Source organism: Heloderma suspectum, chromosome 1, assembly GCF_057233095.1.
Source record: "Heloderma suspectum isolate Gila_16-S chromosome 1, 16-S_ref, whole genome shotgun sequence".
NCBI classification, from domain to species: Eukaryota; Metazoa; Chordata; class Lepidosauria; order Squamata; family Helodermatidae; genus Heloderma; species Heloderma suspectum.
The window spans coordinates 120745862-120817950 of record NC_139458.1 but is presented as its reverse complement, the minus strand read 5'-3'; the positions used below and the strand labels follow the sequence as shown (position 1 = coordinate 120817950).

Below are 72089 nucleotides of genomic sequence, written 5' to 3'. Positions count from 1 at the left end.
TCAACTTTACAGCGGCACCCCCAGGCAGAACTTTTGCATTTGCACACATGCTTATAAAGTCAGAGGCAAAGGTGACTTCATAATTTATTGAGGAGGAAATTGATCCACCACAGTGAGATAATAGCTTTGGGCAACATACTTGACATTTCCCCAGTATAACTCCTTAACAATCCATGGAGAAAATTCATGAGAAAAAGTTGGTTAGCTAACTTTGAATGATTGCTTTGTATTGTGTGTTTGCATACAGATGTGTGTGTGTTTTTAATAGGGATGGTGGAGAATTCCGCCACGGATTTCAGTGAGGCCGAATGCACTGGCATTCAGCCCCCCCAAAACCTGTGGCGGAATGGCCTCCCACCCACCGCCACCCTGTGGAATACCCCCGGAATGAAACTTACCTGGGGCTCTGGTGGCGGCGTCTCCAGCGGTGGCTCCGCCGGTGGCAGCTCCAGCAGCAGCTTCGGTGGCTGGTCTTTCGGCCGGCTGCTGTGGCTGCCATTTGCATCCTGCCAAGCTGCTGTGATAGGCTATGTAAGTATTTACGTTACGTAGCCTATCACAGTAAAGACAGCCACGCAAATGGCGGCCACTATGCCATTTGTGTGGCTGCCTTTACTATGATAGGCTACGTAAATACTTATGTAGCCTATCACGGAAAGAGCAGTGGTGCAAACGGCATAGCAGCCACCGTTTGCATCCCTGCTCTTTGCCGTAGTGATAGGCTAAGTAAATACTTACGTAGCCTATCATGGCAGCCTGGCAGGACGCAAATGGCAGCTGCCATTTGCGTCTGCAGCAGCCCGGCCGCGACCGGAACTCCGGCTGTGGATGGCTCTGGCTGGTGGCTCCGTGGAGCCGCCACAGAGCGAAGCCAGCCAGGGAGGATTCCAGGGGGAGGGACCGAGTGCCTCCCCCTCCCCGCACTGCGAATCACACCTGTGAAAAGGTAAGTACATCCCTAGTTTTTAAAAAGGAACACGGCAATCTCAATTTTGTGCAAAGGTTGCCATCTAGTGCTTGTTCTAGAAATAACAAACAGATGTACTCGAGCTCAGGGTGAGTGGAAGGAAGATCTCTTGGTGATTTGCAGTAGATCAGTAAGGTTTTCTGACTTCGAATTATCTAACAAAAAGCAACAACAAAATGACTCTCCCCTCTCACCACCTTAAATTATATTGTCGAAATGAAAGAAGCAGGGAGTACCCAGGAGTCGAATTTTGTGTGGAAGGACTGTGAACTCCATTCTGTTCTGGGACTCAAAACAAATCACTGAGCTCAGAATTCTTTCATTCTACCTGTCTTCTGCACCAGGCTCCAGTTGGTTGATCTCAAAGCTCTAGCAACAACAACGATAAAGCAGATCTCCTGCTCTAGCTAGTCAATGAGTATCCACACATTTGTACTTATTACTCAATTTTTAAAAATGCTTTCAGTTTAACAGGTTGTGTTAAGGGCTTTCCGTGTTCACTCAAGCTCCCAAATGCTGGGGGAGTGTGGCTGTTAAGGGCCATGCCCTTAACAGATGTTTAATTAGGCAGTATGCATATGGTATGGCATTGTATATGCTGTGGTTAGTTCCAGCTTCACCACTGCCTTAGAGCTGGATGGCTGTCAGGGACCCAGCTGAGTGGTGGACCCAAGTCCCAGATTTGTCTGATGATCGCTGGAATAGACACAAGGAGGCTGTGCAACTGAAGCTATGATGAGACTGGACCTATCATTCCATGTTACAAGTACCCAAGTGCCCACCAGTACCATTCGCATAGAATGATACAGCTGGCCCTATAATTATCCAGCTATTTGTGTGTGTGTGATTTGTTTGGTTACAGACACTCCACTGGAAAGTGTACAGCAGCATAGATATGGTTCGCAGGTGGACTCTCATCCAAGCAGCGTATAATGACAGACCTGCTAAGCTGCTGCAGTTGGAACTGTGCCATGTACCTTTTAACCCACAGAGGCCATTAGTTTGCATTTTGCCTCATTTTTTTTTATTTGTATAGTGTCTACTCATTTTAGGACACAGTTCTATCAATTGCACCATCAGTGATCAAAAGCCCCTGAACTTGGAAGTGTCTGACCATTCAGTGCAAGGCGGGAGGAACACCAGAGGAAATCTTTGCTTCCCCGTCCTCCTGCTCTGCATTTTTCACTAGACAGGGTTTTTTTTTCCCATCGAGCAATGGTGTTTCAAAGGGGGAAGGAAGGAGGCTGAAGAGGCCTCAGGATAGCTCATATCCTGGCCTCTCCGGTCTCCTCCCCACCTGCCAGAATGCCCACTTTCCTCCTCCGAGGTCAATTTTCCAACCTCAGAGGGCAGCTGGCACAGTTTGTTCCACACTGGCTGTGAGGAGTCAGGGGAGGAAGAATGGATTTCCAACACCCCCTTCTGAGAATGGAGTGCTGTCTCTGGCTTCAGAAGGGGTAATCCAAATAATCCTCTGGCCCCTCAGACGCTCACACAGGGACCATCGGATTGCTCTCAACGTGGTTTACAAAACAGCAACAACAAATTGCCTGTCAGTTGTATTGTGTGACCTTACATTCTAGTATTCTGATACAGAAGGGAATAATTTTGCTCTAGTCTAGGAGTGAGAAACCTGTGGCTGGACTACAATTCCTATTATTCCTGACCACTGGCAATGCTGGCTGGGAGCTGGAGCCCAAAAACTTCTGGAGGACAACAGGTTCCTCTTCCCTATCCCAGTCCAAACAGTTTGCAGTTACTAAAACTTCAATCATGGATCCCTACAGTCATTCTTCTTCTTGAACCTTTCTTTGTATCCAATATGCTCCACCCCCTAACATTGCAGTAACACTTTTTGTAACTTCTATGGTTGTTTGGACCTTCTCTGGTTCTCTGATGTCCTTCTGGAGATTGGTAACTAACACCCTACCCACCCACCCACCCCCATATTGCTCAACTAATATTTAGCCCAAAACACTAAAACCATTTGCTCAAAGTAGCCCCTTTAAATTTAATATCATTTGGAATATTTGAAGCAATTGGATTTAAGGACTGCAGCCACATCACAGTCAATATGAACACTTTGCAGACATAATGGCCTTGTTCACACATAACAGAGTATGGGTTGAGAATGGATTGTGATGGAGTATGATCCAGAGTATGGGTTGAGAATGGATTGTGGTTGAATTGTGGATTGTGGTTGAAGCATGGGTTGCTGTTACGTGTGACCCGTGCACTATGGGTTGTTAACCACAAACAACCCAGGAAGAGACCCATAGGTTATTGTTGGGTTGTGAACTCTGGGTTGTTCATGGTTAACAATCCATAATTAAATCATAGTGCAGGGTTCGCATGTAACAGCAACTCACAATTCAACGACAACCCATACTCAACCCATACTCTGGGTTGTTGTTATGTGTGAATCAGGTCAACGGGTCAACATTTTGAATCTTGTACTGAATTACCTACACTCTGCATGCTAGAGACTACCTTCTCCCTTGTATTCACCTTAGTTTGCCTTCTCCCTTACTTGTATTACTATGAGCAGATGCCTAGTGTCCTCTTAAAACTGATGTTCTGGCACATTAGCAACCTCAACAAGCAAGATCATCTAAATCACATCCAGAGTAGATATCAACTTGGACGGATGGACTAGATGAGAACTCTATGATTCTATAATTGGCCACATCCGTAAGACAATTGAAAGAAAGTTATTTAGGTATTTGCAATGTGTTGGTTTTCCCATTTGAACAGGACTCTAGATCTGACCAGTACTGCCTGTACATGGGTACAACAAGAAGTGTACTTCTATGAAGTTCTAGCAAGATGCTGACATTTTCCTCTCATTCTGGCTAATCAACGTGTGGGATGTAACAGTGCTGATGTTGCAAAAGGCTTGTGTACAGGAAAATCCAACACAGAGCAGGAACACCCAAGGAGGAGGGAGTGACAGTCTGGGTGCCTTACCAGTAGTACAATTGCACCAAGGGCAACATTTGTTGTTGTTCAGTCGCTCAGTCGTGTCCAACTCTTCGTGACCCCATGGACCACAGCGCGCCAGGCCTTCCTGTCCTGCGCTCTCTCCCGGAGTGTGCTCAAGTCCATAACATTTGCCCACCTGCAAAAATGGTGGCCCAGGACAAGACCATTTGCAGTTGTCTCATTTTAGGACAGAATGACTCCATCTGTCTGTCTTCTTGACTGTCTGTCTGCTGCCTCCCCTTAAATACAAGACAGCATGAAAATGTCAGTAGGGTTGTTGGGCTTTTTAGTGTATAGTCGTGCTGGCTGTAATGAGAAGTATGATATCTAGGATATCCCAAATACATCATACAAATAGAAAAGAATGAAAAATACCCTATAAGCACCACCGTTCTTTCCTCCCAAACCCATAAACTGGATACTCACATTAACAATAACCCAAAGTTCTTATTCTGGAAAGCTTTGGAGTGCCATTACAAACTGCAGGCTAGGCATTCCAAACTAGATCCAGTTCACATTTTATCCTCCAGATGGCAGAGTTGTACAGTTCTTGTACTCAAAAGTCCTGTTCAAGTGTGCTGCTTCAGATAACCTGATTCTTTTTTTAGTGCAGTTTTAGCATGGCATTTTCTACACAACACTGCCATGAGTCCCATGTGAAGTTTATCATGCGTCCCCAATGTACACATTTGGAAGCCACCACCAGTGCCGTGAAAGCTAAACTTGCAAATTCACAATATATTATCAACCGTACATGGGATTCATTACGATTTCCTATGACATCCATGTAGGAAACTCACTTTGCGTGTAGCCGATATGAGTTCCACCTTCTAATTCATTGATTTACTTTATACGTATATGTCTACCTTTCTTTAAGAGAACTCAAGGCAGCATACCTGGGCACCAGCAAGACCCAGACTTGCTTAGCTTTAGCACAGGAGTGCTGAACCTCAGGTCAATGGCCCCAAACTTGGTCATTGTCCCAAACTGGCCCCCCAGAGTTGCCCAGATGGCCATGCCCCTTCACCTGGCCCCACACCATTTCCCTCCGACCACTGATCATTTGGTGGTCTCCTGGCTTTTGCATGTGTTTTGCTCCACGTTCTAAAAGGATGGAATGCTTCTCCTAAAGCTGAGTTACTGGCGGTAAGAGCTTTAAGTTCTTAATATTTTTAAGTTAAAATATGCAGGTATTTTTGGTATTTTGACCCCTCCTTTTTTGCCATTGGCCCCACCCTTTCCACCTTTGGCCCAGTCCACCGCTGCGGAGAGCTCCTCTGAAATTGGGTTTGGTCCTCAGACTGGAAGCGGTTCGACAACCCTGCTTTAGCAGTGCTGCTGCATTACGCATCATAAATCCACAGTACAGGCTGGCAATAATCTACAGGACTCACCACTCACTCATTCACTCCCTTGGTTCCACTCACTCAACAGCAGTAATATTCATACCAATGATCCTAACATACAAGACATGGCAACACACAGCACAAAGGTCATTTTCATCTATACAGTTCTTTTCCGCAGCCTTCCCCAGCCTGGTGCCCTCCAGATGTGTTGGATGCTGGATGGGGGGTGTAGTCCAACACATCTGGAGGGCACCCGGCTGGGGAAGGCTGTTTTACCTAGGGGTGGCCTTACCATGAAGCAGTAGCTTCAGGCAACAGATGCTAGGGAGATGCCATTTTCTTGCATCCTCCCTCTCTCTCTCTCTCTCTCTCTCTCTCTCTCTCTGTGTGTGTGTGTGTGTGTGTGTGATAAAAGGGGGGTGTCATTTTGATTTTTGCTTGAGGTGCAAAAATGTCTTCCAGATGATGGAATGTGCATAATAACTCTGGATTAGAACATTTAGGGCAATAATGCTAGGCCCAGATGGCACAGAGCCTGAATGTCTAATCCTATGCATGTTAGACAGAAAAAAGGCCTACAACTCCCAGCATGCCCCGGCCAGCCATGCTGGGAGTTGTAGACCTTTTTTCTGTCTAAACATGCATAGGATTGCACCCTGAGGTGGTTTGTGACATGCCCACAGGCATGACTCTTGCACAGAGTCAGGCCAATACCCACCTCTCTAACAGGTTGTTGGAGGGTTAAAGTATTTTTAACCCACTCTTCAGCCCATAAGGCTCCCAAGTGGCTTCCATAAGATCAATAAAATCAAGTCAGTCCCTGCTTGCAGGCCTTCAATCTAAAAGACATGACACAAAAGGAAAAATGGATGAGGAGGAAAGAGGAAAAACTAAGGCAGGCACCCATTTTTACCCGTATTTGGTAGTTGCTTACAATGACCAGGTGGAATGGAAACAGATCAGGGAGAGGAGGAGCCAAATGCAGTGGATCTCTCAGCAGATCCAGTAAAGAGGCCCTGCTTCCCACCTCTCCCTCTGCTGCTACCGGATGTCCCCCGGTTCATAGGTCAGAGGCAAAACCACCCTAAGGCCTAGAGGTAGAGTAAAATATATGTATTGTATATATTGCAAATTACAGCTGCTCCATGCCATACTTTGGAATGGTCTTGTGGCACACTTGCCAGAACATAAATAAATGGGCATCACTGTTTTAGGGGATGATCTGCTTTACTTATAAAGTGTTCCACAGGCTTTCTGATACAGTATACTCTAAATAGCACACAACGTTAACCACTCGTCGTCATTTGCTTGTCTACTGACACTGCATTTCAGCAACGCCAGTATCATCTGTTGAGGCTTACATAAAGCACTGCACTGGTTTGAGCTTCACTCATATTCATACAGAATATGACAGCATTCCTGACCTTTGGAAAAAATGTGAGGATCAATCCTCTGCTAAATCTATTCCCAAGAAAGCTCTGAGCGTTCCTACCATTTCTAAAGTTGACTAATCTCTCGGACTCAGCTTAAAACACTTAGGCAATTACTTAGAAGTGACTCATTAAAATATTGTGAGTGGGATGTGTACTGTCAGCTCTCTCCTTTTTACTACACTCCAGGGGCAGTAAGGGGACTGGGAGCTACTGGTAACTGCCCACAGCTTTTTGCTTTGCATGCAGAAAGTCTCAAGTTCAATCCTGGCAACTCCAGATGAGGCTAGAAAAATGGTCTGAAACCCTGGAGAGTCGATGCCTGTCAGCAATAGAGGCTGGTGGCTCCGATGTCAGTGGGGGCAGTGAATTCGCTCCAGATTTCAATCAGAACCAGTCAGAACTCTAAAGGACCAACCTAAGGGGCACACCTTGGATAGCTCCTTTAGAGTTCTGACCAGTTCTGACTGAAACCCAAAGCAGATTTACCACCCCACTGACATCAGAGCCACCAGCCTCCACTGCCCGTCAGTGTCAACAATTGTGTTAGCCATTTGCATTACTTCAGTTGTGAAGTACACAATTAACATGTCTCTTGTACCTCCCCACCCTGACATTCCGGGCTTTATTTATAATTTTTAAATTTCAGGTATTTTCATCCCCCTCCTCAGCCAAGAGGTCTCCCAGAGTGACTTACATATAATCAGTCAAACAAGACGATCCCTGCCTGCAGGCTTACAATCTAAGCTACAACACACACAGGGAAAAAGAATAGGGAGGGAATAGGGAAGCTGCTTTACAACTGCTTCCTCTACCTTCCTGGTATTTTAAAAAGACACCACCACCACCACCACCCACTCACTTGTCAACTCTGATTAAAAAAAAAGAAATACTCTGACCATATGTAGTTTCTCATTTTAAATTCACTCAAACCACACAGCGCCATCATGATCACAGGAATAAAATGGAGTTCATTTCTGCTGCCCTGATGCCAAACACATTTTCTTGGGACTGAGCACTGTTCTGTTGTAGAAAAGGATAATATGTATTTTAAGTAAATAAAATAAAGTGACTATCTGTAACTCGGTACATGCCCAGCTGGCTGCCCCCAGACCATAAAATGTTTTTAGAACTAAGAAGAAAGGATGCTGCTGCCCAGGTGCCAACACTGGGCCTACTTGTCACTGGCCCCATCTCTACTCTGCCCATGGAGCCATGGTCCCAGCAGTTCATCAGGCGTGGATACACCCTTCCATCCTCATTGGATTGCTCTGTCAGATAGCATGCAAAAATCAGAAAAATGATCTAATGTTATACCATTACTTCTTTGGTGGAATAAGTAACTCAGCATACAATAGCTATGGGTAAACTAATTTGTTTTTTATTCATGTACTTTCCAGTCCAGGTTTCTCTGCATTCTTTATAGAAATCGATCACCTCTTGCTGATCAGCATCTGTCTGCCTGATTTTAACCAGTCCCATTGTATTTCCATAGCACAGGGGAAAGCTCTATTAGGAGGCTTTGGGGCTGAAGTTATTTCTGAAGCACCCCCCCAATACTGCATTCTCAAGCGTATTCATTGTACAACCGTTCCATAATTTTCCTAATATTTCCATTATGTTTGCAAAGGCCGGTTACAAAACATGACACTACGGGTGCATCGGTGAGCTCAGTTGATGAGAATACCCCACTGATGGATTAGGAAGGTAAACTAGCCATATCTGGACTGGGTATGTGCACTCCAATCACCTCTCAGAGCCAGGCCTTTCTTTAGAACAGTCTTCTGGAACCTGGTGCCCTCCAGATGTTGGACTGCAACTTCCATGCTGGCTGGGAATAATGGGAGTTGCAGTCCTACACATCTGGAGGGCACTAGGTTTGGGGAAGGCTCCTAAAATCCCTTTTCTATGTATTTTATGAAAGATCAAATTAAATGGCTCCTGGCCATAACACCCTCTGGTTGGCTGTTGGGCTATGCTGGCTGGGGAATGCTGGGAGCTGTAGGACTTTGTCTAAACATGCATAGGAATGCACCCTTAGCCAACCTATGGCAAATAGCTGGGCAGATTCAGCTGGAGCTGGATCCAGGCACAGCGGAGATGACTGTGGCTGTTGCCTTCCAACCCTGTGACAGAGCTGCATGATAGCATGGCTGAACATTTGCTTATTATAATTACCCAATATTGCATTGTGACATTGTACATGCTCTTCCTTTGTGTGTAAAAAGAAGAAGTCACATATGAAGCTGCCCATGTGTGCGCATGTTTTAATGTGTCTATTTTAGGACGTGCTAAATGCATGCTCTCTGTTGTAACAGTAGAACCAGCCTGTGGACATTTAGGTTGCTAAAATAAATCTCTGAAATTCAATATCCTGGAATACTTCTGGAACAGGGCGTTCATTGTCGAACACAAATTTTCTGACAGAGAACTGTAGGGCTCCAGCTTTATGCACGCAACCAATTTCATTTGCTTTCTGCAAGCATTAGTGCAAAAAGGAAACCAATGCAGTTTTGAATCAAGCTTTTGCTGCCGTTTGTAGCCACTTCATACCATTTTCCGACGGAGAGATAATATCTCTACACAGGGAAATAAAAGTTCACGGTAACATGTGAAGTGTAATGGGAGGGGGTTTGCAAGTGGCACCTTGTTTAAACCAACCTAGCAATGGTGGCTGTGCAGTGTCTATCCAACCCCTATATCTGTGGTGCCAAGCCAGAAAGGAATGGTAGTATATGAGGTGGCCCTAAAATCTTTCTCTCAGTTACAAAATACAGGTATTATTTACACACAAAACACACACAATTAACAATAGAAAAAGACATCAAGCCTAGGTAATTATGCTGAACAAAGAGAAAGAAAAAACTACTCATGACAGCAGTGAAAAATGGTGTAAATGTCTGTTCATAAATCCCTGCTCTTGTAATGCCTGCTCATAAATAAATCCAAAGGTGTCCAACATCTTTCAAAAGGGTTCTGGGGTCGTATACTATCTCAGGAAGGGGAAAACGCCATACGTTTTGCCATTCATGGAAGATTCCATGCCGTTTGAAGCCATTCAAAGCTGACCGGGAGCTGCAGAGCAGAAGGGAAACACACTCTGGCCTCTGCCATTGGCCAGGTGACCAAGAGCCTCTGGGAGTTCACACTCCCTACCTCCAAGGAAGAAACTCTTGGCAGGGGAAGACCAGCCTGGCACCATTCACTAACCAGAGATGGAGCCAACCCCTGCCAGAAATAACATTCTATTCAAACTGGCTGATGCCCTTGGCCGGCAGAAGTGAGAGGAAGCACACACTGGTCTCTGCCCCTAGCCAGAGGAACAAGGGCTGCTGGTTCCGTTGCTGTACCTCTGTCCAATCATGTCACCAGCAAGGGAAGCTCAGCCTGGTCACAACTGGTTATAAATGCCTGTTTCCAACTCACTTTGCTCTGGTGTGGGCAAAGGGACTCTTTCCTCTACATTTTTCTCTCCACTCATATTTGCTTGCATGTCTTGTCATTTTAAGATGCAATCCTATGCGTGTTTAGACTGAAAAAAGTCCTACAACTCCCAGCATTCCCCAGCCAGCATAGGATTGTGCCCTGAGATTCTAAGCCCAAGGACAGGGTCTGTGCCTCAATTATTGTATTGATGTGAACCACTTTGGTAGTTGTCTGAAAAGTAGGATAACAATATAATAGATTAGTTGACTATTAATATTGCTATTTAGAGGCAATATATTTTGCAGTTGTTATCAAGTGCCTTACTAAAGCCATATGTACTCAATGGATTGTAGATAACCCAACAAAATATATAATGGGTTTAACTGGAAATAACCTATAATTTTCCCACTAGTTGTTATGACATTGTCCCATTTTGTCTTGTTTCCTATGCTACATTGCTACTTCAGATGCATAAAGTCTATACCAGTTCTTATTATATTGCCAACCAATATTGATATAATTGGGATCAACCATTCCATTCACCGTGGAGTTAGGCACCAACAAAACATAATTTTATAGTCATTTTCTTTTAGGTTTATACAACGAGCATGTTCAGGGTCATCAATAAAAACAGATTTCCGTACATATCTTGATATATCAGTCCTAATTCCAGAATGTGAAATCCAGTGAATTTGTGAATATATGCATGACTGGACATTCATGCGGTTCTGACCATGAACATATTTTTACCTGCACATATAGATCCATATGCAATCTGCACAAGCATTTATCATCACAGCCAGTGAAATCCTCATACCACTACCATAATAATTTCCAATTATGTCTGAACTGGGCCAGAATAAGCTAGTCTGTATTGGATTGTGGATGCAATCCACAATTGAAATCAGTAGGGGATTTGCTTTAGTTGATGTGGACAGACCCTGGTATTGGGAACAGAATATTTTCACTTCAGCTTTCAATATGCTCTATATGTTCTCAAATATGCAAATGTTTTCTGCAAAGTCACCAGATATTTTGATATCTGTAATTCACCTATATATATTTGACTTCAATATTATATATTTGGCAGCAACTGACAAGTTGACATGTATTTGACAATATTTGATAGTTTATGAGATTTCACACAGAAGAATCAAGAGATACCAATTAAGTCTAAAGCACTCAACATTCCTCATTTAAAATGGCAATTTGAATTTTAAAATTCATAATTAAAATATGAGTGCAAAAACTGGACATTTCAGAAAATTTTGAGTATTTGAAGATACTTGCTTCTGCTTTAATCAGAATGTACCTATTTAAACAGGTACATTGATCTCATCTGATCTCGGAAGCTAAGTAGGGTCTGCCCTGGTTAGTACTTGGATGGGAGTTCGCCTGGGAGTCAGGCTTTTTGCATTGCGCAGGGGGTTGGACTTGATGGTCTTATAGGCCCCTTCCAACTCTATGATTCTATGACTCTGTTTTGGGAAACCCAGTGCTAAACACCATTCTGGAATAGTACAGATGTCAGTGTCACAATTGCAACTTAACAGAAGTTCATGGAATGCTCTCCTGCACTTTCAACATATAAGGAACCCATAATGCTGTGTAAAATGCGGAGATTGGTTGGGCAGCCAATGCACAGCTTCTGTGGCTTTGTGCTAGCACAAACACAGCCTTACTTTGTTCTTTGAAGCAAAACGTATCTCTTTATGCTTATAAAGAGAAATGTATACCTATAACGTTTTATATTATCAGGTTGCGATTAAATTAAACTGGTGTGCTAGTTAAAAATGGGATGCAGCCATTTTATGTATCTCAGCAGCTAATGCAGTGGACTGCTTTTTGCAATTAGAAATAAACATATGATGGGATGCACAGTTCAGGGAAGCGGGGAGCCCAACCATGATCTGGGCTGCAGTCCTACACATAGTGTGAGAGGAGGGAAAGCACATGAACAGTCACAAGTATTTTGAAATTGTTTACCATAACCAATCATGCAGCAGAATAGGCAAGCCATTTTTCCAACTCAAACCCACAGCATGAATGTTCTACAGTTAATCAGAATGTTCTGATTGACTGTAATAAAAACATTGGAATATGCACTATGCCTTTTTTCCCACCTGTGTTTTGGCTGTGTAGGAATGCAGTCATGAAATTCATAGGAACTTAACAATATGCAACTTAAAAAATTAGGAAAAAAATTATTTGCCGACATTGTACTGAAAGCAACAATGAAATCCCTAGCCAAAGGCAAATAACTCCCAAGATTTTTATAAATAAGGATCTTTATTTAGAATACTGTTGAAAACATTCTCAGCATCCACATTGTATAAATATATAAAGTTAAAGTTTGGCACGACAAACCAAGCAACATTAAATACGTAAATTCTTTGTTGTTGTTTCGATGGAATCTTTTTTCTTCTTTTTTTGCAAAGCAACTCTTATTTACAAGTATACAAAATAAGTATTTGTGTTAAAAATGGTCCACAACCTTTTCTGCATATATGTGGATGTCTCTGTGTGAGGGGAATTGCTAAGAAATACTGCAGCTCTGAACACCCCTGAACACTTCAGCTGCTTAATTATACTGAAATCAGAGGGAGCTTATCAGCCAGTGTGCAGGACTGCCAAAAGCATTTATTTCTTACAGGATCTGAGAAGACATTCCAGAGTAAGGTCCCCCCTTTCCTCTGAAAGCAAAGATTAAACATTGGCCATTTCATGGTACACGATTCTAAATTTCCTCTATATACAAATTAAATAGCTTTTGTTTATAACCAATAAATAAGTGTATTTTGAAGTAATACAATTTGAAAGGAATTATTAGATACATTTAAAAACTGGTGAAAAACAACAACAATAATCCCAAAGTATTGTCTTTCTCAGTCTTTGGAAGGGAGATTTAAGTATTATTTGCTGGTTAGCTTGGAGCATTCTCGATACTGCAGTTTGTGTCTGCTGTGGCTTTATAGCACCTGGTAAATGGGATTGCTGGTGCTGTTGCTGGCAGTGTCCTGAGGGAGCTGAGTGCAGCTAGCTGGGGAGGAGATTTGGGCTCCAGTGTCACTCAGGTTTGCCCCTTCGTGGAGTGAGCAGGGGCTCCCCTCGGTTCCACTTTCAACTGTGGGCAGGGTGGAGCAAGCCGTGCTGTCTGTCGAAATCCTCTCCACAATGCTTGATAAGCAATCTAGGCTGGAAACAACTGAACTCTTCCCTTGCTTTGAATCTAAGGACAAGGAGATCAGTGAATCTAAGAGTCAATACCGAGAAGAAGCTGTTTTTTCATAGGACCCCCAACACCTGCCCCCTTCTAACAGGGAGTAAGTCCCATGAGTTCAACGGGACTTATTCACAGATAAGTGTCTACTGGATTGCAGGCTTTATAAACTGGTCTCATATGAGAGGCAATTCACTGGAAATTAATGCCAAATAAGCTATTAATAATAGCTGCACAGAGGCCTTGGAAAGCAAAAAAAACACGGCCAAATCATTTTATAATTTAAAGCCACGTTGATGAGTTGGGCCAGTTACTAATTTTGATAATGGTTTAACAGTAAAACCAGAGTGTATAGTTGCATGCATGCATCAAAATAAAATATATAATTTTTACAAAATATTATTATGAAATGTATTATGAACCTAATATGAAATACTAGGTTCAAAAAGCCTCCATATGGATAATGTGAACAATGCATGTAAGTGTGTGTATGCTGTGTTCAGAGATCTTAATCTAGAATAATTTGTTCTTTCTTCTAAGGCAAATACTTACCAGTTAGTGTTTCTGTATAGTAGTTGTTGTCATAACTGTTCCTTCTACGGGAACTGCAAGGGGGCCCACCGTAATCCAGCTGGAAACAAAACCCAACAGTCCAAGACATTAGATCAGAAACATGATCAGGACAACCAGGTGTGCACGTGTGTACATGGGTGCTTAAGTGTGCACACCTGTCATTAGCACTTTATGTGCTGGCTGCAAGACACACAAGCATAACCCTGTGGCTTTTAATTATCAAGGGGAGCTGGGTCACTTCAAAGGTGCTGTGATCCTTTAACATCTTTGTTGATATCCAGCCCATCAAAATATAGCACAATGCCTCACACTCTTCTACAATGGTCCTAAAATGGTCCTAATTCTTTGTAATTAACACGCATTTACTCTTTACTGTATTTGACAGAAAACTCAACAACTGTTATGGGGTGGGATAAATGCTGTTCTTCCACTGATGGAACTGCTTCTGTCAGCACAACTGGGAGGGGAAGAATTCCCCCATAGCCCACCCACAGCCTCAAAGCCTGCTCCAGAGGGCTGGGAACCCCCCAGAGGAGGTTTGCAGGTAGCACAGAGGGCTGCAAAGGGGAAGGGAAGAAAGTCCCATCAAACTAGCGGATTTCCACTAGTGCAGCATTGGATTAAAGCCATTTAGTGAACATAATGATTGAGTAATACCCAAACCCAACACTCTAGTCACTTCAGCATACTTGTATTAAAAAAGGAAGAAGCTTGTACTCCAGGCATTTGTCGAAGAATGGAATACAATGAAACTAGAGGCCTGCAACCAATTTTGGGGTACTGAATTCCAGTGTACACAATCCTCCTCTGCTCCCAGTCCTAAGCAGTGGACTGGGAGAAAATCTCCCATTCTGCCATGTCTCTGTCCCAGCCTCTGTCCCTAATGCATGCTGTCTGTCACCAATGCATGTGAGCACCACCTATTTTGGCTCTTTCTTCCCCCAGTGAATGCATCCACAGTTTGACATGAGGCTTTACCACCACAGACACAATCCAATCCAAGATACGGCCCTCCGTGCTGGTTGTTACTGCTAGGTATAGCCCATCCCTGAATATCTTGCTACAGTGTATCAACTCCATCATAGACCCAAATATGTTATGCAGAGTGCAATCTTCTATGTGTCTACTCAGAAATGAGCCCCACAGAGTTCCATAGGACTTACTTACCTAAGGCTGCAATTCTATAGAGTCCACACACTTACCTGAGATTAAGCCCCACTTGAACGAAATGGGGCTTACCTCTGAGTAGACATATATCGGTTGAACTGTAAAAAACATTTTTCCACAATGGCTGTGTACCAACATATTTTAATGAGCACCCTCTAAAGAAGGTTATCTCTTCCGGGTATGCACCGATATAGTCTATCCACTTTGGACTCCCCCATTCCTGCGGGGAGGGGGTGAAAGTGATCAGGGTGTAATATTAGCTAACATCCATTGTCTTAAAAATCCATCTTTACTTCTCTGTAAATCAGATTTACTGCTGTGCAACAGAGGAATATAAGGATTTGGACAGGCAAACGCCCAAAAGTCCAGTTCAACTTTCCCAATGATTAGATTTCATAAGGAGATAATTATCTCCCTTCCAAGTATCAGGAAATCATAGGAGGACTATGCCTGAGCTGAGCTAAAGGGCATAGTCAATTCAGGCATAGTCCTCCTGTGATTTCCATTTCTTCTCCCAGGGATCAAGTCCTCTCACTTTACAAAAGCACTTTACCTTGACAGGACAGAGGGAGCTGTATTTCAGAAGGGCACCCATCTTACTCAGCAACAGCAGCAAAATGATAGAGCGATAGTTATGGTACTGCAGTTTAGGGTTTGGCCAGTTGACTGCATGGATGTTGCTGTTCCTGTGTTTAATTCTTGGTTTTTAATTTTTTAATTGTTTTATTCTTTTCACTGTATGGTGATGTGTGAGCTAAATTGCCTAAAGAAATAAATGTGGCAGTTTTGGTAGCTTGATCCTATGCATGTTTACACAGAATTAAATCCCACTGAGTTCAATGGGGCTTTTTTTTCCTAAGTAAGGATGCAGCTGAACTAGTTCCATTTTAGCTGAGTGGAAAAATGCTTTCATTCCTCTGGCCATCTGGAACCACCTACCCAACTAATAGGAGAAGACTAATAGGAGAACAATGAGATGCTCCCTTTTTGTATATACCCATTGAGGGAATAGTGGGGGATTCCTTTCTCTCTCCCCTCCCCCGCCCACACCCCAGGAGACAGAGAAGAAATCTCCTATATTGGGCAGAAGAAGACTCCCTCTTTCCCAGAGCACCAGAGAGACCTCCCGATGACTAAGTTTCAGGAGATGGGTTGTCCCTCTCTCCTGGGGATAGACTAAGACTGCCCCAGAGCCAGAGCTGAGGCAACAGAAAGAAGCATGCTCGGTTCTCCTTGGCACAAGGATAAAAAGAGAACAGTCCTCTCTCCGGGGAATCAGAGCATTGAAAACACACCTTCTCTTTGCTGACGGTGCTAAAACAGCATTCACTGCGCAATCCTATGCATGTTTACTCATAAATAAAACCCTTGATGTTCAATGGCACTTACTCCCAGAAAAATATGCAGACAGAATTGCAGCCTTAAACTCCTTGAAAAAAGCAGTGCCAGGGATGAAGCCTGCTAGGAAGTGAGGCCCTCTGATCTTTAAGTCCCCATTCCAACAGGGGACTGTGATGACTCAGAGAGCGAAGAGCACTCATCTCATGGGTATGACTTGTGACTTCACACATCAGTGGGCTCAGTCCTCCTGACACTGGAAAAAGATTCTGGCTGGCGCTTAGTTGGTCTAAAGGCTCAGAGAGGCTTCCCACTTTCCTTCCATAGATCTGGGCTCAGAGGGAAATCCCATCCCAAATTTTAGAACTGCCATCTTCTTTCACAGGAGTCCTGCTGGACCCTTAGCGCATACATGACTGGCAGGCATTCATGAGACATGCGGTTTACCATCACACACTACAGATGGAAGGGGAAACTGGACCTGTCGCTTGTCTGCCACTCATGCAGATGCTAAAGGCACAGGGACCAGATCAGAAACAAGGTGGCGGACCTCCTACCCCAACAGTCTTTGAATAGGTTCCAAACAGGCCCAGCCTTACCGGACAGGCCCAGCCTTACCGGTGGCCAAGCTGTGGAGGATGCTAAGCTGAGCGGCTATTTTCTGGAAGTACTGTCTGCAGTGAGCTACAGTGGCAAAAAAAACAAGTGTCTGTAACCTTTCTTTCAAGATTCTACAGCTAGTTTGGATACTAACTGGGTACTAAACAAAAATGATCTTCCTTCAATTAGCTTAAAAGTGTTTCTTTTTCAATTTCCACTTTGATGTCGTTTGCACTAGGTAAAAAGCAGTGGAACACAGCTTTACTTTGGGGCAATGTTACCGAGCACTTCAAATACTGAAAACACTATAAGTACTATATCAATAACAATAAAATAAAGCCGTTATCTGGAAGAGGTCAGCTGGATACCTTTTTTTTATTTATAACTTGCCTTGATTATTTTTAAAGATAAAAATAATGGATATTCTAAAATAAGAATGCTTACCACAAGATAGGAACTGCTACAGAACAAAAAATGTTATAAGTAAAGCCTGTGATGGTTCTGCTGTGTTGTATGGTGCACTGCCACCGCTCGGAATGTGGCTTTTCGAACTTTGGCTTGTGCAAAGCGTAGCACAGCGGCTGACAGATCAAGGTTCTGAGCAATGTCGTCCTCGACGGACCTCGCACCTGGACCAGGCCCCATAAATCCTCTGGGTGGCCCTGCAAAACTGACTGCGGGGGGGGGGGGCACCAAAGGCACTCCTCGCCCAAGGCGCTATTTATCCTGGGGCGCGCCCTGGTCCCAAACATCCCGGGTGGGTGGCCCCGACCCGACCCACGCGCTCTGCTGCGTTTGGGCCGACCCTCAGACTCACCATGCCGTCGGAGCAGTTGGAGCGGGGGCTGGAGGCGTCCGAGTCGCCGCTGTAGTGCTCCAGCACCGGGTAGTAGGAGTCCTCTTGCTCGCGCAGCAGCGCCTGGAGGCTCTCGATGTAGCGGATGGCGTTGCGCAGGATCTCGACTTTGGGCAGGCGCTGGTTGGGGTTGGTGGAGGTGCAGCGCTTGAGCGTCTCGAAGGCCTCGTTGACCTTGCTGAGCCGCCGCCGCTCGCGCATGGTGGCCGCCTTGCGGCGGTCGGCGTTGGTGGTCTTCCGCTTGCAGGCCTTGCAGGCCCACAGCAGGCAGCGGCCGGCCTGGTGGTGCCCGCTGGGCGCCCGGATGTGCTCGTCCTCGTGGCTGTGGTGGTGGTGGCCGTGCTCGTCGGCCTTGAGCAGGCCGCCCACGTGCACCAGCCGCGGGTCCAGGTCCTCGAAGAAGTGCATGTCCGACGTGTTGAAGCAGGGGTCGTCGTAGAAGTCGTCGGCGGCCGAGAAGGAGCAGAGCGAGCCGTCGGCGATCTCCATGTGGCCCAGCACGTCCATGGGGGAGCAGCGAACGGCGAAGAATGGACCGGGAGCGCGGTGGCCGCCTTGCCTTGTCTTCCCGCCGCCGCGATCGGCGCCTGGCTTTACGCGCAGCCGGGCAGCGGGGCTTCAGTTACAGCCTTGGGCCCTTGGGAACCGTCGGTCTCTCCCTCCAGCGAAGCAAAATGCCAGGGCACGTCTTTCCACAGAGAGAGCGGCGATCACGAAGCAGAGACGGGGAGAGACACTGTCGCCTACGGCGGCGGGGGGCTTCATTCACTTGGGCGGCTGCTTTGTCCCCCTCTCCCCCTTGCCCAGCTCAGCCTGCCGTGGAGAAAACGATGCCATCCCCGGCGCTCGCCTCGAGGCTGTATTTATCCCAGACGGGAGGGTGGGCATTCCTCCACGGCCACCTCTGCTCCACCTGCCGGCCTATCCCCCTTGGCCTCGCAGAGCCAGTCGCTGGGGGTCTCGCAGGCGGGGGGGGGGAGGGGAGGGAGAATTGGAAAGCGCCCTCTTGATTGGATGGCAGCTGAAGACCCCGTCCGGCAAAAGTTGGAGGCACGTTCGCCCAAATGTCAAACGGCAGCCGGAGAATCAGCGTCGCTCCAGCGGGGACGGGGGGTGCGGGTGGGGAGTCATCTTGAGCGGGTGTACTTATTTTCTGCGTGAGCGTTCCGAATCCCACCCTTACTCACAGTGTGGTCTGGAAGGGATCGCGCCCTTGTTTTAATTCGTTTTCAAAGTGCCGCTGTTAGGTTTTGTCGGACTGCTTGCATGATTTGAGAAAGGAATAAACGCAGATCTGTAACAAGAGATGTTTGCGAGTCTAATCGGGGTCTTTTCTTTTTTTGGCTGCGTCCGAGGTTGTATCCTATCTCCACAATTCATCAACTAGTTTTCCTTTCAAGAAATTTCATTGTGTAATTTACAAGTGTATAGCGAAAGAAGGTGAAAGCCAATTTACTCATTTTTAAAGAGAGAGATCGTAATTATATTTTGGGGGGCATCATTAAAATTATGTGTGGCTAAATTGAGCACTTCGTGAAGCCTTTTTCAGGGAATATTTTACCCTTCTCTAAATGTGTATGTAACATCCCCCTGCCCTCCCCCCCCCCCATTTGGAAGGAACCTCTGGTAGACTTTCCCATCGAAGCAATCGCATTTCTGGAATTACTTCGTTCTGTTTCACCTTGTCCATTAAAAAAATAAACGAGTTTTGGGATGATCGTGTCTGAACTAGTTTGTAATATCGGATACTAAGGATATGTTTTTAAAAATACGTATCTGCCTTTATCTACTTAACTCGTAGTGATCCGTTTTCCTCTCAAACTGCGTTCCCGATTCCCACCCATTTTTAAATCCTGCTTTAGGAGGACTGAAGGGAAGTAACGATTTAAGGGACAGGTGTCCTTTCTCTCTCTCTCCCTCTTGAATAAACACAATCCCGCCGCAATTGAACTCTTTTAATTCAGTGGGGAAATCAAAACAAGTGTTTAAACGACAAATCAACGGGACTCCATATAGCGCTTGACCCCTTTTGCCTTGATTGTGCCTAAATAGTAATAATAATAATAATAATAATAATAATAATAATAATGTTTTCCCCCTCGATTTGATCTCCTGTGAATAATTTGAGGAAGGATTGGGTCAAATGAACAGTTTATCCCTCCCACTCCGGATTAGAAAGAGCAGCTCTTTAAAGAGAGATGAAAGCGTTCTAGTTCTAAACCTTTCCAGTTAATAGCTTTACCTTATGGGAGATCGTTTACTCTGCTATCTTTCTGGACGAACAACACTCAGGGCTTTGAAAGCGCTGTGTGTGTTAAATGGTAATAATAATAATAATAATAATATAATAACAACAACATTAATAAGTATCTTCAGATAATTTCTAATATATCTGAAGGACGTTGTCTCCCCGCCCTCACAACGCCAATTTTTCACGTCTTTCTCTTTCTCTCTCTACCGGAACGGAGAGCGCCTCTATTACTTTGCTTCCATGGCTTACTCCAGCCTTCCCTATGCTGGCTGGGGGATACTGTGGGTTGTATTCGCACACATCTGGAGGGCGCCAGGTTGGGGACGGGTGGCTTAGCCGACTCTTGTTCGTTTTTTTAAAAGAAAACTTCTTCAGCGCTAGAAATTGGGGGGAGCCCGACTTACAAGTCCATGAACGCAGGCTTGAAGCCGATCGAGTAGTACTAAAAGTCAGAACTTTAGTCCTATTACACGTTCGTTCCAAACATTTCGATATAACGGATTTGTGGGACGCCGCCATCGAGCCCTGAAGGCAGGGACAAACATTGAAAACAAACTGGCTGGAGCCCGCGGGAGGGCTCGTTCGGTTTCTTTGTCTACATGGGGGGAGGGGGTTAATGTTCAGCCAACCAACGAATGTGCATCAGAGGAAGGATTTCCAAACGTAATATGTTCCGCCAAGGGGGGCGGGGGGAGTAGTACCAAGTGCCAAAAAGCAGCCCGGAATCGTGTGGTGCACCTTTGCCAGGGGATGGGGGTGTTACAAGTTCTCTGGAGAAGCTTCCTTTCAGGCCACGAGTCGGGCATGCCGAAGGCACGCCTCTCTCGGTCTGAAAGCCAGGCAGGAGCAACGTTGACTCTTGGGGGGGGGGGGTCTTGTAAATGGGAATTTTCCAAAGCAGGATTCCTTTTCCCTCACTCAAGTTCCAGGGTAGGGAACCTGAGGCCCTCCAGAAGTTATTGGACTCCAACTCCCATCAGCCCCAGTCAGCATGGCCAATGGGCAGGGATGATGGACGTTGTAGGCCAACGACAAGAGGAGGGCCCGGGATTCCCTAGCTCTGCTCTGGCTATTGAAGGCGTGGTGGTGCTGGTGTTCGTAAACCCCAATTCTAAATGTATTTACCATGGCTGCAACTTTTATATTCGCTTACCTGGGAGTAAGCCTCATTATCTTCAGTGGGATTTCCCTCTGACTGGACATGTACAGGATCGCGCTGTTAGGCCGCGATCCTAAGCACAGTTAAGATATCTCCTGATGCAGCCGGATGGGGACGGGGGGAGAGAAAGAAGCATTCCTGGAAGGCTGGTTGACTCCAAGCAGTAAATGAGCCCCGCTGAACGCAGTAGCTTGCGTAAAACAAGCTTTCGACGGGGCCTTTCCCTTTCGGACAGCGCTGAATGAGCGTCCTGCTCTGATTGTGAGAAGGCGAAGAAGGCACCTTCGACCGGACCTTGCCCGTCGGTACGGGTAATTGCACTGAATGGGCCTCATTTCGTGATGAAAGTGTGCAGATGAGGGCGCGTCTTCACATCGGCCAAGAACGGGGTCTCTAGCGAGAGCCTGATGAGTGTTGATTTTCAGGATGATCAACGGGCAGTTAAGGGTCTTCCGGGAACCCTTTGGGGCCGTTCGCCAAACAAGAATCTCCCACCCGATCTCATCGCCCCCAGTTATCTCTCTTCCCAGCCCCCACCCTTCCTTTTCAGCTTTCTAGCCACCTTTATAAACGGGCCGGTTGGAAAGACCGTTTGAGATTGTGGCAGCTTCCGACCCCTGAGCTGTTGCTTCCCAAGATAGTGGGGGCTCGATAGCTGTGGCGGGGAGGGTCACAGATTTAAAAACGGATTGGCGGGAGATAAAGGAAGTGAGGAGGGGAGAGTCTCTCAGTAAGTATAGCAAGTTTTCTGGAAATGCGGGAATGGCAAAGCGCGATCTTGTGAGTGCTTACGTGGAAGTAAATGCCATTGTATTCAATTGGATTTACTCCCATGTAAGTATGGATGGCAGCCTAAGGTACTTTGTATATTATTCAGCAAGGCTGTTGTGGACTGAGGTGCCCTCTTGGTCTTTTATTCCAGCCCAGTCAGAGATGCAAATGGCAGCCAAATCTCTTGGCTCTGGGAAGGCAATGCCAGCTGGATGCTGCTCCTGCTCCTGAACTGTAGCCCTTAGACCAGGGGTGGGAAACTTGTGGCCCTCCAGATGTTTTGGCCTACAACTCCCATGATTCCTTACCATTGGCTATGCAGGGTAGGGCTGATGGGAATTGTAGGCCAAAACACCTGGAGGGCCGAAGGTTACCCACTGCTACAGTAAGCAGTAGCAATTTTTCTTCTGGTTATATTATGCAATACATCAGTTTATATACGTGTGTCTCTGTGTGTGCGTGTGTGTGCACACACTGAGTAGTTTATAGTATATAATTAATAGGTTATTGTATATTTAATAGTTTATGGTATAGTCACTATTATGTTATTTTATCACAATGGCACTATCCGAAATATCTTTCCACTTCTCTTTCTCTGGTGCTCTAATATAGCAATGCAAGTGTCAATACTTTTATATGTACAAGTAGCTAGTTAGTGGTATGTTGCCACAGACTGTTTTACAGTCAGCTTTTATACAGATATGAACAAGCCATGTGTTTGCAATATTTTAAAAGTGTGTATTAAACAGACTCAAATGGAAACCATTGCCTGATCTCTGTGCCAAGGCCAACTGTTAAATGATCTATAACTACCCAAGTTGGCATCAAAATGACAGGTATTTCAACTGGGTTATTTTTGATAGGTTCCAAAGCTTGGTAATGATCTACCCTTCAAAACTAATTCAACATGCGTTATACTTATAATCCACTAGGGGATGCTCACTCACTCTTTCTAAATTCATCCAGTACAGTAGCAGCAGCAAACAGGTGAAATGAAAACTTGTTTTATTTTAAACTAAGGGTTTCTTTTTCTCCATTCTAGCTGTCAGTAGTATTTGGAATAATATTGCATGTCCTAATATTACTATCTGGTCCAAAAGACTCTTGCAAGTCTTTTGGACTATAATCGCGCTGGCCAATGCAATATTCTTCAATGAACGTAAGAAAAACATAAGGGGGTTACTAAAAAAAACTGTCTGCAGAATCTTTTCAGCAAAAGATTCACCAGTAGATTGACATAGGAGACAATCTTTTGCTGAAAATATTCTGCAGACATTTTTCTTTAGGAGTTCCTGAAGAACACCTAAAAATAAGTTAAAAGGCTGAAACGCATTGGGCTTCTTACTACAAATTCAATTTTGCATCCTGAGAAACTGTTTCTGTTCTCTGTGATCTACTTTGGATGCTCACCTCCTTCTGTTTTCTTGCTCAGAATTAAGAAAATAAGAACCATGCTGGATCAGACCAAGGGTCTGTCTAATCCAGCATTCTGTTCCCACAATGGCCAACCAGCTGCCTGTGAAACCCCTAAGTGGGACATGAGGGCAATAGCAGTCTCCCATTCATACTCCCCAGCAACTGGGATACAAAGACATAATACAACTGAATCTGAATCTGTAGGTAATATATAGCCATCAGGACTAGTAGCCATTGGTAGCCTTATCTTTCATAAATTTGTCTAATCCCTCTTTAAAGCCATCCAAATTGGTGGCCACTACATCTTGTGGTAGCAAATTCTATAGTTTAGCTATGTGCTTTGTGGAACTACTTCCTTTTATCTGTCCTGAATCTCCCACCAATAAGCTTTATTGGATGATCCCATGTTCTAGTATTATTGGTGGGAGGGGGACTTCTGTTTCCACTTTCTCAACACCATGCATAATTTTGTACACCAAAGTAATCAAAGACCATACAAGGCCCACCATTGAATGTTACTTATCATCTTTCTATGGGAATTAAGTAAAAGAGAGTGAACACTGGCATGGCACCACATGAGATATCCTACTAGCTCATAAACAGTTCTCCATAGTTAACCATGTGCTGTTAAATTAAGCTTATTTTACGGTGGATAAATATTTATTATTTATTTATTTATTATTAAATTTATTAATCGCCCATCTGGCTGGTCACCCAGCCACTCTGGGCGATGTACAACATACCATAAAACAATTTAAAACAATAAAATTCTACCATAATTTTTTTTTAAAATACCCTAACCCACCCCAAATGCCTGCCTGAACAACCACGTTTTTAATGCACGACGGAAGCTCATTAAAGAGGGGGCATGACGGAGTTCTAGGGAGGGAGTTCCACAGAGTGGGGGCCACCACAGAAAAGGCCCTCTCCCTTGTCCCCACCAGTCTAGCTGTCCTGGCTGATGGGACAGAGAGAAGGCCATCCGAGGCTGATCTTGTTAAGCGGCCTGTCTGGTGTTGCTGGAGGCGCTCCTTAAGATAGGCTGGGCCAGAACCATATAGGGTTTTAAAGGTCAAAACCAACACCTGGAATTTGGCCCGGAAAACAACTGGTAACCAGTGCAACTCCTTCAGCACTGGAGTGATGTGATGTCGCCAGCGGCTGCCTTTAATCAGGCGAGCCGCCGAGTTCTGTACCAGCTGCAGCTTCTGAACCGTCTTCAAGGGTAACCCCACGTAGAGCGCATTACAGTAGTCTAAACGAGAGGAGACCAGGGCATGTACTACCGATGGGAGCAGATGGTCGGGAAGGAAGGGGCGCAGCCGCCGTATCAGATGGAGTTGATACAGCGCTGTCCGGCTCACAGCTGACACCTGAGCCTCCATGGACAGCTGGGAGTCCAAAATGACCCCCAGGCTGCGGACCTGGTCTTTCAAGGGTAGCCGTACCCCATTCAACAAATAAATATTATTTATGGATCTTTTAGTCCATATATATATCTGCTTATATATCTGTTTTCTTATTTCATAATCTACCCTTGAGCACCATCTTAATTATTAAGTCCTTATTTATTCATTCTAGGTCCTTGGTCTGGAATAGAGATGACTAATTGGAATACCATGCCAATATGTTCCTACTCCAGTTTCTGTAGCCCACTCTCCTCTCCCTGGTTGGAATTGTCTTGAATATGGGCAGCAGCACTCCTTCAATGACTATCTCAGACGGGGTGTTGGCTAGGCCAGGCTACTACTTTGGCTGATACACCTCCTAGCACTAAATGAGAAGATACCCCAAAGGTCTCTGTGCTAGCACCCAGGCATCTGGGACATCTTCTCATCTGCCTGCCAAGAGAGAAACAGCAATCTGTGTGCTGCTTAACAGCATGGAAGGTGCCCCTTTTGACTTGGCTGGCAATAGGTGGGCACACCAGAGAAGTCTGGGGAGTGGCAACAGATGTAGTCAGCTTCTCTGGGAAAAAATCTAGTCACCCCATTTTGAAGGAAGTGGCTATCTCTGTTCTAGAACAGCCTTCCCCAACCTGGTGTCCTACATGTGTTGTACTACAACCCCCATCATCCCCAGCCAGCATGTCCAATGCACATGTGGATGGCACCAAGTTGGGAAGACTGGTCTAGAATAATCTAATTATGATAATCTTTATGAGAATGGAGCATTAATGTGGTTGAATTCTCCAAACTCTACCATGATAAATATGTTAAAGTAGAGACAAGGTGAGCTATGCCAGATATTAAATGCTCACAAAAGTTTTGATTATGGTAGTTTATATTGGGCACAATCTAGCCATAATTAAGCACTTTCACAATGCAGCCCTATACAACCCTACTCAGAAGTAAGACCCATTGTGTTCAACTTTGTGTGGGACTTACTCCAGGTATGTACAGGATTACAGCCTCAAATTGCTTTTCTTTCAGTGGGATGCATTTCTATGCAGAGATATATTGCAACCCCCTGCAAAATTGTTGGGGTGGACAGTATCTCCTTCCCCATTATAACAGCATCCTAGTGCTGGGTCCCCCCCTCCATCGGAATGAATGACAGGCATTCACATATATGGGAGACAGTAAAGGAATGCACTCAAGGACATTGCTAGGTTGAGGATAAACCTGCCCCCTGCCCCTCAGTGTTAAGGGAAACAGACATGGTTAAGCACTGTGTCTGCTCAGGATGTGCATAATTCAGGGGAGGCCAGACTTCAGGCTTGAAGGATCTACCTTGTCTTTGTGTCTTACTAAAACCCTGAGACTCACCAACTGGAGCCAATTGGAAAAGATGTACACTTAGAATTAAAGTACATGGTGCCTCTGAGCAGGTGGTGAGCACAGGAATTTGTTCTGCATGTCAGAACTGAGAGGAACTCAAGTCCTTCTGTATAAAAATCCATTCCTGGTTACTACAAACTTTCTTCATTTCTTTAGTCCAATTTGATTGTGGGGAGGTGGGGAAAAGACATTTCGTTGTTTTAAACGTTTAACATTGACAAGTCGGAAATCCTTGCTGATCTACTTCAAATCACCCAGAGATCTACCAGTGGATCATAGAATCATAGAATAGTAGGGTTGGAAGGGGCCTATTAAGTCCAACCCCCTGCTCAATCCTGATCTACCTTCTAACCGCCTCTGGCTTAATTCGTTTATGAAAGATTTATTCCTACATATGCTTTTCCATTTCAACAGAACATGTTAATAATCACAGCTCCTCATAAAAAGAGCAGAAGAGGAAAACTTTATTTCAGTTTTTTAAAATTTACATGTATAATTGGCACAGCAAGCATATTAAATATGCAGTTTAAAACCCCTCCTTATTAAGACCACCTTACAGAAATATCTAAATTCAATGTATAAAGGTAAAAATAATTATATTGTGCTTATATAGTGCTATGTAGCAATATAAAAATACTCTTTTCTAGCATAAATCTATATAATAAAATTTAATTTTATTAAGCTCATAAATACATCCACCAGAGCAATCATTGTAAGACTAAAACCTAATTTGTCTTGTGATTTCAAAGGAATGTATTATAAAAGAATTTTACTTCATAGTAGAAAAAACTAAGATTGTTGTTGATGCCCTGAATCAAGTTGACCTAATGCTAATCTATACTAGAGGTACACAATTATGAGCTGGATCCAATGCAGCCCTTCTATAAATAGGATTCCTTCCATTCATAGAAGGCGTTGCAATCCATGGAGGATCCCACTCATGGAAGGGACAAGGGAAGGTGATTTTTTTTGCCAATTCCCCCTTCCTCCCACCTCCCAGCTCTCCAGGGCAGATTTTGGGAGGCAGGAGGAGCTGTATGGAGATTGGCAAAAACCACTTCCCCACCCATTCTGAAGTTGGGAACATTCCATGAGCAAAACTCCTCTCATGGACCTTTCAATCCAAGACTCTGTGTTGTTCATGGGTTAAAGTAGTTCATAGAATAAACTAAAACAAAACTAGAAATTTAATTTTAGCAAGTTTTTCTTTTAAATTAAACATCACTAAACATCACCACAAATAAACCCAAACTGGAAAAACTCTAACAGCATATATGCTAAATCACAGTGTGGTTAATTTTTTGGAATAACTTCCCTTTCAAACAAGGTGCAACTGACAAAATAATTGTGATTGTACAATTACCCTGTTTGTGGGGATTCTGCTTTCACATACCAGATGTCTACCCACAAACACCTATGGTGGACCAATTTAATGATATATGAATACCATATTGCTTTTCAGCAGTGGGGTACTTCATGATCCCAAACAATCTAATACCATTTCTGCTCCTGCCTTCGATCTGCCTCCCATAAACCTTTCCACCGAGGCTGAGAGGGGGAGCAATATAGGCCTGTGTATTTTGGCTTTATGCTATTGTTGTGCTGTGGGAATTCCTCTTGCAGCGGTTGCAGCTCCTTTGCAGTTCCTGGGCATTTCTGAAGTGGTACACTGAGACTGCAGTGAGCTTCTGAATCTGGACTAATCTTAAGCTCTTTTTGCAAACGGTCTATAAGATAGTTCTCAAGGTCGCATTTGCCAACCTGGGCACTCCTAAGCCTATGAGCATTGGTAATTAGATCTCCCATCAGCTTGATCCTCTGGATCTTGGGTGCAAGAAACCGCTTCTTAATTGTGCTTGCAGTGTGAGGGTCTGAGTTCTTGATGCTCAGAGCATAAAGCTCTTCAAAATAGCCTGCTATTGTCTTCCACTGTAAAAGGGCTACTTCCAGGGCTGGTGCCACACCATTTATTAACACATTGGGTGGTTTCTGGAATCACAAAGAGTACAACAAAGATTACAAAGATTAAAAGTTGCAATTGCTTCCATTACATTTTCAGTTGCTTGTATTGTTGCCTAAAAGACAGAGGTAAGAGGGTAACATCTTACAAAGCTAGTGTGGTAGGTTTGGATTTGGGTAATCCAGATTCAAATCCCTGGTCAGCTATGACACTCGCTAGTAACAGTGGGAAATCATCATCTTTCAGCCCACCCAAACTTACAAAGTTAAAGTTATAGTGAGACTTGTGGGGTACAAATATAGCAAACAAACATATGTACCCGAGGATGCTAACCAAGCTTATAGCAGTTTTATATCATATGTTATCCAAGTTTTGGCCACATTGGTGTGGATGATGATATGCCACTTATGTGTACTGCTAACAGGATAATGAGATTTTGATCTGGATTGTAACAATTCATATTGCTATGAAGGTGAATAAAGTTGCATGAAACAGATACACGTGAATCTCAAAGTGGGAAAATCCTGCGTACTCTGCCTTGAGTTCCTTGGAGGAACAGTTGGATACAAATACATGGCATGAACCTTCTTATAAAAGATTAAATTAGTTAAATATCAAATGGAATTTGGCTAGATTTTAAAAAGAGATGGATTGTGCTGGCTGTCTCAGGGTGTGGGAAAAGCGTAAGTAGTTGCCTTGGAACAGAAAAACAAAACTTCAGTACATTCTGCTTTGAAGTTATTTTATACACAGTAGGTAGAGATGGCATTGTGACAGCATTTTTATATATGTTAACGTATATTCACATGCCTCTAACGTTCTGGTTATGGGTCAGAGGGGGTGGGATTCCAACTACAGTTAAGAACACACACACCACCACCACCATCCCAAAACAAGTGTATTAAGACTGAAGGATAAACTAAACGCCAAATCTGACCCTTTAGCATTGCCAGGGCATGAAACTCCAGATGTTAGGCAGAAGAAAAGTGAATGAGTTATCTCTTTTTACGTTTCTAAGGTAACATGAAAGAGATACATGATCAGGTATAGGTATGAGTTCCCCTTTGATTGTTACACCAGACAGGCAGTTCACTTATGCTTTCTTTGTCAGAGATTCTGCATAATATTTGAAACTGACTTGCGAATGTGAATGCCTGAAACATGACTGGATATTATCAGCATATTAGAAAAGTGCATTATCCCTTATTAGAAATCTGCATTCATGTCCTTGTACCTAGATGATAAGACATAAGCCAAGGCTTCAATCCTAATAATTTTTACTAGAATACATTCCATTGAACTCAGAGGGATTTTCTTCTGAGTAAACATGCATTGTGTCGTGCCACATGTTTTAATAACAAAACATTTCAATATATCAAAGATTAAAGAATATGTATATATGAAAGGGAATTGCACTGGTAAACTAAAATGTATGAAGTCAAAAGTCTGACATGAAGACACACTTTTGCCACATACCTGGATAACTCTGGTACAGTATAGGCCTCCTCTGTCATGATGGTATTGTATCAGAGCTTCTGCTGCTTCCCTCTCCTCCTTAGCCTGATCCCGGAAGAATTTTGAGATGTTCGGTAAAGCCATATCAGAATGATCAAAGATTTCACCCTATATTTTGCAAATAAACAATAAAACATCCAGTGCAGTTCATATACAAAGTCCTTGTTTACTTAGCTTTAAATTCCAAAAAGGAGAATAAGGGAGAACATTTCAAAAACACCTTGAGATTTTAAGAGTAAAAGTTATTGGAACAGTTCTAATTCTTCAATGGTGTAGGAAATCATTGCTTTTCTAACATATTGTCATAGATGAAAATATTCTTTCAAATTAAATACCTTGGATTCTCTTCCTTTCTCTTTCTCTGTTTTATAAACTAAGAGAAAGCTTGTAGTTTAGGCAAAAGGCTATACAGTCAAAAGACTGATCCAGCTATAGTCATGGATAATTAGTTTTCCCGGAAATGTTTCAATACCCTAAACTGGTTGGGATCTGATTTGGCACATTTATATTTAGAGCATTAAAAATGTATGGCATGTTAATTTTACCCATGTTCAAATATCTGAAAAGTTTTTCCAAAAGCTAGAAGTAGTTGAACTGAAATATTTGATTAGGAAAGAAAGATCAATACTGCACACTCACATTTAGTTAAATGCAAAACTTGACTTGAAAAATGTTTTTACTGGAATACTTATAACTATTTTAAGCCTTTACAATTCATAGAATTGTAAAGTTGAATGTACAGTGCTTTACATTCAATTCTTTATACTTTGAGGGGGGGGGGAAATAAAGGCACTGAAAGCTGGGCTATTAATTTTAACATACCCTAAAAACTGTGCATGATATATTATGGCTTGGTTTCTAAGATAAGTTAACTTCAGGAAGTTCATGAAAAGAAAGTTTCCTATCTCCTCCTCTCCCTTTCAGTGACTAGCAGCCATTGAAATGCATTTCTGGAGTGTCTGGGGACCCTCCTGAACAATGTTGGATGAGGTGGGGGTGGGAATTTCTTTCTGTGGACTTCCTTAGGTGAACATATCTCCAGATCCAAATCTATCTATCCATCCATCCCTTTCTTAGGGATAGTGACATACATGCACATTTAAATTACAACTTAGGAACTGCCCCATTTAACTAATAATGTATGGGTATGTATCCTTTCATAATGTTACTAATTAATTTTAGGAAACTATGGAGTTTTAGAAATTGAAATTTTGCAGAAAAATGTAGCAGCAGAAAGTTTTCTGCCTCTCATCACTGGACACGCCAACTGGTTGACCTGAATGCATATTAAAAATGCATCCAACCAGTTCAATAGGCTCAACTGAGCATCCCAGTGTGAACAGGGATGTTCATCCAAACGCACATCAGTATTGACAACATGCATACAAGACTGCTTCTGCATGCAGATCTCTGTTGCTGAATCAGAGGGCTATATATTTCTACAGCAAATATTTGTGAAAGTAAATGCCAGGGGCTATATCATTAGACACAGCCTATGTTGCAGAAAGTTAGAAGCTGTGTTGCTTAAGGAAAAGTAGTTGGAGAATGGAAAGTTAAAGAACACAGGGGACATAGCTACCATTCCCTGGTAGCTCAGATATGTGGGAAAGGTGGGATCACATAGGAAGAACCATATTAACACTACATCTTCCACCCCACCCTCTGGATCTGGCCTCCGGTGCTATCATGGGTTTGATTTTCACATTTGTTTCTGGATTCTTATGTAATTGAAAACACAGTGGCATGGAACCACTGGAAAAAGCTGCCATGTTGCTTCCATAATGGAAGAACTGGCCTTGGATTTCCATACTCTTCATGTCCCTACTTCCCTAATCCACTGTCTGCCGTATTTCCCCCTCTTAAGCCTTCCGGTCTCTTGAGCTGCCCACTCTTAGATCTCTGCCTCTCAGGCTTATGTTCTAATCAGTTACCTAGACCCTAGCAACCTTGCCTTTGACTTCTGCCCCTATCCAACTAAATAATGGTCTTGAAAACAAAAACAAAACAGTCTCTAGGCCAGTGGTGGGGAACCTTAGGCCCGGGGCCAAATCTGGCCCTCCTATGGTCCCAATCCAGCCCTCTGAGGATCTCCAGATGACCATGCCCCTATCCCCCAACCACAACTCATTTGTTGAAATGCTTCTCCTCAGGCTGTTACTGGCAGGCACAGCTTTGAGCTACAATATGCTGGCAGTTTTTTTGTATTTGGGGTCCACTCACCTTGCATTCAGACCCACTGGAATGTGGCACCCAAGAGCTTCTCCAAAATTGAATTTGGCCCTTGGGCTGGAAGAGGTTCCTCACCCCAGCTCTAGGCTCTTTTTGAGGTTTTTTCCCCAACTAAACATGCCTTTTACTTTCTTCATGGAAGCCATACTATTTGTCAGCATTTTATGATGAATCCTTTCCACACAGCATTTAGGGCCACGACATTACAACAGATCTTTAACCAATGGCTATGTGGGATTGCAGAGGCACAACAGGTGATGGCCAGATAGCTCATTACTTACATGGGATAAGAACACTCACTAAGGTCTGAACAATGTTTAAACATGAAGAAAAGTATTAACCATGTGCAAAAAACAGATTCAGAGTCATACTAAGCTCCAGCACATTCTGCACCTGCAGGGAGCATGGCAGTTATGGCTCATATTAATCTCTTTCCTCATTGTTTTTGGTAACAAAATATGTTTTCATATTCTGTGAATATTGTCATCTTAAATTGTGATCCTTACATTTAATCAGGGCAGTGTTGCCAACAGCTTCCCCTTTTCTCTTTAGAAGGAATGTAGTGACAGCTGAAAGATGTGGTCACAGCCTCCCACCACTCCACCCTGAGTCAGTTTTTCTTCCTCATTACTTGTATTGACTTGGGGTGTTGCTTTCTGTTCATTCTGAACTTTGCTTCAACAACCCTTTCACCACCTAACCGGCCTCCGTGTCCAGCTAGCTTCACCCTTCCCCGCCTCACTCTTGATCCTTCAGCTCTACTATAAGCAAAGATACCATGTGTTGGCCATAAGGGGGGGCGGGGATCAAAATCCATACTAGTGTAAAACCTTGATTAGGCCAACTAAAAGGACACAAAGATGTGGGGGATCAAACCTTTTGCCTTTCTTGCTCCCAGGAATCCTAGGGGCAGCTCCAGATGAAACCTGAAACCATCACATTATCTGCAACAACCTCTGCAGGCCCTTCTTCCCACATTCCATCTCATGACAGTGATCATGGAGACACCAGGGCTTCAACATCAAAACAGCTTTCTTTTTCTCTCCCTGCAACCTGCTTTTTATAACGTCTTACCTGATTAAAGAGATCTCAAATGCTTGCACACATTTTTGGTGTCCTTTTGGTTGGTCTAATAAACTACTGCAGTAATATTGGAACTGCTGTATTATATAGTCAGTGGAACTTTGTCACTTTTCTATCACCTACCAGGCTACTTCATAGGTCACCTATGAAGTGTGGTGCAATGGTTAGAGTGTTGGACTGGGACTCAGGAAATCCACATTCTAGTCCCCACTTGGCGATGAAGCTCACTGGGTGACTTTGGGCCAGTCACTGACTTTTAGCCTTACCTACCTCATAGGGTTGTTGTGAGTATAAAAATGGAAAGGAGGAGAATCATGTAATCCACCTTGAATTCCTTGAAGGAAAAATGGTGAGATGAAAATGAAATAAATAAAATCTCCAAAGGCAAAAAGATCCTACTTCTACCCCTAACCTTAACGTGCACTGAATCTATTAAAGACTCAGAAGACATGATAATCCACAGCAACTACCCACCGCAGCTTGAATATTCAAAGTGGCTGCAGACACACACACCGCAACCCACCATGGCTTAAATAAGCCACGGTGGAATGAGGCGATCATGCAACCCAGCCCAGTGACTAAAGTCTACTAGAAGGCTTCCCATGTCTGAGGGGTTGAATTGTGAGCAGATGAGGAATTTGACAGAATTTTACAGCTGTCCAGAAGACATCATCTTCCACTCATAACCCTGGTGTTTTTCTTCTGTCCTTTCTCTCACTGCAGTTAATCCATTAAGAAAGAAAAGACGGAATGGGTGCACACTGCCTTCTCATGGGTACTACCAGGAGAAGCACAACGACGCGCATCTACATATTCATGGCTTTATGGCTGCAACTTTACAAGTTCACACGTGTGACTGAGCCAGCTCAGATGGCACTTGCTGTGACCTCACTGCCCTGTTTCTCCCTGGAGTTCACTTCAGGCGTTCTGCCCGCGAGTTACTATTAGCCAGGAAAACTCAAGCTATGTACATCGTCGGGCCTAAAATCCCGGGCAGAAGGGAAATTGGGAAGGAAAGAAATCTGCTGAGGGGCGTGACGGTGCAGAGAAGCGGGTGAGGAAGGAAGGAAGGAAGGAAGGAAGGCAGGGGCGCCTCGAAAAGGCAGGCACAGAGCGAGACGTCGTGGTCCAGCAAAGCAAAACATGATGTGGGGAGACGCTGCAACAGCAGCAGCGCCGAAGGTGCGAGAAGGCAGCCAGGGGCTTCGCCTTACCAGCATCTGGAAAACGTAGGCAGTCTCCAGCAGAGCGCTGGTGACCCCGCACAGGCCTTCCTCCACCACGGCCGGGAAGTTCTGCTTCACGAGCTTGCTCAGAGCTCTGCCGTGGCGGTGGGTGGTGCAGAAGGGCAGGCCGCTCTTGAGCCTTTTCGGGCTGGGCTCGGCCATGGCGAGCTACCGCTTCGCCGCCGACCTCTTCTTCCGCCCAGCCGCCACCCTGAGGCACGACGGGGCCGCCGCGTCACGGAGGAATTCGGCGGAGTTGGGACGTCCGAGAAACGCCGAGCGTGGCTGCTGCTTGAAGGCGACCAGGAAGCAGCAGCAGCTCCTCGCGAAGGGGGAAAGCGCGCGCCCTGCCTCTCCCCGCGGCTCTATATATACAGCTCCGGGGTCAAGACGCAAGAGGCAGGGCGGGCTGCGGGTACCTGGCGCGCACCTGGCCGCGGGCGGTCCCCCAAGGAACCCCCCCCCCCGAAGAGAACTGCCGAGCGGCCCTGGACAACACTCCTCTCGGGCATGAAGAGGCGCGTTAAGACCTGCCTTCCTCAGGAGACGGAGGCGCCCCCCCCCCCCAGTTCTCTAAGCCACATTATTGCACCTCCCGCAGTCGACTCGAGTCGGTAAGCGTTTTCGAAGGCTGTGCACGTTTCCTTGGGAATAAGCGCCGCTGCATCCGGCAGGCCTTACTTCCCGGTGGACGTGCGTAGGCTCGGGCTGCGCGAACCCTTCTCGTTTGGAGTGCGGCGTTCGTTTGAATGGCGTTACCCTGGCTAACAGAACGCGGAAGGAGCCATTCTGACTTGCTTGCACGTCCTAGGCATTACAGATCCAAAAGTCTTGGCCAATGTTGTGTTTATGTTTGGATTATAGAAGTGGGAAATGCAGCCAAGGGCTGTTTCAGTGCAACATCTGGACAGCCACGCGTTCCCCACCCCTGTTGTAGACAATAAAGAGGTCACCTGAATGCCTACACTGCAAAATGATATAATGGGGCTGATCAACAAAGGTTTTTTGTTTTTGTGTTTTTCTGGAAGAGACTATACAAAGTTAAGTAGAATCCTGCTCACAAGGCTGTCCAGGAAATCAGTGTTATGGTCACCACCATAACATGGTATATTTGATACATACTATATTAAGGGCAGGCCTGCACGTCTAGTTTGGAAGTCATAGGAACTCATATAATGCTTCTGATTCTCATTTCCACCTGCAGAGCAGGTCTAACTCCTGTTACTGAAGAGCTGATAGCCAGAGATCATGGTGGGTCCCACACAGGCTGCACAACCATTTTCATGTCAGGTAGTCCTGAAGAAAGGTAACTTTTCCAGGGATTCTTTTAATTGATCGTGAAGCACAAGCAATTCCAGGCAGGGCTTGAGAGATTCAGTCATGATATCTGCAGGCTACACAGGTACTCTATCAGTCCAAGTGCTGATTGCTGCTGGTCAAACAAGCAAACAATCTCAATATATTATTATTATTATTATTATTATTAAATATATGTTTAGCTGTCTTTCAAAACTGTAGTCTTCTCAAGATGGCTTACAATATATAACAGTAAAATTCCATATCAATACATTATAAAACAACCTTAAATGTAGACCATTTTTAAACAAGCCAGCTAAAATATAACAACATAGAATACAGTTCCAATATGTAGCAATAACAAATACAATACAGCTTTATCAACTAAGAGCCAGAAAAAGCAGGAATATTTTTTAAAGCCCTCTTAAAAGCAGCCACAGACAGAGCCAGCCATATATCTCTTGGGAGGAAATTCCATAGGAGAGGGGCCACCACTGAGAAGGCCCACTCTCTAGTGCCCTCTAACCGTACTGATCTCAGTGGCAGGCCAGCGAGTAGGGCCCCTGAAGATGATCTTAAAACCTCTAAAGATGATCTTTAAAACTCATGTGATCATATAGTCCAAATTAGAGACTGCTCTGCTAACTCTTCTTTATATGCCTTGGGTACTGTCTTCCACTCTAACGCTACAGTTGCTGGGCAAAATCTTGATGGATGCAGCTTGAGTAGATGACAGATAGCTTTGTGGCTGTTACCGGAGAGGCCTGTAGCTGCAGTTTTTACTTCTCATATTTCTCTTCCTCCTCCAACTTTAGGAAACCAAATATTAGCTATAACTTCAGTTTCACTTAAATTTTACAATTCTGATTCAGAGGACATTTATCCTAGTTCTCAAATCAATGGATATATTATAATTGAAGTTCAGCATATGAGAACACTTGTCAGATCAGTGCATATGCATGGTTTATTTGACATTTCCCCTTTTAAGGAATTACCAATACATGCGCACATAGTTCAGTCTGTGTTATTTATTTCACACAGACAAAGCCTGGTTTGATCCACAAGCTACTTTAAAAGAAAATGCCATGCATAAATGAACCCGCACAGGCTTCCATCCTCCGGGCCCAAGACAATACAATAAATGCAACAATTACAACAGTATCAGCATTAATTTCAGTGTTTTAATAAAGCCTGGCTCATAGGGGCCTATTACATTAGCTTAGTTCCTTAGAGAAACTTAGGAACAGGGGCTCAGAAATGCTAATTAAACAAGGTCATAATGTTTAATAAATCCTATTCTAAAATGTAAGATCAATTGACCTGTGGTTCTCAGCAGTTCTTCCAACAAGGGTCTCTGTGTGGATGCTATCATTATTTATTTATTTATTTATTTTTATACTGCCCAATAGCCAAGGCCATTATTTATTATTTATGCCAGTAGAAAAGGAGTGGTCCCTGATCTGCTAATTGATCTGCTCTCCTTCCCATGCCTCCTGTAAAAGGTTCACTTGAAACTTGTAGGTCAAGAAGACTTTCACATGTCTCAAGAGGTATTTTCAACATGAGGCAGGCAATATGCCCCGCACCCTAGCTTTGCGAGTCCTTGCACTGATATTCCAGAAGCTGTGAATATCTCCCAAGAGTAATAATTAATAAAATAAACAAACCAGGTCAAACATTTGAAAGAGAGAAAGCAATAAGCTCTGTGAGATTCAGAGGCCAGATGATGAAAGATTTCTCTCTAGCATTTTCAAATAATCACTCTTGACTTATGCAGCAATCCCACACTAAAACAATCTGTTATATGAAGAGGGTATCAGCTGAGTATGTGGGAGTCAGTGACAGATAGAAATGCAGAGGTCCAGTTTGACATAGTAAGGGGCTTAAATTCCAGTTATTGGACTCTGATTGGCTGCAGTGGACATCAGCCCACTTGATTACCTTGACTAACAATCAAGGAACAGCTAGCCTGGATGCAGTCATCTGTTCAGCAGGAAGCCATCCTCTCAGTAGAATGGGCAAATGGCCAGTTCTGAATCCGTGTTGATGTTTGTCTACTTAGACCTGACTTGGTTACCACCAGAGTGTCTAGGTTCTGAAACTAAGTAGCATCCAAAGTAACGAGGGAAGCACAAGTGAACAATAGTTATTTACTCTTTCATGTAGTTTCCTTTCTTACAACAAGCTATAGGGAGTGCAGAAGCCATGGGTGGGTGTGTTGTAATTTACAGTTTTCAGCTAGATTCCTCATCCTCCTATGTCACTAATTGTTAATGAGGGACTCTTTTTTGTTTAGGGTTTATGCCAGAGGCGGGCAACTTGTGGCTCTTCAGATATTTTGGCTTACAACTACCATTAGCCCTAGCCAGCATTGCCAATGGTGAAGAATGATGGGAACTGTAGACCAAAACATCTGGCAGGCCACGAGTTGCTCACCTCTGGTTTAAGCCCTGACTCATTTTTGTGGCTTTTAGGAAACACCACAAGCATTAATACATCTAAATGTACAGTCTGGTCCTAAGACTTGCTGCAGAGCCAGCATATAAATGCTTAGGATGGAATGGATGAGCAGCTGTGCTTCCATGATGTCTGATTATTAGCAGCTACAACTTCATAAATGTTTTAAGAACAAGATGGCAGTCTCTAGTTTCTGTCACCTGGTAGGTTCTCACAGCCAGATCTGCTTATGAGAAGTGGGTAGTTGGCAGTGGAGGCCTTAGCTTCCGTTCTCATCAACATGCTCTAAAATTGGGTTAAGTCATAGCGTGAACCTGTGTTTATTGTACTGGAACAGTGCGACTGTCACCTTTCTGCCCCTCAGGATTATCCCAACCCCCGTTATCAACTTAAAATATATTGTTGACCAATATAATTCTCTTCTTGTCTCTTTGCCCCTAAACTGAGACTAAGATTGGAACAGCTTTTGAAAAACAAAACATGGGAGTTGTATTATGCAAAAGCTGAGAATCCATGTTTTGTGGTAACCTATTTACTTTATCATGTGTAATAATGAATCTTGTTTTTCAAACAATAATTAAAGGAAAAAATCTGTAGGCATGGTCAGAATCCAGTGAACTAGAAGTGTGATTAGGCTACTTTCAAATTTGATAAGTTTCTGTCCAATGCATTTCTACATAGTTGAATTTAACTACTCCCTATTGATTTATTCATAATTCTCTTTGTGTAAATCTTTATCCCATTACATGCTCTAATTATTACAGCGACTACCTTAAACTCTCATATGGAAATTGAGAACATTCACATTCAAATGGAAGAAAATGTGAAAGGGGTGTATGTGATTCTACATTAATGTTTAAATTGTAAAGTTATTCATCTTTTTAGAGTTTACGACTAATACCTTTGCAAAATGTTAGGGGTAGGCATTTGACAAATCCTATTTAACAAGAATATATAGGATAGATAGGGTGGGCATTTTTTATCCTTATATGCAGTGCTGTAATTTTTCAAGTGCAGCATCAGCTCTTCATGACAGTGTGCACACACACAAATAGTGGCAGTATATAGCTTAATACCAGTTTATTAGGATCAGCATGACTGCAGTCCTATACATAGTTACCTGGGGGTAAGTTCCACTGAATTCAGTGGTTCTTACTTCTGACTACATAAATCCAGTTTGTAAAACACATTGAGCTGTAAATCTTAAGCTGAAATGCAACCTTTAGTGCTCGCTCGCTCGCTCTCTCTCTCTCTCTCTCTCTCTCTCTCTCTGAAAGATAGATTGACTAACAACAGAGTAATATCAAAATATATTTAGAGCTAAACGTTTTGTCTTCCACCCTGCTCAGTAGCTGCAATGTTAAGTGGATATAAAGAGTGCCAGTTTAGAATCACATCTTACAAAAAAACAAGATAAAATATGTAGATATTAGGGCTGTGCACTGTTTCTGCTTCAGAGCCAAATTCTGAACCAAAGCAGGGTGCTTTGGGCCACACCCAGAGTGGTCAAGATCGGCCCAAAGCAACCTGAAGTGGGTTGGATCCCTCTGAAGTTCTTTGGAGCAATTTGGAAGCCCAGCAGCCCCTCTGCCCAGCCATGCACTCCACCGCCCCTCCACCCAGCTGCAGGCCCCCAACCCCACCCAGCTGCATGAGACCCCTCCTCCATACCTGGACCCTCGGGATGCACACTGGCATCTTCTTCAAGGGAGTCACCATTGCGATATCCTCTATTTCAGAAATTGAATCCTGTGCAAATGGCAGCCGTAAGGTCATCATGTAAGCAACATTACAGGTGTAAACGCCTGTAATGTTGAGTACATGACAGCCTTATGGCTGCCATATGCACAGGATTCAATTTCCAGAAATAGAGGAAGTCACCAAAATGGAGACTCCCTTGAAGAGGCTGACAGTACATGTCCCGAGGGTCCAGAGTCGGAGCAGGGAGGTTACCCTCATGTGGTGCTTCGGGGGTGGGGGAGAGCCCGCTTTGGCCCCAGAGCCCAAAGTGGGTCGAGTTGGACCTGAAGCAGCCCAAAGCAGGTTGGTTCCACCTCAGAAGCTCCGAATTGGCCTCCAAGGCAGGTCAGGGGGTCCCTGCACAGCCTTAATAGATATAGATGGTCAAGTAATTCTAAACAAATATCAACACCGAGCATTCTAAGTCTTCCTACGTTTCTTAACTTTCATAATAGATACATAATGATCCAGTGTCCACATAAAATCTGTACACTAATAATTCAGAAGCTCTGTATTTTTTAATTCCAAATTACATTGTTTCACATAAGAAACTGGAATGCCGCAATCACTGGGGCATTAGATCGGGTGGCTCCGAAATGCCCTCTCCCCCTGAACAGGGCTCGGACTGCACCATGGTTCAATCCGCGGTTACGAGCTCTGAAACAGGAGGTGAGACAGCTAGAGCGCCGGTGGCGGAAGTCTCGCTCCAAAGACGATCAGACACGGGCTAGAGCTGTATCTTCAGCCTATCACGTGGCGGTGAAGGCACCAAAAAAGGAATATTATGCTGCCTCCATCGCGTCTGCAGAGTGCTGTCCCAGGAGGCTGTTCCAAGCGGTCCGGAGCCTGGTCGGTCCTGTGGCTCCGGAACCACTGGAGCATTCTAAGGCCTCCTGTGAGGCCTTGGCAAGGCACTTTGCAGATAAAATTGATCAGATTAGGTGTGTTACTCTGCACACTGTGGATACAGTTAGTGAGCAAGAGGCGGCCTGTGGCAAACCGGTTTTGTGGGATCGGTTCCAGCTTCTTCCTCCTGATGAAGTGGACAAGGTGCTTTCATCGGTATGGCCGACCACCTGCTTACTTGATCCTTGCCCATCTTGGCTCATTATGAGCTGCAGAGAGAGACTGGGTGAGGGGATCAAGGCGGTGGTGAACGCCTCCCTTGAGGAGGGAGTGATGCCATCAGCCCTCAAGGAGGCAGTGATAAGACCGCTCTTAAAGAAGCCCTCCTTGGATCCTCAAGTTTTGAACAACTTTCGCCCAGTCTCAAATCTGCCATTTTGGGGCAAGGTGATTGAGCGGGTGGTGGAACTGGTGGTGCCAGTTGAAGGCACACTTGGAAGAAACTGATTATCTAGACCCATTTCAGTCGGGCTTCAGGCCTGGGCATGGGACAGAAACGGTCTTGGTCGCCTTGGTAGATGATATGAGGAGGGCTCTGGATAGGGGTGAATGCTCCTTCCTTGTTCTCAGCGGCTTTCGATACCGTTGACCACGGTATCCTCCTGGACCACCTGGAGGGGTTGGGCATTGGGGACACCGTATTGCGGTGGTTCCGGTTCTTCCTCTCCGGCAGGTACCAGAGGGTAGCACTGGGAGAGGAGGTTTCGGACCTGTGGCCACTTACTTGTGGGGTGCCACAGGGTTCCATCCTCTCCCCGATGCTATTTAACATCTATGTGAAGCCGCTGGGGGCTATCATCAGGAGGTTTGGGGTGCAGTGTCATCAATATGCGGATGACACGCAGCTCTACCTCTCGTTTAAATCTTCACCAAGGTTGGCCGTAGAATCCCTGTCCAAATGTCTGGAGACAGTGAGTGGCTGGATGGGGAGGAATAGGCTGAAGCTGAACCCTGACAAGACCGAGGTACTTTTGGTGGGAGACAAGAGGAGGCTGGGGGATGTTGACCTGGTGTTGAATGGGGTACGGCTACCCTTGAAAGACCAGGTCCGCAGCCTGGGGGTCATTTTGGACTCCCAGCTGTCCATGGAGGCTCAGGTGTCAGCTGTGAGCCGGACAGTGCTGTATCAACTCCATCTGATACGGTGGCTGCGCCCCTTCCTTCCCGACCATCTGCTCCCATCGGTAGTACATGCCCTGGTCTCCTCTCGTTTAGACTACTGTAATGCGCTCTATGTGGGGTTTCCCTTGAAGACGGTTCGGAAGCTGCAGCTGGTACAGAACGCGGCGGCTCACCTGATTAAAGGCAGCCGCCGGCGAGATCACATCACTCCAGTGCTGAAGGAGTTGCACTGGTTACCAGTTGTTTTCCGGGCCAAATTCCAGGTGTTGGTTTTGACCTTTAAAACCCTATATGGTTCTGGCCCAGCCTATCTTAAGGAGCGCCTCCAGCAGCACAAGATAGGCCGCTTAACAAGATCAGCCTCGGATGGCCTTCTCTCTGTCCCATCAGCCAGGACAGCTAGACTGGTGGGGACAAGGGAGAGGGCCTTCTCTGTGGTGGCCCCCACTCTGTGGAACTCCCTCCCTAGGGAACTCTGTCATGCCCCCTCTTTAATGAGCTTCCGTCGTGCATTAAAAACGCTGTTGTTCAGGCAGGCGTTTGGGGTGGGTTAGGGTATTTTAGAAAATGTTTTTATTGTAGAATTTTATTGTTTTAAACTGTTTTTATTGTGTGTTGTACATCGCCCAGAGTGGCTGGGTGACCAGCCAGATGGGCGATTAATAAATTTAATAATAAAATAAATAAATAAATAAATGGCATCCAAAAGTGTTCAAATTTTTGTTCTTGTTGTCTACCTTTGTGTAGGTGAACAAATACTTTTAATTTAACCATTGAGGCAATGTACTATATTTTATTAATCCAGTCCTTTGAAGGAGTGCTAGCTAATCATCATTTGGCAGCCATGGCTAGTTTTGCAGCTATAAGATTTCCTACCAGTTTCATGCTCTTGTTTCCTACAACACCATTAAGATACCCAAGCAAAATGTACGTAGGGTTCATAGTATAGGATATCCAATCATTCTGTTCAAATGGGCTAGAACTTTTTCTCAGAAATTTCAGACTTTTTTTTTACAAGTACCTTTTAAGTTTTTAATTAGAAATGTAAACAATCATGCAAAGAAGTGTTGCTACTTAAACTGCTAATGTGAAGTAGGAAGTCCATCAAAGAAAAGTGAAGAAACATCCAGCCTCTGGTTGAATGTTTTCCTTATTATCTGACTTCCTCTGCACTAATCTGTCACAGACAATTGTAGGGCATTTCTACACCAGCCTAAAATCCTGCATTTAAAACGGGGCTTTCTGCTTCTGTTTTAAATGCAGAATCACCACTGTCTCCCTTTACATGTGCTTCCTCCCACCCCACTTCTCCCCATATCTGAGTCTTCCATTATCTTTCATTGATCTCACTCCTCTTCTTGCCGCTTTAACTCTTTTCACGGAACCTGAAGCTGAACACAACGGGGTAATTTGATAGCTCATTATCTGCGATCTGTTTAAAAACAGAACAAAGGGCATTTAGTGCAGGAGGGTCACGGCAGGGTCACGGCATCATGTAAAGAGCCGGCAAACTTCCATGAAGGAGCAATCTCAATCGCAGGATAAAAGCTCCATGTGATGAAGCCCGTAAACTTGAAAGGTTCAGTATCACCTCAATTCACTTTTAGAGCAAGGCAGCTTTGTCAATTACGCTGGTGCTCAGAAAATGACACTAGAGCTATGCTCCCCTGAATTCTCCCTCCATGATACTACTGCTTTTATATCTATTAAAGTAATAGGCACTTTATACACATACTTGGGAGAAGTACCGTGGTTTTTAATAGAACTGTTAAGGTTTATTTATTAACTTATATTCCACCCAGCTGGCAGATGCTCTTGGGAGATTTACAATAATTTTTAAAAAGAAAAACCCAAACAGCAATAAAATAAAGACCAAAACAATAGATACAACAACAATATTCAAACATGACAAATATTTAAAAATATTAAAAAGCCATCAGTAAAGTTATTAGTCAGAGCACCAGGTTGCCTGCTTAGGATGACAGCCTGACTAAGGTGCAATCTTCAGAGGGCTGTGCTGCTGGCATAAACCCCATTAAACTCCATGCAGTTTTTGCCTGCAGAGCACTGTACACATTGGGATGCTTGAGATGGAATGCTTTCAATATTACCCTTAGGACATGTTTGCCCTGGCACAGATGCCCAAGTTGGCTGCGCATTGGCCTCATGCCAATGCAGGAACAACCAATGCAGGATCCAAATGGCATACAGAACTGATCATGGTTGTTTTCGTTCTGCCAGTGTCAGACTGAAGCTTGACACTCTGATGGCAAATCAAATTTAAGTATGGAAAAGTTCTACTTCAGGATAACCTCAAGAATTTAGCTCTGCCAAATAGTGTGAGCAAGGAGAGCTACAGTCATGACTAATGTGTCCAGGAAAAGGAAAAATGAATAGTTTCCATCTTTTACTCAAACAACCATGTGAACGTGCTGCCTGTTTTCAAGAAGTTATTTATCCTGCAAGATGGTCGCTCTGTTCATTTTCTGGATTAGTTACCGCATCTCCACTTGGCACAGAGGAGGTGCAGCTGCTGTCCAAAGCTCAGTTTTATGGCACAGAGATTTCTTTTTCTTTTTACTAACTCAAAGGCAGTGTGAAAGCCTTATGAATCAACAGATTTGTAATCACTTCAGGGCATTAGAATGCTTTTTTCTGTAGTAAAAATATGTGAATGGTTTTGACTGGGCTAGTTGGCTGTACTGCTTGTGCTACAAGGAACGAGAAGTGACCCAGCATATGGCCATTACAATTACAACTGAAAATATTTATTCTTTACTGCCTGCATGCATCGTTTCATTTTTCCCTTCATTATGTCACAGTTTAAGAATGAATATGTCAATTATGTCCGCTGTCAATTATGCCAGCTCCCTAAAAATATCTGTTCCAGTATTCTCTGTTCAAAGGCAGTAGAGAGTTTAGCCTAGATGGAGATCAGCTTCCAGTCGCAGGAGGTAGGATTAAAAACAAACTCCCAGAGGGACAAACCCTAGGCCTGTTTTGCAGGGAGAAGCATGCTTCTGTTTGCACTCTGCAATTATGACTTCAGCTTACTTCCCCAATCAAGAAAGCTTTGACAAGTGTTGTCCCCAACCATTTTATTCCCATGATGCTTCCAGTACTGCTGGCATCTTCTTCACCTTTCTGAGTACCTTAGTGGCAGTAACCAGTTTCCAAAAACTTTGAAAAAGTTGCTGAAGGAAAGGTTGACTGACCTCTTCAAGTGCAAGTCATGCTGACATGTTGAGGACTGGCAGCTCCCAAAGGCAGATACACTGATGGAAACGTTCACCTTCCCATCAGAGTCTAGCAAGATGGCCACTGACAAAACATGATTGTGGGATCAAGGTGACTCTTTGCAGGGCTTCTGAGGTCTTGGGTTTTGCTCTGTGGGCTTGACCTGCCTCCTCCAACTTTGGCCCATGGTATCTAGACCCGAGTGAGGGACCTAGCAATATTCACCAAGCTCAAACCAGACTGCCTCATCAAGCTGTCCCTTGCAGCTGCTTTTCTCATGGATGTCTCCATTAAACCACCAGATTTCCAGATTTTTTAGAAGGCTCTCCAGATCTGATAGATGGCCCCAGTTTTCACCTGGATGGCTAGCCTCCTATATGCCCTCCTTCCTTTCCTGTTGGTGAAAAGGAGTCAATGGAGAAACAACGACCAGAAACATGGCCACAGGCATTATAATAGCTCCCTGCAGATGGCACAGGCAGACATGGTTCTCAGACCAGCAACTGACTTCTGTCTCCTGTGTATGCCAAAACTTTTAGCACAAGGCCGCCACATGTTCTACTTGACCACTTACATGTCAATGTGATGGCCAGTGTACTTCTAGCAACCAGGCACCCATCCCCTAACAGAGGGGCAGGGAACCATTTTCAGTCCAAGGCCTGAATTCAATTTCAGAGAAGCTCTCAAGAGCTGCATTCCAGTGGAGGGTGGGGCTGAAGGCAAAGGGGGCCAAAATACAAAAAAAAATCCAGTATATTATAGCTTAAAGCTCTTACTATCAGTAAGTAGGCCTTATGAGAAGCATGTCAACCTTTTAGAATGAGAAAAACTGTGCGATAGCCATGAGACACCCCCCCACACACACACACACAAGGTTTGGCAGTTAGGGGGGAAGGGGGCAGAGCCATCTGGGGAACCACCTTAGGGCTGGATTGGGACCCCAGGAGGGACAGATTTCATCCCCAGGCCTGATGTTCTCCACCCTGAATTAACAGAGTCTATGGAACTTCATGGATCACTTCATGGATCACTGCCTTGTTGTGGCGAAGGGGCTTGCGTAACTCAGTGAAGCCATAAGCTATGCTGTGCAGGGCCATTCAAGACGGACAGGTCATGGCAGAGAGTTCTGACAAAATGTGGTCCACTGGAGAAGGAAATGGCAACCCACGCCAGTATTCTTGCCAAGAAAACCCCATGGAACGTATCACAAGGCTAAAAGAGATGACGCCGGAAGATGAGCCCCTCAGGTCGGAAGGTGTCCAATATACTACTGGGGAAGAGCAGAGGGTATTTCCAAGTAGCGCCAGAAAGAGTGAAGCGGCTGGGCCAAACCCGAAAGGACACTCAGCTGTGGATGTGCCTGGTGGTGAAAAGAAAATCCGATGCTGTAAAGAACAATATTGTTTAGGAACCTGGAATGTCAGATCAATGAATCAAGGTAAGCTAGAGGTGGTCAGACATGAGATGGCAAGATTGAACATCGACATCTTGGGTATCAGCAAACTAAAATGGACAGGCATGGGTGAATTTAATTCAGGTGACCATCATATCTACTACTGTGGGCAAGAATCCCTTAGAAGAAACGGAGTAGCACTCATAGTCAACAAAAGGGTGGGAAAAGCAGTCCTGGGGTACAATCTTAAAAACAATAGAATGATCTCAGTACGAATCCAAGGCAAACCATTCAACATCACAGTAATTCAGGTCTATGCCCCAACCACTGATGCCGAAGAAGCTGAGGTTGATCGGTTCTATGAAGACCTGCAACACCTTCTAGAACTAACACCAAAAAAAGATGTCCTCTTCATCATAGGGGATTGGAATGCTAAAGTAGGAAGTCAAGAAATCACCGGGATAACAGGCAGGCATGGCCTTGGTGTACAAAATGAAGCAGGACAAAAGCTAATAGAGCTTTGCCAAGAGAACACGCTGATCATAGCAAACACTCTTTTCCAACAGCACAAGAGGCGACTCTACACATGGACATCACCAGATGGTCAATATTGAAATCAGATTGATTATGTCCTTTGCAGCCAAAGATGGAGAAGCTCCATACAGTCAGTAAAAACAAGACCTGGAGCTGACTGTGGCTCAGATCATGAGCTTCTTGTTGCAAAATTTCAGCTGAAATTGAAGAACGTAGGGAAAACCACTAAACCATTCAGGTATGACCTAAATCATATCCCTTATGAATATACAGTGGAGGTGAGGAATAGATTTCAGGGATTAGACCTGATAGACAGAGTGCCTGAGGAACTATGGACTGAGGTCCGTAACGTTGTTCAGGAGGCAGCAACTCAATCCATCCCAAAGAAAAAGAAATGCAAGAAAGCCAAGTGGCTGTCTGATGAGGCTTTACAAGTAGCTGAAGAAAGAAGGGAAGCGAAAAGCAAGGGAGAAAGGGGAAGATCTATCCAACTGAATGCAGAGTTCCAGAGAATAGCAAGGAGAGACAAGAAGGTCTTCTTAAATGAACAATGCAAAGAAATTGAGGAAAACAACAGAATGGGAAAGTCTAGAGATCTCTTCAAGAAAATCGGAGATCTCAAGGGAACGTTTTGTGCAAAGACGGGCATGATAAAGGACAAAGAAGGCAGGGACCTAACAGAAGCAGATGAGATTCAGAAGAGGTGGAAAGAATACACAGAAGAACTATACAGGAAAGATCTGAATGTCCCTGATAGCCATGAGAGTGCAGTCACTGAACTTGAGCCGGACATCCTCGAGAGTGAAGTCAAGTGGGCCTTAGGAAGCATTACTAACAACAAAGCTAGAGGAGATGACAGTATTCCAGCTGAGCTATATAAAATCCTAAAAGATGATGCTGTTAAAGTGCTGCATTCAATATGCCAACAAATCTGGAACACTCAACAGTGGCCACAAGACTGGAAAAGGTCAGTTTACATTCCAATTCCAAAGAAGGGCAACACCAAAGAGTGTTCAAACTACCGCACAATTGCGCTCATTTCACATGCCAGCAAGGTGATGCTCAAAATCCTACAGCAGTATGCGAACCGAGAACTACCGGAAGTACAAGCTGGGTTTCGAAGAGGCAGAGGAACTAGAGATCAAATCGCCAACGTTCGTTGGATCATGGAGAAAGCAAGAGAATTCCAGAAAAACGTCTATTTCTGCTTCATTGACTAGGCTAAAGCTTTTGATTGTGTGGATCACAACAAACTGTGGCAAATTCTTAAAGTGATGGGAGTACCAGACCACCTTATCTGTCTCCTGAGAAACCTGTACGAGGGTCAAGAAACAACAGTAAGAACCAGACATGGAACAACCAAGTGGTTCAAAATTGGGAAAGGAGTACGACAAGGCTGCATATTGTCACCCTGCTTATTTAACTTATATGCAGAGTACATCATGAGAAACACCGGGTTGGATGAATCACAGGTCGGAATTAAGATTGCCGGGAGAATTATCAACAACCTCCGATATGCAGATGATACCACCCTAATGGCAGAAAGCGAAGAGGATCTCAAGAGCCTCTTGTTGAGGGTGAAAGAGGAGAGTGCAAAAGCTGGTTTGAAACTCAACATTAAAAAAACTAAGATCATGGCATCTGGCCCCATCACTTCCTGGCATATAGAAGGGGAAGAAATGGAAGCAGTGACAGATTTTACTTTCTTGGGCTCCAAGATCACCGCAGACGGTGACTGTAGCCATGAAATTAAAAGACACTTGCTCCTTGGGAGGAAAGCTATGGCAAACCTAGACAGCATAGTAAGAAGCAGAGACATCACCTTGCCGACAAAGGTCCATCTAATCAAAGCTATGGTTTTCCAAGTAGTAATGTATGGCTGTGAGAGCTGGACTATAAGGAAGGCTGAGCGCCGAAGAATTGATGCTTTCGAACTGTGGTGCTGGAGAAGACTCTTACGAGTCCCCTGGACTGCAAGGAGGTCAAATCAGTCAATCCTAAAGGAAATCAACCCTGACTGCTCATTGGAAGGACAGATCCTGAAGCTGAAACTCAAATATTTTGGCCACCTAATGCGAAGAGAAAACTCTCTGTTAAAGACCCTGATGCTGGGAAAGACTGAAGGCAAAAGGAGAAGGGGACGACAGAGGATGAGATGGCTAGATAGCATCACAGATGCAACGAAGATGAATTTGAGCATGCTCCGGGAGAGAGCGCAGGACAGGAGGGCCTGGCGTGCTATGGTCCATGGGGTCACGAAGAGTCAGACATAACTGAACGACTGAACAACAACAACAACAATGGAACTACCTGAGATGCTTTGACTGAGACCAGAAACAAGAGACGATGCAGCAAAATGTGCTACTACTTCTTCATGCTCTGTTAAATGTGGCTCTCAAGCCCAACACCCAAAGCTATCTGTTGTTGTTGCCCAGCATCTTGATAAATCCTGATACCTTGGGCTGGTACTCATGTCTCCATGGCCAGGGCTCTCTTGGGATCAGGATCGTGTGCCAGTTTCCTGCCAGCCCGCAGAGTATGGTATCCATCTGGAGCCTCAACATGATGTGGATGTACGACTCATTCACCCTCTGAAACCTAGGGTGAGGGTAGTTTGTTCGAGATCATGATCCTGAGAACTGTGATTTTGGTAGTGTTCACTCAGTTCTGCCCACTAAGTGTCAAAGAAGCATACTCTTTCAGGAGACAAAGAGTTACTTGTATTCAATCAGGATGAAAAACAACACCGATGCTAGATCCCAAGTTAACCCTGTCTTCTATAGATCCAAGGAGATCATCCTCCCTTCTTGCAACCTGTGGGAACAAAAAGTGGCACACACTGGACAGCGAGAGTCACAGTACCCCAGCGGGAGCATGTCCATATTTCTTTGATGAAGTAGCTGATGGAATGCGTATGGCTGGCCACCTTCTCCTCTAGCATATTCAGCCAATGGAGTAACAAACTGCCATTCCTGGAAATTGCTGTCTTGAAGGAAAGAGGGTTTAATCCATACATGCAACAAGTATTATAGAACTAAACTCTTTGCTCTGGCCAGAGTGGCCATCAGGCTAAGCGTCCTTTGAGATGCTTCAGGAAATTCAAATAGAAATATTGGAAATTGAAGCTCCTGCCCATGGACGTACTGCCTTTTGATCTCTTCCAGTTAACTGCACTGCTGCCTTTGAAGGGAGAAAAGGGCATTCTGTCTTACCTATAGATTTTTGTTCTCAAAGATAAACCCATGACACCCTGACAGATCTCTGACACTGCCCAGACCATTTGTTTTACTTGAAAAGGGGCCTGTTTTCTTTTTATTATTTATTTAAACTACTTGCATACCACTTGATATCCTAAGATATCTTAAGATTTAGTTGCAGAATAGGTTCCCCATCTGAACTTTTCCAGAAAGGAGTTGATTGGTTCCTGTTTGAGGTCTCCTTATATATTCAGTTCTGTGGTTTATTGTGGAGTTTACAGTTTTATCCCATTCATTCCAACACAGCTTACACAAGACATGTTCCTGGTGAACTGTGTCCCGAGAGCCTGACCAGATAATCTGAAATCAGTGGTTTATATATAGAAACCTGTGAAACTCAAAACCATTTGATGTCCTTTCCTTCAAGTTTAATGTGACACAATGTACAGTACATTGGCACATCTATGCTGAGTACGCACACCTCAAAGACAAACTCATAACAGCTTTTGTAGTATACAAACCCCTTGTATCTTTTGGCCATGCTGCACTGAAACTAAATCTCTTTTCCCCGTTCTTAACAAAGTTTTATTTATACCCATCCATCTATTGAGAGTGTGTGCAACATATGGCACTTTACAAAAAAACCCAGGATTGACAGGTCCTTACCTCAAGGGGCTTACAGTAACTGTGTTCTGTAGTTCCAGCGTGCTTAACAGTTACCCTGCCCACTGCTTCTGTGCTCCAAATGGCCTCTCCAAGCCACTCTGTCCCCACACCTCCCTCTCCCCCAATGGGGTAGCCTAAACATGTTGGAGAACTCACTATCGGTTCCTTGAGAAGCTATGCACAGGGCTGGCATCAAGGGTAGGCATGACTGGGCACCTGCCAAGGATTCACCCATAGCAGGGGCCCATGACCAGAGCTCCCTGAAGATGCTGCTCCTCTTCCCCGCTGCAACCTGTAAACATACGAAGTGATAAAAAGAGCCGCATTTGGTTGGAAATGGGCACAAAGAGATACAGGAAGATTAAAACACCATTGGTCAACAGAAATTAGTCAGAGCAGCAGCTCGTGTGTGTGTGTGTGTGTGTGTGTGAGAGAGAGAGAGAGAGAGAGAGAGTGGGGCGGGGACACACACAGAGATCTGAAGAGCAAGGGGTGCTAAAGTGCCTTAAGTGGCTATATTTTATCAAGCAACTAGTCATAAGGCCCTGCTACTCCTTCTTAAACTTCTCAAAGCTGCCCAGCCTTCCTCAGAGCAGCTTTATAGGTCCTTGTGAGAGGTAGCCTCTTCATCCAAATGACTGAAGAGAGCTTGGTAAGCTATAGCAAATGTAAGAGGATCAATGGCTTACTGATTGGCAGTATCTTCTTTCTCAAAGCACTCCGCCCCACGCAGAAAAATATTCTCCATCAGCATAGCCAGCATTTCAACAGGTCTGTTCTTGCTGTGCTTTCATAATACCCAGGGATTAGCAGTTGAAACCTTTCATAGCAAGAAGATAAGCATTGTCACCTGGTTAATTGCGGCAGATTAAATTACCATTAAAGGCATACCTACCATGGCCAGTTCAGAAGTTGACAACCCTACTGTTCATGATTTCTTTTTCAATGTGTCTGGGTTTGTTCACCTGCTAATGTGTTACTGCAAGATGCTTTGTGTGGAGGGCCATTCGTACGCCTACGATGGTCACATGTTTCTGCCAAAGGAATATTTGTCATGCCAATATTTCATTCAGAGGTTCTTCACCACACTTATCCACTGAATACACCTTCGTGAATCAGGCCACATAACAAAGTGACTCAAGCCTCATAGCAAAGAGGTCTGAGGGAAAAGGAGCCTACACACGGTCACTAAGAAGCAACATGTAATAATACCAACTAGTTTAGAGTGGAATTCTTTTTCTAGCTATAAAATGGAGTGGGTTGTTCTTTAAAAAATTAAATGCTTTTTTAAATAAAACAAACAAACCCCAATTCACATCAAAGCGGGGAAGACGAAATAATATAGCAAAATGAGCAGCAACGAGCCAAGGCAGCAACTGGATGGGAATGGGTCATATCCTCCCTTGTGGAAGTCACTATAATTCCCTTGAAGTAATTGGAGCTCTGCTGATTAAGCCAGCTCGGGATTTGTTCTTCTTATAAAACTTGGGTTCCTCCCCAAATAGTTTTCCCTCTTCAAGGGGGCACCTGTCAGTGGTGGAGGTGGTGATGGTGCTGGATTAGTGCACACGCAGCCCGTCTGCTTGGCCCCAGCCCTTTGGACCCAAAATGAACTCCAGCTGCTGCTCTCCAGAGCAGGTGCTTCATCCGTCCCTTGGCAGCTGTTTTAATGTGTGTTGTGTTATCAGCAATACGAAGGGCACGGTCCTTGTTACAAGGCAGTGTGTGTCCTCCTAACGTCATTCCGTCCCCTGTCTCTGTTCTCCCTGTGGTGGTAAACATGTGCCTCGGCTGTTCCACTTCAGACTGCAGGGGCTCACACTGGAGGCCTTAGAAAATAAATCTGGGCACCTACACAACCATGAAAGGTTGGGAGAAACAGCTCTTGCGTAGCCTTCTTCCTGGCATGGTGGTTTGCTTTGTGTAGGAAAGGAAAGTGTGTTTTCTCTGTCATGAGGGAATATCCCATGATGGGAGACTCCACCTCTGGACTGACATAGTACAGCTGAAACCCAGGTTTAGTGCCTCAGTGCAATGAAGGCTGGTGGCTCCAGTGTCAGTGGGGCAGTGAATCTGCTCCAGGTTTCAGTCAGAACCAATCAGAACTCTAAAAGAGCTATCCAAGGTGCTTTGCAGGGAGAAACAGGCCATTGACTAAGGTAGCCACTTATGAATCACCAAAAAAGAGGGCATGCACCACCAAGAAGAGGACAAAAGAGGGCAGTGATTTGCATAATACATGTATATGCTAATGCATATGCATAGATGTAAATTTAGAGATAATTATTATAATTTAAATAGAAATACAGTACAGCTCATCATGCTATAGAAGACTGTGACCAGGTTACCTGTGTGCCTGCCTGTTCAGCTGCTGCCCAGGTGCCAGCTGTTGATGGGCAACTTTAAAACTCCTGCTGTCCTTTCTTAAGGGTTTTCATCTTTAATCTAGACTTGGACTAGACAGCCCTTGAAATAGAGGACACCTTCAAATCAAGGACTGGCCTCTGTAAAAGAGGACACATGACCACTCTACTGTTGGCTAAAGAGCCATCTGAAGGGACAAACCCACGGTTCTTGCCCAGGGATGGGCAACTTGTGGCCCTCCAGACATTTTGGCTTACAGCTCCTATCAGCCCTAGCTGGTGGAGCCACTGGTGAGGGATGATGGGAGTTGTAGGCTACAAGTTGTTCACCCGTCCTCTTGTCTGAAGGCCAAACTAGACATGATGTTTGGCATTGCATAGGTAATTACGAACAAAGCAAAAAAGCCAGCAAGGGGGTGAGGTCTTTAACTCTTTGCCCCCACCTCTGGAAGCCAGGTCAGGACTGTGGTATGGGGGAGGGGCCTTTAACCCCTTGCCCTCACCTCAGTCCCAATTGGATTCGGGGGGGCAGGGTCTGCACCTGCTGTTTGCAATGGGGGAAAAGCTCCTACTGGCATCAATGGGAGCTGCCCTCCTGCTGCATAGAGCTGGCATGTGAGAGGGCTTCTGAATCTGATCAGGACCATGGTCAGGGCAACCCCCACCACAGCACCACAGTCCCAGACCAGTGGAGCCCATCCTGTGTTGGCAATTTGTGTTTGCTTGGTTGCTTGTTTTTTAAACTAGCTATACAGCAGCACCAAGCTATGTGACACTCGTAGGTTTGTCCCTGACTTATAATGGAGCAGAGCTTTATTATCTCTCTTTGTGTGGGAGTGGAGATAGAGTGGGAGCAAACAAGCAAGCAATCTCTTGTCCTAGGCAAAAATCATGCCTAGGGTAATGGGTAAAATGAACCTTGACCATCTGCGGGGGGGGGGGAGCACAATCAGACAACAGCTAAGCACATCTGTATCTTTAATACATTTCCTTGCATGGTGCAGCCTGTTTCCTTCACCTCTATGGTTACCAGTCTCCATGTTGTTCCTAAACTGATTTTGTGTGCCACTTACAATTAGGGCCGCCAACTTCTTTTTCTTTAACCCAGGCCCTGATCCTGTGGTTTTAACAACAGGTTGATCTGTAATCGTTGGCAGCACGTGATAACGTTCATTTCTGTGCCATGAAGAACTTCACTTGCCTTCACAAGGCAGGGCTAGTATTCCCCTACCAGCCATTTGGTAGCTCTACCTATAGCTCAGGCACAGAAAAGACCAGGAAAGGCATGAAGAATAATACAACCATTTTTAATTATTATTCATAATAAAACAAAGGGAAAGTCCACAAAAGCATAAGTGGATAATAGACATGATTGAGATTGATCAGATACAAAATCTGAAGTAGCTGAGCATTTTATTTAACAACTGTCTTTGAGAAATCATGTAATTGCAGCAACACTGACAGTGATTTAATCTGTATGGGCAATCCTTTGATTCTTATGGGGGGAATTGTTTAATTATTCCAATTATTTAAATCTTCATTGGCAAAATTGTAACACACTATACACTGAGCAGAAATATGGGGGCTTGGTGATTTATATATGCCTTCTCCAACCTGGTGCACTACAGATATGTCAGACTGCACCTTCCATCATTACCAGACAGCACAGTCACTGGGAGTATAGCTGGGGGTGGTGGGAGTTGTAGTCCAACACATCTGGAGGTCACCGGGTTGGGGAAGGCTGAATTCTAAAGATACTTCAAAATTGGTTTCTGCTCTTTTTGCTTTGTGGTACTCCAATTGTGCTAACCCTCACAGTAGGTGTGCTTTTGAGAAAGCTAGAGTACAGAGGGAAGTGATATCATTTTAGCAAAAATGGCTGCATCTCCCTGGAAAACTGCTATGACAAAGACAAAGGCCTTGTAGAACACCCATGCATGATATGGGTCATACAAGACCAGGGGTGGATGTTAAAATATATTCTGCCGGTACCGGCCATTAAAGCAATAGACATGGAACAGAATTTGAAAATTTTCCCATCAGTGTATCAGCAAGGTGGGGTAGGCCTCACCTGCTGAATCTCCACTTATTGTGTATCTGTTTACAGCACACTAGCCTTGTCAAGAGAAAAGTTGGCAACCCTGTTTCTTGCCTTCCTGGTATCTGGATCAATAGAGAACCTCCATCTATATAGGTTGGTTCATGCAGGGGATGCATGTTTGTGTAAAAGAGATGTTAATTGCGCTAGTAACTTATTATCCGTGTAGTTAACTCATCTGGGCTGATTGCAGTTTCTGTAGTATAGGAGATATAACTGAAAAGTTATCCTGAGGAAAGAGATATTTAAAAGCATATATTTTAAGGGCAAGTAATTCTTTCTGCTTCCAGTACACCTTGGGTTCCCAAATTTGTACTGGTTATTGAGTCTCAAATAACAGCCAGACATACAGAAATTAGAAGATATACTTCTTCTAAGAATGGACTAAGAAAAGCTTTACCTGTGAAAAATCTGTTCTTAAAAGGCATGCAAGCAGTGAAAGATTTTTTTTTAAAAAAGCTGGCAATACTAGAACTATGTTAATTTTCGTTTAAGAAATCAAGCATTCCAAATATGCCCTCGATCCAGTTACCACAGATTGCACTGCAGGGTTATATCAGTGAAAAATCTCCTACGTAATGTGCTAGGGAGCAAAACATCAACCGATCCTGTCCCAATGAATGCAGAGTGAATTGCTGTGTGAACAGCCATCAGCATCTTGGTCCCCCATCATCACTGCCTCACACTCTCTCCTTCTCCATCTAACCAACTTTATTTATTTTATTCATATCTCGCCTTTCCACCAAAAAATGTCAGTCATCATGGCAGCTAACAATAAAATCCACATTTAAATCGTAATCTTAATTAAAATGTAGCATAAAAACAAATACATTAAGACACACAATACAACTTTGCTCTCATCATGATTGCTGGGTAGGAGCATTTTCTAAATAGATTCTATGGGTTGGACCCAGACAAAGGTCAGCAGAAGGGGGTGGTGGTAGAAGGTGACTTTCCCACCTTCTCTTCTACCCTGGCAGCATCCCTAAAAACCTAGGGATGAATGTGGTCTGAAAGTGTGGGCTGTGTGCATGGGACATAGGGAGAAAGGAAGGGATCCTGCCCCCCCCCAATTGTGTGAGGCACTTTCTGTGAGCAGGATCTCCATTCCACCTCAGCCCTCCTTCCACCCACCCTATTCTGCAGGGTCACCAGATCCTTGGGAGAGCCTTTTTGAGGAGTTCAGGGGGCTGTTGGGAGGAGGAGGGGGAACATCAATTTTCATCCATGCCCTTCTGCCAGCTCTTCTCTGGATCCAATCCTATAAGATTCAAAAATGTCATGAGAGCATTATAATTAGCTAGATAATTTCTGTTTTGAGACACTTGCAGATCTTTTTCTTTACAACCAATTGAAAATAATAATAATATATTCTTGTTTATTATTTCACATTATGCTAACTTGCAGTTATAGTAGTGATCAAGAAATCAGACTGGTCTAAAGAGGATGACCATCCTGTGTCCCAGAACTTGATCAAATCTCCATGTGAACGTCGCTGTCATTTCCAGAAGTGCACACTCCAACTCTGTCACATTCTGGCTTGCTGGCCTGAAGTCAGGAAATGAGGACTTTGCAGCAACTGGAAAGATTTGGGCAATGTCCATCAAAAAGAGAATTTCTTTCTTTGCTCCCATTTTATATGATGCAGGAATTCCCAATACAATATCATAAATAGCTGAACAGCCCCCTTTTTCCTTTTTTCTTTTTAGCAGTTAGCCGTTTACAAGTAGCTCAGTGTCTGGTCGGCAGGAAAAACACTCATTAAGTGTTGAGTGAAGAAGCATCAGCAGTGGAACTCAGCTAAGTGGTAACATACAATTGCACCAAGTGACAGTCTTCACACCTGCTGTTGAGGATAACAGTAGCTGGCTGACTTAACCCGTGGCACTACAAGCTAAGCATTGTGCTGTGACACAGCCTGGACACCGATTGAATTACACACCGATTAGATCTTCAGCTTCTCCCTGAACAGTGTGGACAATGAAGAATCAGAGGAGTGGGCACAGAAGCTTTACTAGGCCTCGTGTTCTTTAACTAAGGAGGATTAGATTCTAAATGGTGGATTGTGTCAAAGCCAATAGTTACAGAGCCTCCATGCGTTCTTGGACTGATTCAAAGTGTGAGGGCAACAGAGAATAAAGTAATAACAGACAGAGACTTTGTCCCTGGTAGAAGAGTGTAGCAAAGGGAAGGAGAATCTCTTAAGTCAGCCTTACCTTTTAAACAGTAAAAAATATTTTACTGTTTTAAATTGTGCTATTGTACATCGGCCAGAGTGGCCGGGTGACTGGCCAGATGGGCGATTAAGAAATTTAATAAACAAATAAATAAATAACCCAACCTGATTCCCTCCAGATGTGTTAGAGAATTTCAAGACAGGAGATGCATAGGAAGGAATCTTTTTGATCTACCTAAAGAAAGGCCATGAGGAAGGAAATTTCTTCTGAAACATGTTGGGTGGAATAAAACATTTTGTTGAACCACCTGAGAACTTCTCTCCTGTTTTGGGACTACAACTCCCATCCTGCCAGGCAGGGATGATGACAGTGGTAGTCCAATGCATCTGGAGGGCATCAGGTTGTGGCAGTCTGCTCTGTGTCTTCTCAGGATCAGATGTTGTATTTGTTTTGTTTTATGAAGCATTTAATAAATGGGATAAATAAATAAAGGAATGGCGTGTTCTCCATCATAACATCTAATAGAACTTACTTCGTTTTGTGACAGCACAGCACTTAGTGCCCCCAATGGTCTCATCTTAAACAAACAAGGTAAAAATCAGAGTAAACTGGGAAATGTACAAAAATAAGATTTAATTTAAATAAGCATATAAACTGAACCGTGGTGTATGGGGGTGGGGAAGTACAATGGAGCAGAATTTTAGGCAGGTTAGAAAAGTTATTTCAGAAGCCAGAAATCAGATTTCCTGCTAATCTATTCAACACTGCTGTTTAGCGTGTGGAGTTTATACACCTTTCTATCATTAAAAAGGTAAAGGTGTCCCCAACCAGTCGTGTCCGACTCTAGGGTGTGGTGCTCATCTCCATTTCTAAGCCGAAGAGCCAGCGCTGTCCGAAGACGCTTCCATGGTCATGTGGCCGGCATGACTGAACACCGAGGTGCACGGAATGCTGTCACCTTTCCCGCCGAAGCGGTGCCTATTTATCTACTTGCAATTTCTTGCTTTCGAACTGCTAGGTTGGCAGGAGCTGGGACTGAAGACGGGAGCTCACTCCATCACGCGGCACTTGGGTCTCGAACTGCTGTCCTGCCGACCTTCCAGTCTGCAGTTCAGCATCTTAACCACTAAGCCACCATGGCCTACCTACCCATATAAGACTGTATTAAATTAAAATATATATATAGTAGAAATTTTTTCAAGCCATCTAAGCAGAAAGACTGGTTACCTCATTTAGACCAACTTGTTGACCTGGAGCATGATTTTCTGTATTTGTGTGTGCATGGACAGTCACTTTTCAAAGACTTTTGACATGGTCCTGCACTGCGGTACCTTTTCTGTCCTGTCATGGTCTCTGGTCGGTCACTTTTGCAGGTTTTTGTCACTTTCCAAGCTGTAAGTAGCACCCCTTCAATAGATAGCAGCCCAAACTACAATAGCTTTGATAACTGTTGAGGGCACCCATTTTCTTGTGCATAACCAGTGGAGTCTGATAGAGCCACTGCAGCTGTTCACACTGTGGGGAGAAGATCAGAGAGTGGTTTTGCCTGTATCTGGGAGTGAGTGAGCAGCTGAAGGTGACTATAAAGAAGGGGCTCTGCCAAAGTCTCTGTTGCTGTTCACATTGAGGAGGAGGGGGTTAAGTATCTGAAGTCAAGAGAACAACATAGGCTGAGGTGCATAATAGAAGAATCCTTGGGGTTTGGCCTTTGGGTGTGCTGGGGCCACGTGAGAAGCTACTCAGAGGGGCAGATCCTAGCCCCCTCCCCCAGAATGCTAGCTGGCTGTTCCTACTCTAAGAAGGTTGAATATTCTCAATGCCAAAGAAGGCTGAATATTCTAAACACTATTCTAAACAAACTGTTGCTGTTGTTGTTGTATGGAATCTGTAACAAACAAATTTAACAGCTATTCAGTATATCATCTCTCCACAATTTGGAGCAGTGTTGACCAAGTGAAAAAACCCCAAGGTGGTCTTTAAATAATACATGTCACATCTAATTCCTGATCCTTTTATGTGTTCTGATTTTGCAACCATAAAAAGCGCAACCAAGAGGTTTGCAGATTCCTATGCATTAGCTGATGGGAGACAGACAGTACCAGCTGTCCATTAGTGTGCCGCATTTCTGCAGGAGTGTCCAAGGGTCACTCCCTGGGTCCAAGGGGAAAAGCTTCCTATTTATGCATCTAGATGCCACCTTGCCCAAATGCCACCAAGATGTATCAGAGAAAGGCACAGTAAGACATGGCTATCTGGTTGTACTCCTCAGAAAAGCAACTTCACATCAGTGGCTTTAAAGGCATAGGAGCCTTTAGAAGAAGGGACCCCCCATCCCCCCACCCACCCTTTAGGTCATTAACTGAGAAGGGTAAGTCAATTCCTTCCTTTAAAACATGTGTGACAAAAGAAGAGGAAAGCCAGGAAACCAAATCCAATGTATACTATTTAATTTGCTGTAGCTCGGTGGCGGAGAGCCTGCTTTGCATGCAGAAGGTCCCAGGGTATCTCCAGGTAGGGCGGGCGAAGATCCCTGTCTGAAAATATGGAGAGCTGCTTCCAGTTAATGTAGACAATATTGAGCTATATGAACCAATGTTTTGGCTCAACATAAGACATCTTCTTGTGTTCATATGAGTCCTAAAGCTGGTGTTTGGCTAATATTAGTGTAGTGCAGCCTTCCCCAACCTGGTGCCCTGCAGATTTATTGGGCTACAACTTCCACAATTCCTCACCATGGGCCACGCTGGCTGGGGCTGATGGGAGTTAGATGCCAAAACATCAAGAGAGCGCAGGTTGGGGGATGCTGCTCTGCTGTGTATAGTTTTCAAGACAACAAGACCAGGAAAAGCAAATGGACTCCATCAAAATAATTGGATGTCTGCTACTGACTTCAGTAGATCAGTCTTGGTTATAAGGAGATAACACTGGGACCTGCAAACACCAGCCATTCTCCGTATGTCAAGCTTTGCCTCCAACACTGCATATCACTGACATAAATGAAGTCAGAACTGCCACCCACCAAGCAGCAAAGCCATTGAGATGTGAGCTTGAAGGAAAGCAACTTTGCAATGGCAGTATGATAATGGCTAAGTAATTGGCCTTGACTGTATTGTATTCCGTATTCCTCCATCGTTATTGGCTGAGTGGTCCCGCATGAGGATGTCTATTACTTTATAGAATAACCTTTGAATCACATTCACCATTAGGGGAGTGAAGCAGACACTCCAAGGTGCAATACATCAGTGTAAAGTATCAAATGAAGAAAGACACTTCTTGGCAGGCTGTGCACAACTCAGGTTTAAACTGCCATTAGAGTGCATTGCTTTGAACACTGCAACAAATCTCAAAAGAGCTAAAAGCCTTTTGGCCAGTGAAAACCTGAAACAAAACCTGATTTTCCCCAATAATGCCTCAGTCACACCACCTTCATTACTACCACCTCCTCCCTGGAAGAAAAAAAAAAAAAAGCAATTGCTGCTTTCCAGCCTAAACATTGCAGTGGGTTCAATCCATAGGGAGCTAACTTTCCAGTCCTCATTTGGAAGCTTGGAGATCAGGACATACAGCTTTGGACTGGAGAGAGCAGGAAGGGTTATTGAGGAGAAGCCACAAGGCAATAGTATAGATATGAAAAGTCACTTTGAGAGGAGTAGCCATTTAGACAGAAAATTAGCACCTGCCCCTTAATGTAGGAAGTCATCATGAATTGATATTTTTCTGCGCTTTAGGTAGTTAATTTACCCTTCTCAGTTGATTCCTTCCTTTAAAACTAGTGTGATGAAAGAAAAGGAAAGGCAGGAATCCAAATCCAGTTTATACTGTTTAATTTGCTTTTTTAAGAAAATGTCTGGCTCCATTTTTAACATAATAGAAACAATGAGCCCCTGTGCCCCCACCCCCAATAATTCTTGCTTGATGAATTCATGAAACGTTGGGGTGGTCTCAGTTTTCAAGAGTGTCAGGCATTTCTTTCTAAAGCCACATTACCTATTGTTTAATCCTCCAATTTGTCCAGAAAGTTCTTTCAGATGATTAAAGTCACCTGATTTGGGGATTTCTGCTCTACAGACATAGTATGTGGAAGAGATATCATGCTTAGACTTGACAGGTGTTTCTATCCAAGACAGCAGGCTGAGGCCCACAGATTTTACTGCAATGGATCTCAACCTTGAATCCTCTGATGTTGTCAGACTACAACTTCCATCATTCCCAGACAGCATAGACAATGGTTGGGGTGATGGAAATTGTAGTCCAACAACATCTGTGGGCCCATAACTTGGAACCACTGCTTTATTTATTAATCCAATAGATGTATATATCACCACATTTAAAAATTTGCAGAGGGGTAGCTGTGTGAATCTATATCCGCAAAAACAAGAGTCTTGTGGCACCTTAAAGACTAAAAAACTTATTTTTTCTGGCATCAGCTGTCCATATTATCAGATGCATTCAGTGTATACATGCAAATGAACAAGCACTAGAGGCAAAATGTATCCACCTCCCACTCAGAAATTTAACTTCTACCCTATTTTCAGGTATTCATGACTGCCGCATGTTCAAGTGTACCATTTGTGCAGAGACTATATCCATGCTATGTCCATGCTCCGCTTAGGCTCCTGAACACTCAATCCAGTACACTGAAAAATGGAGGCTCCTAGATCAGCCATGATGGAGGTAGGGATTGGGAAAGGCAAACAGATCCGACAAACATATGGCTCTACTTACATGTTAAATAAATCACGTAAGTGCTCTTCAAAGCGGTTTTTAATCTGTTGTGCTATTTCATCATCCCACATGATGACTGTTAAGCTGACAAGGATGAGGCTGTAGGAATCACAGGGGATTTCCAGAACTGGAAGTAGGAAGAAATAGGCTTTGACAGAAATCAGGCTTTTCACAGCTCCCAATGGAATCTCCCTCAGGGCCAAAACAGACATTACTTTTAATTTGTCTAGCCTCTATGTCTTTTTAATTTTTGCTCTAGAGTAGGCACAGAGGGCCCAATGTGGATCAGGACCCTAGTGTGGGGGGCTTTTAAGATCCAGATCAGGCCCCCCGGGCCTACTCAAGAGTGTGAAAACAAGACATAGCTGCAAGATCTTATACATAATTCAAAGTTTGGAGTTAGTTGGTCATCCCTTTTTGAGTTCCTTCCTGTTGACCAGTTCTCATGAAACACTGCACACTTCCTTGGAAAGCTCTTGACATAGAGCTTCCATGAATAACAACAGTTTTCACCATAATTCAAAGTTTGGAGTTTATTTGTGTCCATAAATCTTTTTTATTTTTTTTTTAAGAATTAGGGTATCTTCTATAACAATGTACTATAAAGTTTTATTTTTAATATCAAAAAATGTCATGTATAATTAAATAAACATAATTAATTGCAATTTGGAGCAAAGTGAAATATGAACCCCAAAAAAGTATTGGTACACTTTTATGAACACAGGTGCAAGCCAAAGTACAATGATATGCCAGTAACATACGGCCTGTAAACAAATCATGAAGGGATTAAGAGACACCTACAGTTAAAAGTAACCCAGTCAAAGTTTAGTTATTGCTGAGAAAGGAAGTCTCCAGCTGTTACATTTGACAAATTAACGTTTAAAAGTCTCTGTATACCTTTAGTTAAGTTAAACCTTACATTAGATTTGATTTTTCTTCGTGAACTATGTTCATGGGGAACCAACTTGTAGGGATTTAAAGAAATGTCTCTTTTGGCCTTCACTGTGGAACAGAGGGAGGAATTTGTAGTTCTCTAATACAACATGACCCAGAGTAGATGACTTAACTATTTTCAACATGGAATTCATATTGGATTTATGCTGATGCTAGGGAAAGTGGAAGGGAAAAGGAAGAGGGGCCGACCAAGGGTGGATGATATTCTGGAGGTGACGGACTCGACCTTGGGGGAGCTGGGGGTGGCGACGGCCAACAGGAAGCTCTGGCGTGGGCTGGTCCATGAAGTCACGAAGAGTCGGAAGCGACTGACCGAATAAACAACAAAAAAATTGTATGCAAAATTTTAAGATCTGAAATTGGGGCATTGGAGAAAATTGTGGTACTGCCTGCCACCAGTGCTGCTGATAAACCCCCAAGGAGGGGTCCAGACATCAAAGAGACCCCCAGGTAGCACTTTGCCAGAGTCCCCTTGAACTTGGAGCTAGTCCTAAATATATGAGTTGATTAAAGAAGGATTAGCTACAGCCATATTCCAACTGGTAACTCTGTTTATTTTCTGGTCTTCTCTTCCTGCGCAAACTTCATTTCCTTAACATGAACAGGCAAACATATTTAATGATTTTTTTAAGGTACAAGAAGTTGATGATGACAGAAGAAAGGGAGGGAAGGAAGAAGAGAACAAGAATGAGGAAGAGAGGAAGAGAATTAGAACAAGAATGAATCTAATGTACCAATAGCCAATAATACAGACTATTGTAATTAGAAGCTAGACTTTAGACCAGCCTTCCCAAACCAGGTGCCCACCAGATGTTTTGGACTACAACTCCCAGAATTCCTGACTATTGGGCATGCTGGGTGGGGCTGATGAGAGTTGAGGTCAAAAATATTTGCTGGGCACCAGGTTGGGGAAGGCTGCTTTAGCCTAGGGATGTACAAAAGTGACTTACCTTTCCGCGGATTATGTTGATGGTGGGGGTAGGCATTCCGTCCCTCCCCCCGGAATGCTGGCCGGGGGGGAGGCACTCCGTACCTCCCCCCCAGAATCCTGGCCGGCCGGCTGTGCTCCGCAGCGATTCTGCAGAGCCGCCGGCCGGCTCCGCCAGCAGCCAGACATCCGGCCGCTGGCTAGCAGGGACGCAAATGGCGGCAGCCATAGCCGCAGCCGTTTGCATCCCTGCAGTCAGCCGTGATAGGCTACGTAAATGTTTCCGTAGCCTATCACGGCTGATTTAAAAAACACAAAAAAACGCACGTATGCAAATGGCGGTGGCCATGGCCGCCGCCATTTGCGTTCTTTATTTTGGCACATCTTCGTCTACGTAAACATTTATGTAGACTAAGACAGCGAAAATAAGGGGAACGCCAATAGCGTAGATGCTACGCTATTGGCGTTCCCCTTATTTTCACCGTCTTAGTCTACGTAAATGTTTACGTAGACTAAGACGTGCCAAAATAAGGAACGCAAATGGCAGTGGCAATGGCCGCCGCCATTTGCGTATGTGCGTTGTTGTTGTTGTTGTTTTTAAGTCAGCCGTGATAGGCTACGGAAACATTTACGTAGCCTATCACGGTGTTTTTTTAAAATCTAGCCGTGATAGGCTATGTAAATCTTTACGTAGCCTATCACTTTTTTTGTCTTTTGTGTTTTTTTAGCTGGAAATGGCGGTGGCGGCGACGACCACCGCTGGAGCTGCCTCCGGAGCCGCTGCCGGAGCCGCCGCCACCAGGAAGATCTGCCCAAGGTAAGTCCCGTCCCGGGGGGGGCAGGGGGTCGGGCCGTTCCGCCACCGATTTCAGGGGGCCGAATGCGCTGGCATTCGGCCTCCCCGAGATCCGTGGAGGAACTTTCGTACATCCCTACTTTAGGCCCTTGGACTACAGCTGAAGTGGATTGCAGCCCACAGCTTGGTCATGTCTTGGCATAAGATGGATTGTACAGTGGCATCACCACCATTTTCTTTTCTTTGTTGTAGTCTAAGGGGTTTTAAAAAATAAAAAGAACAAGAGAAAGGAAGTCAGAAGAAAGAGTAGGAAAAACACAGGGGGACAACACAGAAGAAGAGACACAGATACAGGAGGAGAGGAAATTAGAAAGATGGGAAAACAGACAACAAGAAAGAGAGATGTATGGTAAACAGTTAAAAGTGGCTCCCATCTCCAGAATGGGGGTAAAGGCAGTGGAAGCTGGTGAGGCTGGACAGAAGGTAACAAGAGCACTGTTGAGCAGCAACTGAAGGGAACCCACATACTTACCAGCTGGCACTCAATGGTGGTGGGATAAGTATAAGTGACAGGGGTGGTAAGAGCAGCACTGTGCAGCTTCTCCAGTTGCCCCAGCCTCCACCAAGCAATGCTTGCTGGTAAGGATGTGCAGTGCCATCTCCCTCAGTTGGGGCTCAGAGAGCAGTATCCAATCCTGCCCGTCCATGAGTGGAGCATGGCACTGCTTCCATTCCGCAAGCGACCAGCCCTGTGGATAACTTTCTGCAAGTGGCGCCCACTGCTTGTGGAACAGAGATTTAGCACTTTGGGGGGAGCCCTCAAAGGAGTGAAAACACTCTTTCTGGAAGGAGGCAGGTCAGTGCAGCTCCCTCATATGAGCTCTGCCAGCCTGCCCCATTCCAGAAATGAGTGCTCCCCCCTCGTTTCGGGTTGCTCCCAGAAATGCAGAATCTCCATTCCACAAGTGGTGGGTGCTGCTTGCAGAACGGGGTCAGCAGGGCTGCCTGCTCTTGGGCAGTCTCTGTTGGAGACTGCCCAGGGTCAGTGGCTCCTTGCCCTCGCTCATCTCACCTGTTGCTATTAGTAAAGAATGGTATTAAAAGGCTGACATCCCAGGACTGAAAACATGGAAGAGTCCTCATACAGGCAATGTCCTTGGTTACAGTAGACAACTTTGCTTCTGGTCTGATTGTACTTTTGAATAATTTTATCCTGGCAGATAGCTGGACAATGACACAGAGATTCCTTGTGAGTTAATTTCATTCTGTGACTTTACTTTCTCTACCTATATCTTTTCAACTTTTTTTTTCTTTCCCCAAAATCATGGCTGTTTTAAAATCCCAGAAACCCACTCTGGGGCCAGATGTGATAGGTCATGAGTGATTGTGCCTGTAGCAACAAGTTATCTCCATGCAAGAAACTTCTCTCAAAAGCAGTCCATTAAGCATTAAGTAAATCATTGAAGTAGGCTGGCACATTCTGTACTTCTCGTTTGATCAATCTCAGTGGAATTAATGAAAACTGAGGGCTGATTCACACATAAAGCAGTTTCTATGCAGCCACCTACCTGACCATCTGGGGAAAAAAACACTAATATGAACTGAAAGTAAGTGGCCATTTCCACAATCATAGCTGTACATTTCTGCAATTACATGAATCTCTGTGGCTGTCTCCATATATTATCAAATTCTCACACGCAGTTGTGTGTCCACATGCATACAATTATTGCTCATGTGTCAACTGGCTCTCCTACTCAGTGGGGCGTGCACCTTGCATAGCTCCTTTAGAGTTCTGACTGGTTCTGACTGAAACCTGGAGTGGATTCATCGCTCCACTGACATCGGAGCCATCAGCTTCCACTGATCCTACTTTGTCTTAAATAAAGTATGGTGCTCATGAAAATAACTGACTTATGAATAAAGAATCTTGGAATTTCTAGCCAGTTTTGAAGGCTGGTGCAAATGTTTTATTTTGTGTTTGAATCAATGTGCAACAGGTTGTCAGGCTATATTAAATGGGTCATAAAAAACAGACAGTACTTGATCCTGGCTTGTAAAGATCAAGAAAGCAATAGTTGGGATAATTTTAGACCTATTATTTTAAAACCTTGCTGAAGGAATGAAGCCCTCTTTTACCACCCTTTGACCATCAGTATGACTCTAGACTGATCTGTTGAACTTAAAAACACATATGATATGTACAATGGAGATTACGATCAGGTCCTGCTGCTCCACCTGAATAACTATAATGTGCTCATAAATCAGAAGGGGGCATTCCTCTGTGACACTATTCTGAAAGGCCTACTGTGCTTAAGCCTGCATTACCCATCAATGCTCTCTTGTACAAACACATATAGGTCTACTTTAAAGTACACTCTTATGAAAACACGAACAACAGGTTGGTGCAGACAGGCCACACAAATTCAAGATCTACAGAACCCAGTACCTGGAGAACTCTGAGAAATAAATGCAAAGACTAAATCATTGAAATGGGCTTTTGTTCGATGCAACGTGCAAAATACCCACAGGGGCAGGCTGTGTTGGATTGAGGAGTTTAAATTTTGGCAAGAATTTAAATGGAAGCTGTTGTTATTTTTATGTTTAACTTTAGGGAATATTGCTTACTGGATCTAGCAAATACATTCTAAGTAAAAATAAAGTACTGCTAGAGGGCATCGAACAAAGAAATGTCTCTTTCTTTGCACAGAGAGGTGCAAAGAAAGGAAGTCAGTTTTGATATAAAAATAAGGCTGGATGAAAATTTAAGAATGAATTTCCTTGCTGGATATGACACAGGTTCATCTTCTCCAGCTTTCTGTTTCCAACAGTGGCCAGCTAGATACTTCTGGGTGCTCACATGCAGACCCCCAAAAAGCAATCCCCTTCTGTTGCCCACAGCATCTACTATTCAGAGACCCACTAGTCCCCTTTACGCATTTGCCAGGGCGTGGGGCAGTGCTGCTAACCCTGTCCCCAGTGTCAGGCATGCCTAACCCCTGAACATGAACTATGCGATACTGTGCACATCTGCACTGATGAAGGCCATGCGTGAGCAGCTGCTTCCCCTTTGGCTTTGTCAGTGCAGACATCTGCACCAATGTTTTGACATCCAGGGGGCAGGACTAACAAAGTAGCTCCACCTCCTGGTGATCACGTGAAGCACCCTTTAGGCAATTAACACGTGGAGGGGGCTACTGTCTTGATTTAGGATCAATGCATTTATTTATTTATTTGTTTGTTTGTTTGTGATTTTTATATAACGCTAAATATAATAAAACCCCTAAGCAGCTCACATATAAATATTAAAATCACATTTAAAACACAATATTAAAATCACAACATTAAAACCAATTCCAAGTTACAATACAAGGAAAAGTAAGATGGAACAGCATGATTAATTTAATTACAGCCTAGGGAAAACCTGGGTGAACCAGTGCATTTTCAGGAGGTGTTTGAAGGATGCCACATTTTCTGCCTCCTGAACTGCACGGAGGCAGGTTTTCCAAAGGGTGGGCACTGCTACCGAGAAGGCCGCCATCAAGCTATTGCATGGCGATATTCCATTAATTTCTGAATGACCAGCAAGGCTTCTTCTGACTATCTTAAAAGTGGCCTGGGCATGTATAAGGGAAGGTGGTCTGTTAGGTATCCTGGTCACAAGTTGTTTAGGGCTTTGTATGATAATAGCATAACCTTGAACAGTGGCTCAGCCAGTGCAGTTAGCTTTGTTGTTGTTGTTCAGTCGTTCGGTCGTGTCCGACTCTTCGTGACCCCATGGACCATAGCACGCCAGGCCTTCCTGTCCTGCGCACTCTCCCGGAGTGTGCTCAGGTTCATATTCATTGCATCGGTGATGCTATCTAGCCATCTCATCCTCTGCCGTCCCCTTCTCCTTTTGCCTTCAGTCTTTCCCAGCATCAGGATCTTTTCCAGAGAGTTTTCTCTTCGCATTAGGTGGCCAAAATATTTGAGCTTCAGCTTCAGTATCTGTCCTTCCAATCACTATATAGGCCCAGGCATCACTTCGGCAAAATATCTTAAGCATGTACTAAAGTGATTGTGTGGGTAAGAGATTTGATGAATAGTTTTGACCCCTGGAATATAGAAAAGAATCTATTCTGTTCTATGCTCTTAAAAATTCTAAAAGAAAATAAAATCTGAATTTCATGATATGATAACAGAAATGACATATCCATGCTTTTTATTCAAAATGGAGTCTTAGGTCTCCCAAGTGGAAAATTGCTGTTGTTTGTAAAAAGATAACAAGCAGGCCACCCACCCCAGGACTTCGTATCATTGTTAATCAGTCGATCTGATGTGTTCAAAAGTCGCTGCAATGTTTGGAAGAAGACAGAGCCCCAGCCTTTCCAGTTGCTTGCTCTTTATTTTATAGAGGGGGCTCATATATGTTTGGGACTTGTGTCTGTCCCAGTCCAGGAGTGGACATCACATGGCTCAAAAGTTTCATGAAGCCTACCATGACTGTTTTTGTGAGGGCCACATATGTCCTCCTGCACTAGGACCTAGTGTGATGCAATGCAGGATCATCCTTAACAAGACAACGTTGAAAATATCTAAGTTGCACACGGATCTGTTCTCCCAGCTGAGGCACTTGTAAAATTATGTCCATAACTCCATCTCCTTTGGTCTGGGCCAACAGAGAAAAGATCCCAAAGAATGTAAATGCCCCAAAGAATCACAAATTCACACCCACGCCTGCACAGGCAAAAATGACAAGCTATAAACAACACGTGCTTCCCCACCCTCTTCCCCACCCTCTTCCCCCTTCAGATATGGTACAAATCATGGAAGACTGACAGCATTAACAGGTGTCTCAAGAACACAGTCCACCAACCAAACATAGGGACCCTGTGAAGGTGGCTGAGGTTGGAAACAGCAGGTAGGAAGAGAAACTAACAACAGTGTAGGTACGGTGGGTGGCCTGCTTGTTATCTTTTTACAAATGACAGCAATTTTCCACTTGAGAGACCTAAGGCAGAACTGAATGCAAGGTCATAAGCATCTGGACACTCAGAGGTGAGGCCCACCACACTGTTCTTTTACTAATAACTTTGCATTGCATTGCACCTGCAGAACAGATCATCCATCTTCTGTGCATCACATTGTCTAGACCTCCCATCAGAGGCAGCACATCAGGAAGTTACAGTGCCAAGTGCCTTCCCTGTTCTGGAAAATATAACTTTTGTACACTACAGTTACAAAAGCCTGTAACCTAGAAAAAAAAATAGGCCCAATTTTTTTTTTAATTTTTACTAAACAATTACAGTGATTTCTTACTGTATATCGGATTTGTTCTACAATAATAGATACATAAAATAGCAAAATACACAGAATGTTACACATGCTATAATGCTTAACCCAGGATCTCTTTATTCTTACACACTCTACAGCCCTACTGCAAACTTATTGCTTAGGGCAGGGGAAATGAAAGAGAAAGTGCCTTTTTGATAACCTATAATATGGTTGCAAGTTGAGGCCCGCAGCCTCTAACACTTAATGATTTATCCCTAGACACTGGCAGATTTAAAGAAGATGGTGTGGTGTAGTGCAGCCTTCCCCAACCTGGTAACCTCCAGATGTGTTGGACTGTAACACCCATGAGCCCCAGCCAGCATGGCCAGTGGTCATGAATGATGGGAGCTATAGTATAAAATATCTGGAGGGTGCCAAGGTATAGACAATAGTGAGCTAGATGGACCAATGATCTGACCTGGCCATGCTGGCTGGGGATGATGGGAGTTGCAGGCCAACACATCTGGAGGGCACCAGGTTGGGGAAAGCTGGTGCAGTGTAAGAAGTCCATAGTTCAAATCTCTGCCCACTCCTGAAGTCACTAGATGGCCTTAGGCACGCCATCATCTCTGCAGGGCTGCCGGTGCCGGAGGACAGGGCTGCTCCACTGTTAATGGTTGTGTAGAAGGACTTTTCCACATGTCAAGCTGCACCGGCTGAAGTTCCTTCTCCTTCACCACTACTGTAGTTGCTAGCTCAGCTCAAGACTCCAAGGGTGGGGGGGGTCAATCCAAAGCAGTGGCACACACTGGAAGGACAGAGGCACACCTAATGGACAGCAGTGCACACAGCTATGTAGGATCACAGTAGGCCGGGGCCTGTCAGGAGCATGGACAGATCTGTGTGGCTTGAACTCGCCCAAGGAGAGCTGCTGTCTCAGCAACATGTAGGGGACTTCTGAGGCTTGAAAAAGGCTGGCCGATCTGGACCTGCTGTTAACCCCAGCCCCTCCGAGGAAGCGGTTGTCTCTTAAAGGGCATTGCCTGAATTTGCAGCTGCTGGCTCCTCTGGTAAAGAGGCAGTAAGGGCTGCACTGGGATGGGGGGAGGCCCTTTGAGTGTGAAGAATCTGATAAAGCCACATCCTCTGCCCTGGACGGTGCTGGAGTAGCAGACAATGGCTAACTGGATGATGCATCTTCCACCTCTGAGCCAGAGGGGGAATTGGGGATCAGTCATGCCAGTAGTTGCCTTATGCCAAGGATAAAGCAGCAGCTCTGTAGGGTTTCAGGTAGGAGTCTTTCCAAGTCCTGCCTGGAGATGTCAGGGACCTTTTACTAGGTATATTAGAGAATTCCACCTCAGACTCCAGTGAGGCCAGATTCTTTAGAATCTGGCCCCCCGGAGTCCGTGGCGGAACAGAGTAATCCCCATTGCCACCCCGCGGAATCCCCCCGGGATGGAGCCTATGTTTGTCAGCTGTCCGCTGCCCCGCGAATGGCTGCCCCGGTCTGCGGCCACCATTTCCATTCTACTTTAGCCATGATAGGCTACATAAGTATTTATGTAGCCTATCACAGCTAATGCAGGGATGCCATTTGCGTCCCTGCAGGAGCCGTGATAGGCTACGTAAATATATACGTAGCCTATCACAGCTACCGCAGGGTCACAAATGGCGTAGTGGCCGCCATTTGTGTTCCTGCCTTTTGCTGTGATAGGCTATGTAAATATCTACGTAGCCTATCATGGCTACCACAGGGACGCAAATGGTGGCTGCTACGGCGGCCACCATTTGAGGCCGCAGCCCAGCAGGACAGAAGTCCGGCTGCGGGCGGCCCTGGCCAGCGGCTCTGCGGGCTCCCCGTGGAGAGGAGCTGGCTGGGGAGGATTCTGGGAGGGAGGGACAGATCACCTCCCCCCCCCAGTGGACAGCCCCAGCGGAATGGAGTAAGT

At 44.4% G+C, this 72089-nt stretch overlaps 2 protein-coding genes across 2 annotated transcripts; both read right to left on the bottom strand.

The window, feature by feature from the left end:
* Window positions 1–12426: 12426 nt before the first annotated feature.
* Window positions 12427–19615, bottom strand: MYOD1 (myogenic differentiation 1). The gene is made up of 3 exons (XM_084855042.1): window positions 17867–19615; window positions 13924–14002; window positions 12427–13380 (listed from the first exon to the last, which is right to left on the bottom strand). The coding sequence occupies exons 1-3, from the start codon at window positions 18410–18412 to the stop codon at window positions 13121–13123; spliced, it is 885 nt and encodes a 294-aa protein (XP_084711168.1). The 5' UTR covers window positions 18413–19615; the 3' UTR covers window positions 12427–13120.
* A 7089-nt stretch (window positions 19616–26704) lies between these two features.
* On the bottom strand, window positions 26705–34515 carry LOC146357764 (ferritin light chain-like). Its single transcript, XM_084855041.1, has 3 exons — window positions 34284–34515; window positions 29719–29865; window positions 26705–28271 (listed from the first exon to the last, which is right to left on the bottom strand). Exons 1-3 carry the CDS (start codon window positions 34455–34457, stop codon window positions 27774–27776), a joined length of 819 nt encoding a protein of 272 aa, XP_084711167.1. The 5' UTR covers window positions 34458–34515; the 3' UTR covers window positions 26705–27773.
* Window positions 34516–72089: the final 37574 nt, after the last annotated feature.

Excerpts from the sequence above, each read along its gene's own strand:
- MYOD1 (XM_084855042.1), bottom strand. The coding sequence starts at position 18,412 with ATGGACGTGCTGGGCCACATGGAGATCGCCGACGGCTCGCTCTGCTCC. Across the intron at positions 14,003-17,866 it reads CCAACTGCTCCGACGGCATG|CTGGATTACGGTGGGCCCCC; the intron begins GTGAGTCTGAGG and ends TTTTGTTTCCAG. Across the intron at positions 13,381-13,923 it reads CTATACAGAAACACTAACTG|ATTCAAAGCAAGGGAAGAGT; the intron begins GTAAGTATTTGC and ends CCTTGTCCTTAG.
- LOC146357764 (XM_084855041.1), bottom strand. The coding sequence starts at position 34,457 with ATGGCCGAGCCCAGCCCGAAAAGGCTCAAGAGCGGCCTGCCCTTCTGC. Across the intron at positions 29,866-34,283 it reads CCTACGTTTTCCAGATGCTG|GGTGAAATCTTTGATCATTC; the intron begins GTAAGGCGAAGC and ends TGCAAAATATAG. Across the intron at positions 28,272-29,718 it reads ACTGTACCAGAGTTATCCAG|AAACCACCCAATGTGTTAAT; the intron begins GTATGTGGCAAA and ends TTGTGATTCCAG.